This window comes from Platichthys flesus, chromosome 18 (genome assembly GCF_949316205.1).
Source record: "Platichthys flesus chromosome 18, fPlaFle2.1, whole genome shotgun sequence".
NCBI classification, from domain to species: domain Eukaryota; kingdom Metazoa; phylum Chordata; class Actinopteri; order Pleuronectiformes; family Pleuronectidae; genus Platichthys; species Platichthys flesus.
In genome coordinates this window covers 20,521,553-20,591,995 of record NC_084962.1, presented here as the reverse complement: position 1 = coordinate 20,591,995, position 70,443 = coordinate 20,521,553, and the positions used below count along the sequence as shown (strand labels likewise).

General features: G+C 46.1%; 4 protein-coding genes across 5 annotated transcripts; 2 read left to right on the top strand and 2 right to left on the bottom strand.

Moving 5' to 3' along the window:
• Nucleotides 1-14,927: 14,927 nt before the first annotated feature.
• Nucleotides 14,928-30,551, bottom strand: cd109 (CD109 molecule). Of its 2 annotated transcripts, none has more exons than XM_062410947.1 (33): nt 30,440-30,551; nt 28,384-28,544; nt 28,225-28,253; nt 27,798-28,034; nt 27,544-27,669; nt 26,953-26,992; nt 26,782-26,863; nt 26,601-26,694; nt 26,136-26,271; nt 25,785-25,894; nt 25,410-25,676; nt 25,223-25,324; nt 24,410-24,472; nt 24,017-24,190; nt 23,347-23,499; nt 22,701-22,790; nt 22,290-22,359; nt 22,096-22,204; nt 21,865-21,982; nt 21,648-21,761; nt 20,727-20,945; nt 19,819-19,960; nt 19,058-19,234; nt 18,894-18,975; nt 18,578-18,806; nt 18,036-18,207; nt 17,238-17,428; nt 16,768-16,920; nt 16,213-16,278; nt 15,973-16,109; nt 15,728-15,884; nt 15,544-15,646; nt 14,928-15,365 (listed from the first exon to the last, which is right to left on the bottom strand). In XM_062410947.1, the coding sequence occupies exons 1-33, from the start codon at nt 30,508-30,510 to the stop codon at nt 15,172-15,174; spliced, it is 4,368 nt and encodes a 1,455-aa protein (XP_062266931.1). In that variant the 5' UTR covers nt 30,511-30,551; the 3' UTR covers nt 14,928-15,171. The 2 variants fall into 2 exon arrangements, with proteins under 2 accessions (XP_062266931.1, XP_062266932.1); XM_062410948.1 differs by having other exon boundaries at nt 22,096-22,201.
• A 3,096-nt stretch (nt 30,552-33,647) lies between these two features.
• On the bottom strand, nt 33,648-40,920 carry crnkl1 (crooked neck pre-mRNA splicing factor 1). The gene is made up of 14 exons (XM_062410970.1): nt 40,736-40,920; nt 38,528-38,680; nt 38,281-38,372; nt 38,013-38,171; nt 37,747-37,913; nt 37,191-37,369; nt 36,929-37,099; nt 36,508-36,699; nt 36,212-36,271; nt 35,989-36,069; nt 35,004-35,243; nt 34,784-34,885; nt 34,445-34,693; nt 33,648-34,170 (listed from the first exon to the last, which is right to left on the bottom strand). The coding sequence occupies exons 1-14, from the start codon at nt 40,781-40,783 to the stop codon at nt 33,757-33,759; spliced, it is 2,307 nt and encodes a 768-aa protein (XP_062266954.1). The 5' UTR covers nt 40,784-40,920; the 3' UTR covers nt 33,648-33,756.
• Nucleotides 40,921-42,017: 1,097 nt separating this feature from the next.
• cfap61 (cilia and flagella associated protein 61) lies at nt 42,018-65,491 on the top strand. The gene is made up of 24 exons (XM_062411469.1): nt 42,018-42,163; nt 43,351-43,501; nt 43,692-43,768; nt 43,921-43,988; nt 44,066-44,186; nt 44,903-45,026; nt 45,773-45,970; nt 46,222-46,310; nt 47,060-47,099; nt 47,317-47,453; nt 47,674-47,800; nt 48,264-48,341; nt 48,585-48,791; nt 49,648-49,776; nt 52,096-52,223; nt 57,009-57,101; nt 57,549-57,717; nt 57,898-58,072; nt 60,494-60,786; nt 61,529-61,856; nt 62,535-62,617; nt 62,964-63,175; nt 64,871-64,964; nt 65,042-65,491. Exons 1-24 carry the CDS (start codon nt 42,018-42,020, stop codon nt 65,177-65,179), a joined length of 3,405 nt encoding a protein of 1,134 aa, XP_062267453.1. The 3' UTR covers nt 65,180-65,491.
• Nucleotides 65,492-67,076: 1,585 nt separating this feature from the next.
• insm1a (insulinoma-associated 1a) lies at nt 67,077-69,697 on the top strand. Its single transcript, XM_062411493.1, has one exon. It carries the CDS (start codon nt 67,213-67,215, stop codon nt 68,629-68,631), a length of 1,419 nt encoding a protein of 472 aa, XP_062267477.1. The 5' UTR covers nt 67,077-67,212; the 3' UTR covers nt 68,632-69,697.
• Nucleotides 69,698-70,443: the final 746 nt, after the last annotated feature.

Sequence of the window (70,443 nt, the reverse complement as noted above, 5' to 3'; positions counted from 1 at the left end):
TCACTGCCAGTCGTGAACTTTTAAGACGGTTTGAGCGAATGACAGAAAAAATAAAAACAAAACAAATCCAGAGACAATCTGTCCTTAGTGAAATAACAGCTCTTCTGGGCGAGGACCATGAATATGGAGAATCAGCTGAGTCATCAGGATAATTATGTCCATTAACTTCAGATTCTGGACTCGGACCAAGTCCCTGTGGAGCCAAAGCAAAAGACTCAATTCATCTCACTTGGTCTTTTTTCCTTCCATAATAATGTTCGGTGACGCTAAGCTCTGTTTTCCGTGCTTCTGTCTCGAGACTGGAAACCAAGTTGGACAATTCATTATCTAAATGACCCCCCCCCCCCCCCGGGCTCGTTTGCCAGAGAAGTGAAATCATCTTCAGAGGAGAGCTGTTCAGTCTGAGGACGTTCTGGCTCCTCAGGATCAGGACTGTAATCTCTTAGAACGAGTTTCTATCAGTGAATATTTCTTTATTGATACAATGACTGGAGTGTGTACAAACTCAAACCATGTGTCCACCCCCCCGATCACGTCCAGAAGCAGTGTCCCAGCTCAGGGGACGCATCCTTCACAGGACTCTCGAGATGGAGAAGACCAAACCAAACGAGACCAAGCGCTCGGGGGATGGACCTGAGGAGGCTTGGATCGGTCTATGCTCTGGATGTGAGGACACATGGAGGTGGTGTTCAGATGCAGCCTTCAGAGGACTCCGCCCCTAGGGGCCGGACACAGCTGTGAACTGGAAACACCTTCACTTCGCTGCATGGAGGATGGTGTTGGTTCAACACTGGTCAACGTCACTCAGCCAAGACCCAACTGGAACCTCGAACCCGATGGTGGTGGTTGTTGTTGGTTTGCAGGATCATTATTTAATGTATCACCAGTAGAGTTTAGATATAAGTGGGAACTGCAGAACAAGGTGGAGGATCACGGCGAAGGTCTGCCTGCACCCAAACCACAGAACTCTGGGTAATGTGGCCGGCACAACAGGACGCCACCTCCCAGTCACATGACGCCTCCTCCCAGTCACATGACGCCTCCTCCCAGTCACATGACGCCTCCTCCCAGTCACATGACGCCTCCTCCCAGTCACATGACGCCTCCTCCCAGTCACTTGGATGGGACACCGGGACACCGTCTATGTCTGTCAGTGAGTCCTCCACTCGGACCCTGGTGGAGTTAACCCTGGTTAACCCTAGCCCTAACCCCAGTCGATGAACCATCAGCCCTCTCATGACCTCATGACCTCAGTCACATGGTCACTAGAGGGACCAGATGAATCCACACACTTTAATCCAGAGACGTTTTTATTTAACTCCGAGATTCAAACCAAACTTTCCACATGGTTGTTCGTGGACTGGATGTGAAACCAGCGGTCCTGACGGGGCCGGAGAACATGGACTCATCTCAGAGGAGCTTCATGAATTATAATCCTCATAATTCTGCTTGATTAGCAAAACGACATCTGTGCAGCATTTCTGTCTTCGCGGTGACAACATGAATTTGTGTTGTTTTACAGCATCTTGCAAGTCACCGATAAATCACCTGTCAAAATGAAAACATCAATTACACAACAAGTGGAACACATTCCAGAGAGCAGCTCTCATGTGTTTGGACAGGCGGTTATCGTTGTTGAGGCTGGTGCCTGAAATTAACTGTTCATTTTGTCGATTGCCAAGATGAGACCACACGTTGTGTGTGACTCACTATGTTTGTCTTTATTGTACACATGCTTTAAATCATTTTTCACATCATTGTTTTCTACGGGTCCACATGTGTGTGTCCCTGCGGGTGCAGATACAAGCCCTGTGTGTTGTGAGTGTAGGTCCCTGCAGGACGGGACGTGTGTCATCACTCATTAGTGTGAATGAGGAGGACAAAGACAGTGGGACCACAGAGACCAGTCCAACGTACTGGTTTTAATAACTTGAACGTTTGCCATCGACTCCTCGAATTATCTGAACCCCCCCCACCCCCCCCCGACAAGCTTTATCTCAGCTGCTGTGGCCACGAAATGTGTCTCTGAAGAGTTTGTGTCTTGCTCCAACATGGAGGACGACAGCTCCAGCAGATCCAGTGAGAACTCCTCAGGTCTGTCTCCTGGAGATGTTTAACACCAGAGGAGATGCTGGATGCTCCTCTCGGCTCCTGGTGTGACGACAGAAACACGAGAGATCAGTGTCACAGAGCACTCAGCGGTATTATCTCACATCGTCTGGACGATGCTTTCATTCTTCTTCTCAGAATAGAAGCATGAGCAGGAGAGCGACTGTGACTCGGGAGGAGCTCAGGAGCTGCTTCGGGTTCAGGTTCGATTCTGAGACAGCGACACAAACCAATGAGGATAGAAAATGAAATCTATTGATAAAAGTGCCAGAGCCATTTACACAAATAGAGATTCAAATGATTTTCTCTTAGCTGTAGAAGTTTGTGAATATTTATATATATTTAAAATCTATTTTAAATATTAATATATGTCTGATTTAGAAGATATGAGTGGACATATTCTATTTTGGGCTTTTATTGGTATTGACCAGTGAAATCTAATGTTTTCTTCTTTATTCGAGACTCTTTAAGTTTTAGTGCCGAACTCCTTGATTCATGTTTGGATTTGTTCCATTTGGTCGTCGGACAGATTTATGTGAAACTTCTGCTCTCCGGTTTCTCCTCTGATCTGGGATCAGTTCAACGAGTCTGTCAAACGAGTGTGAGCAGGGTTCAGTGAAACATCACAGATCTAAACCTGACGTCTCTCAAACTTTAAGACCGTGCGCCTGAATAAGAATATGAAAAAAAAACACACATATAGAAACAGTAAGTTCAAGTGGTGTGTGTGAGTGTGTGTGTGTGTGTGTGTGTGTGTGTGTGTGTGTCTAGCTCAGACTTCAACATGTGTGCTCGGAGCAGCTGTCAGTTAAATAACATCTGTCAAACTGTCACATCTGTGTGATGAACCCGAAGCTGCAGGTTGAAGTAGCTCAGTCTTTCTCTCCCCTGTGAGGTCTGGACGCAGCAGACGCTATGCATGCTGGGAAGTGTGTCTGGCAGCTTCGCCCTCAGAGCCGGTGACGCAGTCGATTCTTCATCCTGACGACCAGAGGAAACATTTCTCCATTAGGAGGAGAGACGCTTCTCCGTTCTCAAGGTTTGGACGTCGCTGACAATTCTGTCACTGATCAACTATGTGTGATTATGTAAGAAGACGATGTCGTTGGGGGAGACACACACAAACACACACACACACACACACACAGACACACACACACACAGAGGAAATATCTGTCGTGGGTTGCTCGTTCTGACTGATGACCTCCTTTTCACAGATTTTTTCTCTTTCCAGACGCGGTCGGCCGGAGGTGAAATGTGGTAGTGGAAACAAATCTCCTCCTCCTCCTCCTCCTCCTCCTCCTCCTCCTCCTCCTCCTCACCTCAGCTGCTGCTGCCTGATGGAGCAGCGAGGAGGTCTAGGAACTGATGGAAAATGATATTACAGTGGACCACCACCCCCCCCCCCCCCCCCCCCCCCACCCCCCCACACACACACTCCCTGTGAGGCCCTGAAGAGAGCGCTGCTGACCCCTAATGGCCACTGGGCTGCTACAACACTACATTCAAGGTTTCATGTAATAAACACAAAAACTACAATGATTAGTATCTGTTTAGATTAAATATATAATTTCAATGCACCTCATCACTGATGTGTTGTTTCATCAGTGTTTATTGTTTCTGTTTATCGGTGAATCAGGAGAGAATTTATAGAAATGTCCAAATCATCGTCTTGTGAGTTTTAATGCAAACTGGAGGAAACTGGTTTATTTAGCTCAGCTTCAAATGAGGCTAAAGGTGTTAACTTGGTTAAAGCTGATGATCTGGAAACAATATGAATGTTTATCTGAATGTTGGGGGGGGGGGGGGGGGGGGGGGTTCTTTAAACGACTGCGGCAAACCTCCAGGAAAAGTTACCTCTGCTGAAAAGGCTTCTGAAGGTCGACTCAGATTTATCTTCAGTGGTTTCAAGTCCCTGCAGGAAATCAATCAAACTCTGTCTGATGATCCAGAAGTGAAAACACGTCCATCAAACTGGGTTCAAACCGGTTTCCCCATCACCAGCGGGTTTCCTCTGGGACCAGGAGAACAGTTGGAGCGTCTGTAGCCTGCAGGCTCCTCAGCTGGATGCACGTGTGATCCTGGGCTCAGCAACCTTTGACCTTTTGTTTACAGGACAGACTCGACAGGTCAAGAGTCTTGTGACCTCCAGAGCTTCTGAGCCTGAGGACAAGCGGAGGTGTCAGCGAGGAAACGAGCAGAATCGACCCGGAGCAGGTTTTCACAGGAAGAGACGAATGTGTGAGACAGACGTCCTGCTGAGGGTTACTTTCATATTAATCTCACATTTGTCTGTTGTGTTATTTTTTTTATGAGTTAATATTGTATTTTGATTTTCCAGCAAAAAAAGAGCAAAAAGGAAACATGTGAAAATTTGCAGAGATGAAACAAAATCAAGAAATGAAATTATAGGTGATAAGTTATAAATAGAAATAAAAGGTAGACGATTAAACATGTATTTAAAAAGTGGTATATAGATTAAATGTCCCTTATTTTAGTTCCACTGAAGTTTCAGCTTGTTTTCTTTTTGGATCTAGACATCACAAGTAGAAAAGGCCACAGAGTCACAGTCGTTCTGAGTTTAGATACAGAACAGTGAATATAAACAGCTCCAGGATCAGACTGAAACCGTCATGGGAAAAGTAATCAGGGGAAAATACTCACAAGGGAAAATGTTTGACCAACAAAATCCAGAATGCAGAAAAGCTGGTGAGATAAACACGAGGATTTGATCTCAGGTTTCCCTCCGCCTGCGGTGACACCACCGGCTCATTGAGAGGTTTCATTTCCCAGCATTCCTCACATACCGTGCAGCGTGCGTTTGTGTGTGTGTGTTTGTGTGTGTGTGATTGTCTGTGTGTGTGTGTGTGGACCTCTCCTCCTTCGCCACGTTGTGAGGAACAGTTTATCACAAGTTCACAAACTGTTCCCATCGTCCTCGTGTGCAAACATGAAAATACTCGTTTCTTCTTGTTTTCTTAAATTGCCACGTCAACTTCTCATTGGCTCTGACCTTTGAAATGAAATGTCACAGGGGGAGGAGTCAAGGTCAGCATGACCCCGTTACCCTCGCTCCTGGTGCCAGGGAGCGTTTCCAGCTCCTGCTGCTGATGGTGAAGCTCGAGGTCAAACACTGAGCTGAGCCTCAAGCAGAGACGCTGCAGACAGGATGGATGTAAACTCTCAGAAGTGTAAACAAAACATCTGCGGCTAGTTTCCAGGAGTTTATTTTAAATCCTGGCATCTTGCAGGAATAACTGCTGCAGGATTATTATTATTGGGTGTCTGTGCATTAAGACTGAAGTGTGTGCAGAGTGTGAGTGTAGTGAGTGTCTGTCTCGGTCGAGGGACATGAAGGACGAGAGCTGTGTCAGATCTACAGTTCTGTGACTTCATTTGCTGTTTTTCATTTAGTTAAATATCCTCATGCGTGTGCACCAGCCCCTCTGTGCCCGACCACCTCAGATCAACCACTTCCCTCACACATGTTCTTAAGCACATGTTTTTTATACATATCATATCATCTCATAACTGATTTACTGCATCATTGTAACATGTTTCGAGCCGAACCTCACGACTCTGCTGTGGTTTGTCTGCGTCAACAAGAGGCCGAGCCGGGACTGTTGATTCATTCCTCACAGTGAATCATCTGCAGACAACACACAGTTCAACCTGAAGCCTCTCAGCTCGTCAACGAGTCGCCTCCTCTCAACCCTCGGATCACCAGCTGACCGACTGGAATCAGAGACGAAGCTCTGAGACGACATCTCCACAGACATAAATCCAGGTTAAATAAAATCTTATAAGCTTCTATTGCCTCATTATCTAGAAAACTGGTGATAAACCACAGACATCTTTCCAGAAACCCTCCTCCAAGTTTACAAGAAAGGCATGATGGAAGTTTCTTGGCTCGACTCGTCGTCCTGGTTCTGTTAAATCATGCAGACGTCAGAAAGCTGACAGTTGTGTTTCAATCACGCAGGTTTGAAAAGAAACGTTCGGACCACAAATCAATAAAATCAGCTCCAACACGTCAGGCTCAGTTCTCTCTCACATCTGCAGCTGGTTCACGCAGCGTCTGACCTCTGACCTCTGACCTCTGACCCTGCTCCAGCTCTCCACAGATGTAAGTTCAGTGACCTGAGTTTTTAATCCTGAAGCGAGATCACAGGTGCACGTCCTTCACTCAGTGGACCACTACACAGAAAGAAGCCCGGTTCTACAGAACTCCCAGTGAGCTCAGGCCTGAGAATCACACGAGGGAGAAAAGCTGAGACTCAAACCAGAGACTGTGAAGAAAGATGGCCGACACGTCTCCTCTTCCTCCCGCTGTACAAGAACCAAGCCAAAACATCTCAAGGTTTTAATTCAACATGGAGTTTGATTAAACGTGAAATGTCAGGTTGAATTTTCAGGATTAAAATGTGTCATGTCAGCAGGTCCAGCTCGAGCTCCGTCCGTCCCATTTGGGAAACGACTTGAACTGAATCTTCATGAATCAGATATGGTTTGTTTGATGAGCACCGAGGGAAACGATGATGACAGTCACTTCTTCATCCAGAATTCTTCCCATGTGTGGATTCCTGCCTCAGATGTAATGGACCACGGGCGGCGCCGAAAACTCAACCATGAAGATGTTGGAAATCCACATCTACACGACACGTCGGTGGGACAGAGACCTGCAGACGCTCGGAGGACTCAGTGGACTCTGTGGTTCAGTCGTGTTGGTCCGAGCCCGGAGCCTCAGAACCACATCGCAGCAGCAGAACCAGAACCTGACAGATCTGATTCCAACGGGTTTTCAAACAGTTGAAGTCATCGATGTGTGTGACTGTCGCTCAGGAAAGAGGCGGGGCCCTGAGAGGACTCTTTCACACCTGGTAGGGTTCAGAGCTTCGGACTCTTCAGGTCAGTGTGAACCTGGATCAGGTGTGAACGGTTCCTCGGACCAGCAGAGGAGTTCTGGTTCTGGATCAAACTGAACCACGGCTGCAGACGATAGAAAACGTCTCATTGGGATTTAACAGAAAACTGATTCTGGGAGTTTGGTTTATATGAGTCATTGAAAACTAATGATCCTCTGCACTCATTCAAAGTTATGAAACTTCTGATTAAGTAATAGATTACATCGGTCATTTAACAACGACGGTAAACTTCATGTGTGCTCTGATTTATTAAAGGTGAAAACAACAACAACAAAAGAATGTGAATCTCCACTGGAGAATATTCCAACACCTCAGGCACCTGGAAAACTCTCTGTCAGCGAGGAGTGTTCACTGTGTGTGTGATTGTGAACATGTGTGTTGACTTGTGTGTGTGTGTGTGTGTGTGAACATGTGTGTTGACTTGTGTGTGATTGTGTGTGTGAACATGTGTGTTGACTTGTGTGTGTGTGTGTGTGTGAACATGTGTGTTGACTTGTATGTGAACATGTGTGTTGATGTGCTCACAGAGGAGTGAGTGTATGACATGTTTCTAACAGGCAGTAACTGAGATGGACGACATGTTTGGGTCACGCCACGCAGCGTCTGTGACGAACACAAACTTCACACGCTAAAAACATACATGTGTTTCAAACACCATGAATAACACGCGTGTGTGAACAGTTCTCAGAGTTTTAAACACGAGAACATGTCAGTTTACAGATGAAGCCGCTTTATTGAAAAAACGCACAAACAAAAGGAAATGATTGGATCCGTCGACCTCTTTTCCTCTGACCTGTGCTCATGAGCAACATGTGCAGTGAAGCTATGATCCAGTGCTTCTCCTCCACTGGTTATTAATCTTTAATGGAGAATCTTTCCTTCATCTTCTCTCATGTTGAATCCTCGGCCCCGTGTCAAGCTGAGTTCTTCCTCTCGGAGCTTCACACTGAAGCATCAGTTCTAATCACAGTCAGGATCCAGGACTCGAGCAGCTTCTGCTCCTCAAAGCCTCGGCGTCATATTTCCAAACTGACTCCTCACAAACCGCAGAGTTTATGTGAAGACTTTTCAGAGAACATATTTCTGAATATGACTCCATCGCTTGTCTCTTTATGAAATAAACGAGCTCCGTGCTCAGTCTGTTTACGAGCCGCTGCATGGAGACGTCTGACGCATGATGTGTTTGACATGTGCAGCAGGTGGATCGGGTTCAAACCAGAGAACCACCAGGTCACCTCTGTCCTCATTACAGGCACATACATGAAGTCACCAGCATTATCTCATCCCTATGAAAACATGAAACTAAAATTAAAAAACACCTGACATATGTATTTAATCCTGTAAACTCACGTTCAGATTTCAAATGACGTAACAAACTCGTACAATTAAACACAAAACTACAAAGGTTTAGAACCAAGGTTAGAAATAAAGATTCACTCCATGGTTGTGGTGTAGAAGCTTTAATCGTCCTCAGGGATCCGAGGCTCCGTCTGTCCTCACAGTTTTTCCACAGTGGAGCTCAGATGTTTCCTGAGACGTCAAATTAAAATTCCTGTGAGAACATAACTCTGAGGAAGCTCGACGCAAAACCTCCTCGGAAAATAACCGGCTCCAGCTTTCTGTCTTTATGATTTTGTGAGACTCGATAATGTCGGAGCCGAAGCAGCTGATGGATGTTTGAGGAGGAACTCAGACGTCACAAATCATCCAGAGCTCCTACAGGTACAAGGCGGGGGGGGGGGGGGGGGGGGGGGGGGTCATCTCAGGAAGAAGGACTCCACTGGCATCATGAGAGGAAACACTCAGGTTTCAGGTTCTTCTAACTCTTCTTCCTACATCCACAAGATGAGCTTAGATGAGTTTTATCTCCAGGTGATGAATTCACATAAACACGTAAATGGAGGGGAGGGGGGGGGGGGGGGTCGGCTGCCATGGACTTCACCAAAAGACCAGTTTGAGTAATGAGAAGCAGGCGGTGATGTTTATTCTCACAGTCGCGTGTCGCTCGGAGGCAAAACACAAACACAACAAAACGTGAACTAAACAGATTCTGCTGAGTTGAGCTCGTCTGGAGTTGGGTGTCATCATGTGAGATGAGAATCCTCCAATCACAGTCGTCTCCTCGCCCAGTTTCAAACTGAACGACTCTTTAACAACCTGCAGCAGTAAATACACAGGATTCTGCCGAGTGGACAAAACAGCAGCTACTGTTTTCAGAATATTAAATATAAATGGTTTCATTCATCACCTCTACGATCAGCCACAAGGGGGCGATCAAGGTGTTTTGGCTTCACTTAGAGAAGCTGTCGTTCATCTTTATACAGTGTTGTAGTTTAAACTATGAAATAGAACGGACACATGGAACTAAACGTAATTGTGACCTCGTGACCTTTGGCAGTTTATCCATGGCCTGCACTCGTTGAACTAGTTCCTGGTTTCATGAAGTTAAACGTGATATAAACACAAACCACACAAACAAACACTCTGAGACCAATAAGCTTTCATTGGGTAGATATGACCTTTGAAAGCCTCTAATAGAAACGCTGCCTCCTGCAGGTGGAATCAATAACAACACACATGTTGTTTAGAAGAGTTTGAGCAGAAGACGAACAACGAGAATCTTTTAATGAAAACACACGATGCACAGAATCAATGATAGAATGAATACACCTGAAATGGTATTTGTACCAAAAAAGAGGAAGGAGATCAGACGTATCTCCACTTCCTGCTTTTGTACATATTAATATGTGTGGAATGGAGATCCACCAGTAAGGATCCCTGAGACCAGACTGGGAACACAGGCTGGGTTTTATGGTATTTATAGTTTTTCCCAGTTTCACGCTTGCTCCTCAGTCACAGACTTCACTTGGTTGCAGAGCCGTGCACAGTGAAGGCTTGTGTGTTGGAGATGTGCACGTGTGTCCAGTTCACAGAGCAGTAGTTCGGTGTGTCCGGTTCACAGAGCAGTAGTTTGGTGTGTCCGGTTCACAGAGCAGTAGTTTGGTGTGTCCGGTTCACAGAGCAGTAGTTCGGTGTGTCAGGTTCACAGAGCAGTAGTTTGGTGTGTCCGGTTCACAGAGCAGTAGTTTGGTGTGTCCGGTTCACAGAGCAGTAGATCGGTGTGTCTGGTTCACAGAGCAGTAGTTCGGTGTGTCCGGTTCACAGAGCAGTAGTTTGGTGTGTCCGGTTCACAGAGCAGTAGTTTGGTGTGTCCGGTTCACAGAGCAGTAGTTTGGTGTGTCCGGTTCACAGAGCAGTAGTTCGGTGTGTCCGGTTCACAGAGCAGTAGTTCGGTGTGTCCGGTTCACAGAGCAGTAGTTCGGTGTGTCCGGTTCACAGAGCAGTAGTTCGGTGTGTCCGGTTCACAGAGCAGTAGTTTGGTGTGTCTGGTTCACAGAGCAGTAGTTTGGTGTGTCCGGTTCACAGAGCAGTAGTTTGGTGTGTCCGGTTCACAGAGCAGTAGTTTGGTGTGTCCGGTTCACAGAGCAGTAGTTTGGTGTGTCAGGTTCACAGAGCAGTAGTTTGGTTGTTGAACTCCTTCCCCTGCAGCGGTTCAGTGTTATGCAACCTGCTGCAATCTTCAGTCCTTTCCAATCCAGAAACCCTCTTCCATAAATCAGCAGCAGCGTCTCCACGCAGCCGTCTGCACGTCTGAGCTGCCGCACACTGAACCACTTCTCTGTTGTTTATGTTCTCCATCTTAAATCTCTTTTCTTTGGAGCCTGAACGAACATGTTACACGAAACATCTCTGCAGCCACATGTCGGATTCTTTCTGCTCTTTAGTCCGACGTTCTGAGAAAACATGAAAGAGAAGAATCTCCGACACAGGAACGTACACGAGCGGCTCCATGTGTCGTCCTCTGGAGGAAAAGGGCGAGTGCAGCCTGCTTTACGTCACTGTGACTGAAGTAACAAGCTGCCTCTGCTCGGCTGCAGTGAGCACGAGGGTCAGCCAAGTTCCTACTTTGAGTCAAACACCAGTTTACAGATCATTCAGACGTCCGACATGTTTCATACAAAGAGCTCTTCATGCTAAAAATATGTCCTTTAACTGGGGAGCTGCAGGAAACTAACGATACATGCTGGTTTCTTTCTGCCTTAATGGAAACTGATCTCCAGCTCATCAGACTGCCATGTGGACAGAGGGAGGCTGAAGAACCTTCTGATCCAAAGAGAAACTCTCAGCTCAACACAAGGTGATGCAGAATAAAAACACTGAAAGCTCCAGAGCAGCTTCTGCACAGAGCCGGGGGGGGGGGTTGTGAGCTGCTGTTTTCAAAAGGTCAAAAGGTCAAGAGCAGATTTTCATCCTCAGGTTTCAAAGGATAAATGTCAAGATGAAGTAAGATCAGGATCCAGGAGGTTTTAATCTCCGTCAGTAGCCGAGGTTTAAAAAATAAGCCGTTATATTCAAAGGAGACATATTCCACTCAACATCAGTTCAAGGGTTATTACTGTAAAATGAATTAATGAATACTGTCCTTTGCTGCAGCTCCTCTTTTCAGCCTCTGTCTCAAACACGTGGTTTGAGCTCCTGTCTCATTAAAAACTCACTAACGGGTCAGGATCCTCTGTTCAGTGGAGGAGCTCCTTCAACCACACACTTTGGTTTTTATTAAATTGTGAACTTTAATATTCAAAAATAAACTTAATACAAAATGTAGGTTTTTAATGTTCACTCCTGATTGGTTGAGTGGGTCTTACTGCAGGACCTCGACACCTCGACTCCTTCTTGCATATTGAGGCTGTTTCTGTTTTTAGTAACGTGTATTAAACTTGTTTAATGTTTTCTATGATCTGGTCACAAAAATAAATACTTTAGTTTTATTTTAATAAAGCACGTGTTAAGTCATGTTTCCTCAAACACACTAAAGGTTTATAGTCATTGCTTCACACTGAACACTGGTGGAGGTTATATAACAGAGTGAAGGGCGTGGTCCCCCCCCCCCCCCCCCCCCACACACACACACACACTCAGCTTTTTACTGCTGGAGATAAAGTGGATGAGACTTTAAAAATTGTGTGACAGGATTATCTTTGTGTTAATGTGCTGATATGTGGTTCATGAATCCAACATGTCACAAATATATTTAAGGAAACATTGAATTTCACTTTTCAGTCCAAGGTTCACAATTAAATTTTGTGTCCAGTGACCTCTGTATTATTCTAATATTGTAGAACTCTTACATCACTTTGACGATAAGGAAATATTAACGTCTGGTTTAATACAAGAACACTGTCGTTTAAACAAAGGTGTGTGTGCGTGTGTGTGTTTGTGTGTGTGTGGTCTTCTCTAACAACACACACACACAATCTTTCAGACGTGTGTAACGAGTCTGAGTTGCTGAGCTTTGACCTCCTCGTCTGGGGGGGGGGGGCTTCATGGAGCTCGGCCTTCAGGTCCCAGCTGCAGAGTGGCTGTGAAGCAGCAGCTCAGTTCACAGTGAAGTGATGACTCAGTGCTCACGAGCTGAATCCTGACCTTTGACCCTCCTGCACGAGCATGAAACATGATCCTCCATCTCATCCCTCGTCTCTGTTTGACAGCGACAGAGTCAAATATACAGTCGCCCCCCCCCCCCCCCCCCCCCCTCGGCCTGCACGTGTGAAACCTGCACTGATTCCAGATCTGTCTCATTAGCGTGCGGCCGGGTCCATCTGCCTCCCATTAGCAGCCGGAGACGCTCGCCCCGCACACAGCCTCAGTTTACGCAGCCCAGCTGAAAACCTCCATAAAGAACTTCCTGTCGTTTCCCTGCTGTCATGGAAAGTTGCTCCTTGAAAAGTTCATCCCTCTTTATCCTGAAGCAAACCTGCCATCTAGTGGAAAGGTTCAGAACTTCACCTGCACATGAAGACGTTGGAATGAGACTAAATCTGAAGTAGTTCTGAAATAATGTGCAGAGACATTTCTCTGTCACTTTGTCAAAGAGTAAGAAGAAACTTACACATGGGGACAAATATCCCCATTTTTCAAAAGAGCAACTTTTTCCTTTCTAACACTGTAAACATGTCACTTAGACTCATTTCCATCTGAGGCCAAAACAAGCAGCTCAAACAAATGAGATTTTCTGTTATTAATAACCTGAAACACCAAAGAAAATGTCTGATATGAGTCACATGTGACTTCATGTTGACACGTTCACGTTTCAGTCTCAACCTGTTCCACATCATCTACATATGAAATAGAATCATATTAATGCTTCGTGTTCTAAAGGGAACCAGAGAAGGTTCAGATGAGAACAAACATCACAACAGTGTTATTCTCAAACAGGTCGTGGGAATGTTCTTCTGTCACGTGCTCAGTAGAAATTCCAGTCGTTCTTCTTCTTGTTTTTCGTCTGCTCGGGAACAAAAGGTCTTTTCCTTCCTCTCAGTGAATCCTCAGGTTTTACTCCAACAGAAACATCTTCTCTGGTCCAGAGGCTGATGGGGACCAGATGACTCGGGTCCATGGTCCAGGGCGAGCTCTTGAGATGTGGTAGCTCCAGCGCTGGAGCTGTGACCTTCTTGCATTGTTTGATGTCCATGAGAAGCAGCGTGGTCTGCAGTGCACGTGTTGACGGAACGTGCATGTGGCTCAGACCTGCTCGCTGACAGATGGCGCTGGGGGGGGGAGCTGGTTGGAGCTGCTGCGCTCGTGTTTACATTCAGACAGGATCCGATACACACTGAAGCCTGAGTGATGAGCACAAGGATTCAATCTGTCCACAGTGATGTAACACAACACCTTCAGTGAAACACACAGTTCTCCATCTCGCACCGACTGTCACAGGCTGTAGGCTGCTAGTTCCCCCTGGTGGCTGGCCGCGGTACAGACCATGAACCTGTCTGCTCCCTGTTAGCAGATGGGACATCCACCAAATAAAAGAAAATAAATCAAAGTGCAAATCAGAAATATAAATTCTGCTCAGTTCTTATCACACTGATGTTGTTCATGTTTCTAATCAGTTTGGTTTTAATTATATAAAAATAGGCTTAGACGTCATGATTGACAGCTGAGACTGACTTGTGATTGGAGGTGGGCCTGCATGGGCGGGGCCTCCAATCCCTCACTCTGCTCAGGTCTTTTCTATCTGAGATATTCTGGATCAAACCCTCACACTGTACTTGGTGCACGTCTCCTCAGAGGGGACCTGGCTCAGTGACCTCAGGTCAGCAGTAAGGAGGCAGAGCGTGTGAGGCCATAAAAGCCAGAGGGTCGGGGGCATGGACCCCCCCTGGGCCCCCCCTCCACATGTGGGTCGGATATCCTCGGCTGTTTGAGAGTTCAAGCTGTCCATCATCGCAAGATCTTTGAAGTCATGAGGCAGCGTCGTTAACGTTTATGCTTCCATCACTTTGTCGCAGGGATTTATGGAGCTGCTGCAGCATCAGGCAGCCGAGCTGCTCCAGAGGAGAGATTAACGAGCGACCTTCATGTGCCGCTCGTGTTGGGACGCCTCTCTCGTCACGGCCACAGTTGGAGACCTGAAGTCCACAGAGTAAATATTTCAAATTGATTGTTCGCTGCAGATTTACCTCCGACTTTGGCTCCGTCCCAGCTGGTTCTCCACCCGGGGGCCAGGACCCCCCCCCCCCCCCCCCCCCCCAGGGAAATGACTTGAGTAGGTTGTTATGGTACAGTCCCTTTGAGGCTGGGACCAGTTCAGTTCCTCAGGATCTCAGACAGTCTCCAGCTGAGGGGTCAGCAGCGAGCGCAGAGGATCCGATGAACTGAGCGGCTCAAACTAAAGAAGCTTTGAGCGTTAAAGTGACGCTGTGTCCTCTGGCTCCCCCTGCAGGTGGGTTTGTACCGATGAATGGAACTAGACAAGGATCCAGAACGATAGAACGAGTGAACACTGGTCGAGTGAAACAGGTGAAAGTGTTTTAAAGGAAACGAGACAAATTAAAATCTTAAAGAATTACTTTATTTGAATTGACAAATATTTAGCAATTTAAAAATACACAGGGACACCTGATTAAAACCTGGAGACTTGTCGAAGCCACACCCACTTCTAACATAATGCAAATATATTTCATGTGATGAGTTTGAATATGGAAACAAACTAAGAACACGTTTGAGTAAAGGGAGAATAACAAGTCAGGTCACATGTGATCACTTTTAACATCTCATCCTGAACTCTGACTGTTTACAGGTTGAGGAGGAAGAGGAGGAGCCGAGCCGCTGGGATGAAGAGCAGCAGGAAGCTGCTGCTGCTGCTCGATGAGGAACTTCCTGGGGGGCGGTCGTCCGCTCGACACTCGCTGCAGTCGTCCCCACAGAAGGAGCAGGAGGACATGGAGTTCCTCTTCTCAGACATGTAGGTCCTCACCGTCCTCCGTCCTGGAAGAGTCACCGTTCAGAATTAACTCTTCAGGCCTTTGTTTACACTGACTAGCCTCTGCACCTTAGTGTGTGTCTGTGTGTGTGTACAAAATAACTCGAGCAGGGACGGATCTACACCGAACTGATTGTTATCTAGATGTTTATCCACAGATGAAAACTTTGAACTGGTTCTTACTTGGTTCATAATAATCGTAGAGGGAAACAGTCGCCTCCTGCACTTTGGCGACTTTAAATTCCATGTTCATCGGAATCCAAACACACATCTCGTCCGTGGTCACCTGGAAACACGTCAACATTCTAACTTGTGTGTAGTGTGTAACAGTGAGTCGTGGTAGAGTGTGTTGTGTGTTGACACGTACAGAGTCCAGGTACAAGATGACTTTCCCCGGCTGCATCTCCACCGCCTTGATGACCTCGTCCGTCTGGATGGCGCCCGGTGCCACGGTGAAGCCGCTCAGCAGCGCCACCTCCAGGATGGCCATGCCCGTCGCATTCAGACCGTGATGCTCCGACAGGCTGCAGAGGGGGCGGAGCCACAAACACTCAACAGCTGCTTCTCCCTCGTGGACGATTCGTTTCACTCACATCTCTTGTTTTCAAATACCTGCTGCAGACTTCCAGGTGTGAGGAGGTCGCGTCCAGGTCCCTCAGATCCGTGAGGAGGTGAAAGGCCTCGTGCACGTCCACCTCTCGTCTCCTCCTCATCAGCTTCTCGCTCCTGATGTTGTAGAACACGGTGAGCTGAGGGGACGAGACAGGAAGTCGTACCATTTAGAACTTTATACAATAAGAGTTGGAAAAGTGTAAAGCTTAAAGAGAAAAGATAAAAAGTTCGTCTCTGTACCTGAAACAGAGCCAGGCCCCGCCCCTCGGCCGTCACATTCAGCAGCAGCTCCCCCTGTGGCTGCACCTGGAATCACAGGAGACACCAGTCAGTTCTTAACGTTAACTTAAACTCAACAGAGTTTTAAGATGAGAATCTGGTTTAAACGTTAAATGGAGAATTTTGTTAACTGAGACTTTAAATAAAAGTAAAACCAGTTTAATATGATTTGCAGCAGGTGATAGAGACGACTTGAGTTTGACCTCATCTGGTTCTATTGAACTATGATGATATTAAAAGTCCTGATTAATGACAATGAGCTTTAAACTTTATTTTCTCTTGAAAGACAGTTAAGAGTTTTAATTAGTTCAACATTTTGCTTCCACATGGAACAACCTCTTCTCTTTGTCTGGCGCCCCCTCTGGACACAATGTATGTTTTCTGAGCAAGGCCAAATGTGGATCTAGTTGTCGACTAATCAAAAAGTCGGTGGTTCGAACCCCGGCTTCTCTTGTCCACTTTGGAAAGTGTCCAGTGTTTAACCGGCTCAGTGCGACCGGACTCGACCTTGTGTACCTGCTGACTCTGCAGCAGCATGTAGTTGCTCTGGTGGATGTGGAACGAGGCCACGGCGGTCGACTCCGAGGTCACTTGGACGTTGAGGTCGAAGTGGTGCGAGCCGCTGGACGCTGCGACCGTGGACAAGGCCTGGAGGGCGACGATCGTGTCCTGAGAGACGGAAGAAGAGACATCAGAGGATTCATTCACTTATAGAGCAGCAGAAAAACACCACCGAGAAAATAGATTTATATTATGCAACAAATAAAGTGAATTTGCATTTGGCACCTGAAAGTAATTGTTAGATTCATCTTTCATCCTTCAGGTTTACTGGAGTCTGCTGATATGAGTTTATTTTTTTACTTTAAGATTAATTTGAATTGAAAAAGAAATGAACCGACAGGTGCTCGAGCTAAAAGCAACGACCTCAGCACATCTGATCCACACGTCACCCTGACCTTTGACCTGTGAGTAATCATTTCTCAGACCTGAGTGCTTCCGAATCCTCCGCGGTGGTTCCGCTGGCGACTGAGCCACTTGAGGAGGCCGACGCCCTCCTCCATGCGACCCAGTCTGTGCAGAGTCAGCAGCAGGTAGGCCGACATCTCGATGTCTGCACAGCGCGGCTGCCACGAGGCCGACAGGCCGGCGTCCGGGGACGACCAGGCCGGGACGCCGTCTGTCCACAGAGAGAGGGACACGTCACAGTCTGACCCAAAGCTCGGTCACTGACACTTTCAGAGACAGAGGAAAGTGTCTGTTTACAGAATTAACAATATAATAGAGATTTAGGTGAACTGGAACTCTGCATAGAGTCAGGCTAGCCATTTCCATCCACTTACAGTCTTTATGCTAAGCTAATGGCATCCCGGCTGCAGGTTTAAAAGTTCAGTGTGTAGGATTTAGTGACATCTAGTGGTGAACTGTTATGTTGCAGCTTAATACCCCTCAACGACCCCCCCCTCCATACATGACAGAGAACATCTGGAAGCTTAAGTCATCATTCAATTTGAAGGTTTAGTTTGACCAGTCTGTGCTACTGTAAAAAACATGGCTGCCTTCGTAGAGAGGACCTGCTCCAGAAGTAAATATAAAGTAATTAAATATAAAGTATTTACATATAAAGGACCAATTCGTATCAAGTAAACAAGTCGTCCACTTTAGATGAGACACTAGTGAAAACATCACTAAGATAGTGTTTCTAACAATAGATGCTTTTAATGCAGACATGACAGATCCTCTCATTTCATTGGTTCTTCCTGAAGTGTCACACTCTGATGTCGTACCGGTCATCTGGGCTCGTCCAATCAGCTGGCTGACGGCCGTGGCGGCGCTGGCGCTGCCGGACAGAGCCAGAGCGTAGCCGAGCAGACTGAGGCTGTAGCTGCTGGAGACTCCCAGAGCCAGACGAGTCTCCAGGAACATCAACGCCGAGGACACCTGGGTCCCCATCTGAGCCTGGCAGAAGGAGAGCAGGGACACACCGGAGAGCAGGGTTATGAGGATTCATTATTTTGTAAAGGTCACTTCGGTTTGTTCAACTTCCACTCATGTGTTTTGACAGGCTGGAAACTATGATCAAACTTTATTGATCACCGTGGAGAAACAGACGAGAGGAATCAAAGATTAAAATCACAACGGGACGATTGTTCCAAACTGAGCTCAAAGACAAAGGCTGCTAATGTTTAAGTTTCCTTCTCTGTAGAGAGATCGGTGCTGAAAAGGTTAAAAGACAAAAAGCTCATTTTAAACCTTTCTAAAGTTTCCAAGTTCTAATGAATTCCCCTCCCACACAAGAAGCCATCAGAAGAGGCTGAAGGACTCGGACCTTGATGCTGTCGTCCTCCAGCAGCGCGATGAGGACGTACGCAGTGAGGGACACGGGACTGTCCTGACCTCCCTGGAGCTCGGTGTGGATGACCCGGCCGACCTCCAGGAAGCTCCCGTCGGCCCCCTGCTGGGCGACCAGCCAGGTGGCGGTCCCCTGCAGCACGTGCTGGTCGATGGGGATGAAGGAGCGCGCCTGCAGGAAGCACCTCAGCACCAGAGCGCTCAGCCTGAGGACGAGAACACGCCCCCTTCGTCACCGCTGGTTTCCTGTCCACATTTTGAATTCAACACTTTAAAGGACTTGATGAACTCACCAGGTGCTTCCGGAGGAGTCGCGGTCTCCGAACGCACTGAAGGAGTTGTCCGCCCTCTGGAAGGTCAGCTCCCGCTCGTAGCCTGAGGGAAGCAGCAGCGGTTAAACGCAGATTTAGTGTGACGAGAGGTCAAAGGTCGGACTGGCTCCAGGTCCGGGCCCTACCTGTCAGCATGTAGCCGGTGGCCCGGGCCGTGGTGGCCGGGTCGGCCTGGCCCGTGGCGTTCAGGTACTGCAGGACGTAGATGCTCGGAGCCAAGTTGATCATGTTCTGTTCGCCACAGCCGTACGGCATCTGGATCAGAGAGTCCAGGCCGCTGAGGGAGGGGCCGAGGAGGTCGCCTGCAGCCAGGAAAACAACGATCACAGAAAACATGATCAGTCACATGATCAGTCTGGGTGGAGCAGCAGAGCAGTGAGAGATCGGAGGAATCTGCAGCTCTCGACCCGTTTGAGTCTCAGGTTCGATCTCGTGTTCTTGTTCCATTTGAGATTCTGTTCATGAGGGATTTGACTTTTGGGAATGAAGCAGAGTCTGTGAACACTCTGCACAGCTGGTGGAGGTTTGTTTAGTTTGGAAAGTGTCAGGTCAAACAGATTTAAATTATCCATTGTGGTTCTACCATCATTGAATTTATTTTATTTAGCTCTATACAGATTTATTCCTGTTCCCTCTTATATTCTGCTCTTTTTATTCTTTTATTTTTCTTGAAAAAGGTTTTTAACTGCTAAATGTCTGTTTGAAATGTGCGTTGAATCATTATGAAATGTTATTGAAAAATGTTTAAGCTGAATTTGATGTCAGCTGTTCACACACTGAGAAGCTTCCATCAGGATGTGACTGTAGAACCCGACCTGTTTGAGGGTTTTGAATGAGTTGCTTGGACTCAGATCCAGATCCCACTGTCCTCCTTGTGTCTACGTACCGATCACCGTCACCTCCGCTCTCTGGCTGCCCGGCACCAGATCTGCTGGTAAGCTGAAGGCCACGTGTGAGGAGACCCTCGACTGAGACGGAGAAACCTCCAACAGCAGCGAGGACGAGAAGGTCTGCTCGATCCCTTCAGCCTGAAACCACACACACAGAGCTGGTGAGAGATGCTTCTGGAAACTCAGCAGATTGGATTCCTCGGTTTGTTTTGCAGCTGTTTGACGAGAACCCTGATCAACACCACGTGAAAGGTTCAATTCCCACTGGGGATGTGTTGTTGAGCAAGACGCTGAAACCCTGACTGATGGAAACTGGTTCTGCTCATAAGAGAAGATCTGATCCACGCTGGACCAGAACCAGGCCCACGGACCTGAGGGTCTCAAGTTTAACAAACACAGACAGAAAAAGATCAAACACAGTTTTCATGATTTGACTCAAACTTCTGGACAATTCCCCCCCCCTTTGATAGAGAAACAGCCCAACTATCAGAAACAAAGCTTTAACTCCTTCAGAAGCTCGGCTGTGGTCTGGATACCTGTCGTTATAAACATGTAGGAAACAACACAGGTCACATGCTTCTGTCTGAACACACCCAGGCCCAGCAGAGACGTTTCCTCTGATCAAACTTATTTTAATATTAGTGTTGAAAACAAGATGAAAATCAGCCAACGTGACAGAACCCGACCCAAACCCACATATCATCTAAAATGTGAGTCAGAATCTGAACCGGGTGCTGGGTCTCCACACCAGTCCAGCCCTTTCCACTGGTCTAAGCATTTATAGAATCTAACTGTTGTGTCAAAAGCTTTAATACACAACATGTTGTGAGAGTAAAACAGAATCCACCTGTTCACACCTGAGGATCAAACCTTTGTTAATAAGAAGCTCTTGTTCCTCACGCACCTTGACGAGCAGCGTCCTGCGCACGAAGTCTGAGGCCGCGTGCGACTTGGCCTTCACAGAGACTGGGATCTCCCCGAGGACCAGTGGCTTGATGGGAATGAGGACGGCCCCCCCGCTCTGGCTCCGCATGGACAGCCGCCGGATGCCGGGCATGGAGAGGCCCTCCACGTCCGGGAAGACGAACTGGAAGGTGTCGCTCTGCGCCACCGTCACCATGACCTGAAACAAAGAGACGGAGCATCCGCCCAGATCCGGTTCAGCTGAGCACAAAGTGTGGAGGGACAAAGGAGCTCGCTGGTGAAACCAAATATCAGATCAAACGTGATTTAATGTCTTTTATCGAGGTTCAGTTTGGATCAGTTCCTCCGAGGGAACAGAGGAAGGTGTGGAACCACTGGAACCAGACCATCCACAGAGACTTCCACCAGTAACCAGACTCCTGCCGCTCACATGTTGACTCTGATAGAATCAGACACGTCCTGTTTGTCCAGCGTCAGGATTCAGGGACCTACATTCTTAAATCACAGGATCTCACACAGCTCCACCTTCAGAACCTGATATCAGAACCACTGAACTTCAGGGGAATAATAGACTCAAGGTTCTAAAGTGAATACACTTGAATATTCAAATGTATTCACTCATAACAGGACGGATGTTATTATCAAATCTAAACTGGGCTTTGGATTGAGTCGTTTATCACCCTCATGTCTCTACAATCAGCCAGGGTCATACAAAGATGAAACCAGTACACAAGATGAAACCAGTACACACAGACAGGTGTGGAGCCTGTACATGTGACGTTGTGTTTAACTGTCGGGGGCTTGTTCATCATTTCTTGTTCTACAGGTCAGAACCAATCCGTCTCTAACCCTGAGCTCAGATGGTTGTTTCTCCAAATGAGCGGGGGGGGGCAGCACTGACCTCCAGGTCCTGCAGCAGGTAGTTGAACAGGATGATCTCCAGCACCACCTCCTCTCCTCGGATGATGAACGCCGGCAGGTTCAGGGACAGGAAGAACTCCTGGAACACCGTGAGCTGCAGGAAGGCCACATGGAAACCGTCAGAGGACAACACAACAGGGACAGGGACAGACAAGGGACAGGACTGAAGTCCGACCACAGGGCTTTGATGGACTTACCTCGGCAGGCTCCTGGACCACGCCCAGTCCCAGCTTCTCCGACATGACGAAGGCGGTGGCGACCCAGGTGGTGATGCTGTCTGGTGCAGTGACCCTCAGCTCCTTTGTGACCGAGTCACTGGAGAAGAAGAATGAAATGTCCTCAGTTTCTAATGTTAATATAATAAATGTCTAAACACAAGTCTCTGAACATGATGTCTAAGAGAAGCTGCTCAGACAGAGAAGACCCACCTCACGTTGGTGTCCAGCCACATCCAGGTCTCTGGGAAGTTCAGGCGCTCTCGTGGATCCGGCTGCATCTCTGGATCCTCGTTCTGGAACATGAACATGTCCTCCCCTGCTGTGGAGAAGAGGAGCACCAGTTCTATTAGCTTCACAAGTCGTCACAGTTGTGATATTTAAGTAACATTCATTTTAAAACTTACGAAACATGGGCCAAGGTGGATTTTTCATCCCGTGTAAACTGGCGTCGGTCAGAGCCACGAAATCACAGACCTGAGCAGAGACGAGAAACAGTTCACCACAGACGCCTCGGACCACGTTCTCACAGGATCAAAGAAAACAGCTAAATCAAGAAATCAATAAAACAAACTACAGACTAATAACTATATCATAAAAACAAGCTATTGTCAAATATTTTCTTTTCCTTCGTGGACACAGAACTTTAAAAAGCATCAGAACTTGAACATTGTTTGAAAAACTGACTTTTTGGTGAAAACTTATTTTTCAGGGGAGAGAATTTATGATAAATTCTTTCTTTTTGAAACTGAATATGATTTCCACCGGCAGTTCCACTCCCCATGGCAGCTTGTGCACCTCCTCCAATCAGGACCCACCTTGAGGACAGAGGCCGGATCTCCCATTGTCCACCTGTCAGAGAAGGCGTCAGCCGGGGAAACGCTGAACTGCCTCATCTGCTCCATCACCTGTGAGAGCAACAACATCCTCATTGTTCCAGCAGACAAACACAGACACACACAGGGGACTGGTATTGTGAGGGACCAGTCTGACCGGGGCTCTGGGTCAGAAGGGATACTGGGTCGGTGGATTGGGTTTCATACTACAGGAGCGATATGGGTGTGAAGCATCTGGAGACTGTTTGAAAATAGTAAAGTGAGACAAACCTGCAGAAACCACATGATGGACCTTTGTAAACTAAGTGTTACATGAGCTACACACGTCTTTAAAACCAGTCGACAAGTCACCAGCACTGGCATTGTGTTAACACTCTTATTGTGTTGTTGGTTATTAGTGTTTTTGATATTCTGCAGATTTGGTTCAGTTCAAATCATCCAAGACTAAATTCAATGTTTTTAATTTCTATCAGTCACCTCATGTTGTACAGTTGTACAATAAACAGTCATAGTTTGTGTTATAGTCTGATGAGGAGTGAAGTCAGAACCCTGGTTCATCTGCACTGAAGATTGATGAGTCAATAGATTTCATAATAAAACCGTAAAGTGCACGGCCTGTGGTTCTCACCCTCGTCTTGGTGATGTCGTTGTCGGATCCCCCCCCCCGCGTGGCCTTGTCCACCACCAGGATCCCGACCAGCGAGCCGGGCTCCGCCACCCCCACCCGGAGTGTGACCTCACCCCCGGGCTGCGTCACCGCCTGGCTCCAGCTCAGAGAGACCTGCCGGCCACATCGGTGACATCATCAGATACCTTCACACACCGGCTGGTGGAAATCAAACCAGTTCAAAAGGCTTCATGTGAACTGGGACCTGGAGCTACTCTCTGTTTATATTGAATCAAGAAGCAACAATGCTCAATGGAGTTAGTTTGGAGTAGTGGACTTTATTTTGAAGATGAAGGAAAATCCAAAATCCGAATTAGACGAATTACCTCGGTTTCTCAATTTAGAGTTTATCCTTCGACAAATAGCGACTGTAGAACCTCAAAGTAAAAGTTTCCCTTCAGTGGTTTTCAGCTCTGTCACCGCTTCAAGTCTTTTCTTAAGTGATCGTATTATTAGAATCCGTTTCCTCCTGAAGCTCTGGAAACTAGTTGAGGTTCAGAGTTTAATCCCAGATATAATGAAGCTCCAGTTCTCAAGTCTCACCTTCAGTTCACCGGTGTTTCCACTTCCATTACATTCTCAGATTCTCACTCTGAACTGAAACATCTCTTTCAATCCAGTGACACCTCACCTGGTTGTGTAGAGCTGGTTTGATTGGCAGCTGCAGCACATCGTTGACGATCTCCCCGTCAGGACGGACACAGAAGACGAGGACACAGGCCAGAGGAGCCCAGGAGGTCTCAGGGGTCAGCGTCAGGTCACCGGAGCCCTGACCTGTAGAGACCACCTGACCTCTGGACATCACCTGCACGGGACACAGGTGGAAAGAATCACTCAGAGCGGTCCGATGTATAGACGGACATCTGAGGTTTAAAACTGTCTACTGCACGATTACTAATCATTGCGTATAATAGTTTAACATAAAGAAAACAAAGAGCAGAACAAAACTAGATGGCTTTTGAAAACATAAAAACAGATACATTAAATTAAATTCTTAGTCGCACTTAAATAAAAAGTTTCTCACGATGTATTGAATCTCCGTTGTTGGAAAGTTCTGCTGGATGTGCAGATGGACGGGAGAACCGACCTGAAAGAGGAGGAAACGTTTCTTCTTCACTTCTTACAAACCAGAGGAAACGTTTCTTCTTCACTTCTCACAAACCAGAGGAAACGTTTCTTCTTCACTTCTCACAAACAAGAGGAAACGTTTCTTCTTCACTTCTCACAAACCAGAGGAAACGTTTCTTCTTCACTTCTTACAAACAAGAGGAATCGTTTCTTCTTCACTTCTCACAAACCAGAGGAAACGTTTCTTCTTCACTTCTCACAAACAAGAGGAAACATTTCTTCTTCACTTCTTACAAACCAGAGGAAACGTTTCTTCTTCACTTCTTACAAACCAGAGGAAACGTTTCTTCTTCACTTCTCACAAACAAGAGGAAACGTTTCTTCTTCACTTCTTACAAACCAGAGGAAACGTTTCTTCTTCACTTCTCACAAACAAGAGGAAACGTTTCTTCTTCACTTCTCACAAACCAGAGGAAACGTTTCTTCTTCACTTCTTACAAACAAGAGGAATCGTTTCTTCTTCACTTCTCACAAACAAGAGGAAACGTTTCTTCTTCACTTCTCACAAACAAGAGGAAACGTTTCTTCTTCACTTCTCACAAACCAGAGGAAACGTTTCTTCTTCACTTCTTACAAACCAGAGGAAACGTTTCTTCTTCACTTCTCACAAACAAGAGGAAACGTTTCTTCTTCACTTCTCACAAACAAGAGGAAACATTTCTTCTTCACTTCTCACAAACAAGAGGAATCATGTGACTCGAGCGTTCACCTCGGCCGCGCTGGAGGGTTCCTGGATCTGCAGGTACGTGTGACTGGGGGACGTGTAGCTCCTGTAGAGCTGCAGAATTCTGTGGCCGTCCACAAAAGATGCCTGAAAACAAAGGAACACATGAAATGATTTCATAGAAAAGTCCTGCATCTCTGTGGCGGACATTAAAGCTGCGTTTGGCCCTCACAACAATGATGACTGTATCAGTTTCATTCAGGACCAGGACGTGGAGCGGGATGACTCCATCTGCAGGAACTGGAAACTCCATTTCTTTAGGTGGCATCTCCTCTGGGATCTGAGGACCCGACATGTTGGACACACGAGGCCTCATCTCTAACATCTCGTCCCTTTTCCAGTCCCAGAGACTCTGCTTCCTCTGCAGCACCGACACCTGAACCAGGTTCCTCCGATCCTCCGGGGACAGCGGCTGGTCGTTGTATGTTGATATCTTCAGCTACAACGTGAAGAAATCGTCAGCTACTGGGAATAAGCTTAAAACGTTATGATTTAAAACAGATTGTAAAATGTATTTCACGGGTCAGGAGAGATTATTGATCCTTACCATGGCAGTGAACGTTAATGAGGGCTTCAACGTTTTGGAATAGCCGTGAAAGGAAAGTTTATATTTGTGTTGTGCCAGAGACACAATGGCCGAAGTGTTATAGGTGAGACCTGAAAGACAGGAGGACAAAACAATAATCAATAAAACACAGCATCAGTCAAATCGGAGGAGGCTTCAAAACCAAACCTGAATTCATGATGCGTCACATGACAAGAATCACCAGATCCCCGAGAACAGAACAAACTCCAGAAATACAGATTCAGATCATCAATGATAAGTTATTGTGGAGCAATTTGCTTAAGAATAATTCTGGGAAGTCTGTGTTTCTGGTGTGGAAGTAGAAAGATTTACCTGTGAGATGTTCTGTCACGTTCACCACGACGGTGAGAAACGGCTCCTCCATGAATCCTTCATAAAAATCCATCTCCACAGCTGGTCTGCTCCTCCAGCCGGGGAGAGAGAAGCTGAACTCTTCTGTGCCCTCAAACTAAAGAGATTCAACCAGGAAGGTTTTCATGGTCACTTCATCTGTTCTTCAGTCGAGAAAACATCCTACAAACCTCCAGGTACCAGATGTTGAGGTGATGTGCTCAGGAGTATTATATATTTAAATAAACACATTTAATATTCCAATAACCAGCAACGAGTTGGCCTTAACGTTTATCAAATTAAGTGATGAAAACTGTAAATATTAAATGAGAGGTAAAATTAGTTTTAAAGAACTCTGCATGTTGGGTTTATTCAGTGGGTCTTGATTATTTATTCAATTTCGTTTGTCAGATGAATATTTAATATACAAATCTATAAATATCATACCTCTCCACTTTGATTGTACGTGTCTACACCCCCATGGAAGTGGTGGAAGAAGGTGAGAGACATGCGTCCTTGGACAGGTTTCCCGTACATGTACCTGAGGACACGATATGAAATGAGATCATGAGAATACAGACGAGTTGATGAAGGAATCGAACGTCCCTGAATGAGACCAGGTCCTCACTCTGCAGTGACGGAGCCGGACAGAGACTCGTTCTGTAAGACGACCTGTGGGACGTCCAGCTTCACCTCAAACTTTGGCAGCACTGCAAACAGACACAGGACGTTCAGGATCAGATCACAGCTTTCATAGCAAAACCAAAAGAGGCCTGTAGATGTGTGAAAGTGTACAGACCATAATAAGCCACGGTGATGTTCGTCTTGCTTGAAACACCCTGTCAATCAAACAATTCAACACTTGATTAAACACTTGACATCCTCCGGAAACCTTCTCACACTTTAAAGGCTCCAGAGTTTCCCCACGCTGAGGAAATCTAACTTCAGGCCCCACATTCAGTTTATGAGATAAAAAAGAAAAGATAATTTCTACCTCTAGCTTCAGTTTCTCACATCTGACCTCAGGGCTGTAAAATCTGAAGACACGTTTCAAAGGAGACGGTGAATCTAAAGGGTTGAGGAACTGAAACCTCTCAGAGGAAACAAGCAGCTGCTGCAGTGGAGTCCAATGACTCATCCAGTAAATCCAATTTAATCAACAAATTATGAATTCCAAGTTTCAAATCTTCAATAAATCACCTGTTTTATTTGAAAACTAAACTCAAACTTCATCTCATTGAATTTAAAATCCTCACAAGTTAAAGAATCTGGTAACAAGAGAAGAACGAGGATGCTCTGCAGGTCGCTCTCTCCTCGTGAGAGTTCCTCTGTGGCCTCAGACTTGACAGAGCTTCATGAAACCCTGCTGAGGATCATCTCACACACTCACATCGACTGTGGCTCCGATGGTCCACTCTCCCAGAGGAGGGTTCTCAGACAGCTGGAACTCTGTGGACACGACGCCCAGGACGCCGTCCATGGACAACCACTGTCTCAGCAGGTTGCCTCTCGGATCCTGGATCAGAAAGGACAGGGACAGAAAATTAAATTGGCATTTTTGTGATACAATAAATCGGTCCTGAGGGACATGGCGACACTTCGAGACGCAGTGACTTCTGGTGAACACTCTGACGTCGGACTCACTGAGACTGTGACGTCCACGGAGCTGAGGCACGGTTTCCCATCAGGATAGATGGAAACCACTCGGATCTTCACCGCCTGCCTGGGCAGGTAGTTCCGTTTGTCCGTCTGGATGAAGCTGGAGACGCTTCTGGAGTCAAAGCGCAGCTCTGTTGAGTTGAAGAAATATTGGAGGGTCCCCACGTGACCTTTGACCTCCAGGATGTAGGGGATCTTGGAGCTGGAGTCGCTCTTGAGGATCTGACGGGAGGTGACACAGGAAATGAGATGTCATCACAGTGGAGAAATGCTACAGACAGTTTCCTGAACCTCTCCTATATCTTATAAATCTTAGATTCATGCAGAATGAGAATCATATAGAAAAGTTATAACTAAAAGCAAAGTTAGAAATATAGAAAGTGAAATCTGAAGGGAAGTTGTATCGACTCACTGGAGGCATCGTCAGCAGCTCAGTTGAACCTTCAAAGGAAACAGACGTCAAATCATTTCCCAATGAGAAACCAAACAGATCTCAGAGCAGCAGAGGACCAGTGAGGTACCCATCCACACATTCATAAACCACTATCTTCCCAGTCTGGTGATCACTGACCTCCTCCCACAGTGGTGGACGCCGAGGACAGCGTCTGGTCTCCATGGAGGATGTGAGCAGACACCAGGACCTCGGCCTCGCTGAGGACGGAGACGCTCAGAGACACTGGGACTCCGGAGCGAAGGGTCCTGGGAACCAGCAGCAGGTACACGGGCTGAGAGCTGACAAGACACACAAACCAGTTTGACACATGAACACGGAACTTTGAGAACTCTGAAGATCAAATACTTTTGTAGCTTAAAACGGTTAAAAAGTCACAAACATTTCAACCGATGCATTTTAAAAACATTGTCATTTTTTATTTCAGTGACAACGGCGAAGTGGTGAGACTCGGACACGAGGAAACTCAGGAGACAAATGTTTGGTGAAAATAATCTGAATAATCTGAATAATCTGAATAATCTTTACTCTGCACTATTTTAGGACATTTTAGTTTGAGGGCAAGTCTGATGATGTCTCATCAAATCAAATCAAATCAAAGTTTATTGTCGTCCGTGGATCGGTTGGGGCGGTATGCAAACTGGGAGGGGTCAAGGGCGTCAGGAAGGGTGGAGCATAGGTGGGTGTTGACCAGCCGCTCGAAGCACTTCATGAGGGTGGAGGTCAGTGCTACAGGGCGGTAGTCGTCTGAGCAGGTGATGGTTGGTTTCTTGGGTATGGGGATGATGGTGGCCTGCTTGAAGCAGTAGGGGACTGTTGACAGTTGAAGGGAGAGGTTGAATATGGAGGTGAAGACCTCCGCTAGCTGGTCGGTGCACCCCCTGAGGACACGGCCTGGAACTCCATCGGCCCCAGATGACTTTCGAGGCTTCACTCTTTGAAGCTCTCGCCTCACGTCAGCCCGGTTCAGGGACAGAGTGCAGTCATCGTCTCGGTCCTCAGCCTGTCTCGTGGATGTTAGGATGTTGGCTGCTTCAAACCGTGAGTAGAAGGTGGTGAGGTCATCAGGTAGGAGGCAGCAAGCTGATCATCACTGCTACTTCTCCCTTTGTAGCCAGTGATGTGTCGCAGGCCACCCCACAAGCCCGGGGGGTCAGGGCTGAGGTAGTTGGATTCCAGCTTGTCCCTGAAGTCACTTTTTCCATCTCTGATGGCCCCCCCCCCCCCCCCCCCCCCCCCCGCAGGTCACATCTGGACTTCCTCAACACCTCCGGGTCACCAGATTTATAGGCAGAGGACCGTGCTCTGAGCTTAGCACGGACATTTACCCAGGCCTTTTGGTTTGGGAAAGTCCTGACACTGACCCTAGGGACAACATCATCTATGCATTTGGAGATATATGAAGAGACAGTATCTGTGTATTCGTTAATGTCCCCATCAGCTGCAACACAGAACATCTGCCAAGCTGTTGTTTCAAAGCAGTCCTGGAGAGTGCTGATGGATTCAGCCCTCCAACTGCCCGAAAAACCAGTTTTCCTGCTTTAGGCGTTGTCTGTAGTCATATCTGACTCATAAACACCCACTGTGGATTCATATTTCATCATATTTAAGAAACATTTAACCAAAATCACAGTGAATAGGTGTTTCTGGAAATGACTGAGCCTTTTTTTAAAGTTAAAACTGAATACTTGTGAGATTCCTTCACAAGGAACCAAGATGGAAACAGGTTTTTTATGTTTGTTAATTTGTTCTCACTTTTTTGTGTTGTTGAATATTAAGAAAATCTTTCGTCTTAAATAAAAATTCATCGAGATGTGTGAAGCAAGAGAAAATGATAAAAGAAAGAAAAATAAAACATTACTACTTTGATGAAGTCATGATCTAATTAAAATGTCTTTTATTTTAGTAATTGGTGCTGATAAGAATAGACTTTGTGATATTTCAAATGATTTGTGTTATTTTTCAATTTTGATCATTTAATATTAAATTAGGAAAAATGTGAATATATTTGTCTAACAGGATTAGAGGTTTAAAATCAAGAATGAGAATTAGCATCGGGGGTGTTAAATATTTTCCTTTAACATATTTAACACCACCAAATATTTTTGTCAACATTCATTTATTTGTGGGATCATTTGTGTGAAATCAACAACACGTGTGTGAGGTTTGTGTCTACCTGTTTGAGGAGCTCTGGGCAGCGTGGAGGATGAAGAGGCTGAAGAATCCCAGCACCTGGAGACGCTCCATCTGGATGGACCAAGCTGCACCTGCTCCACAGAGTCTGAAGGTGAAGTGGACGAAGTCAGCGACACCCTTCACACCTACAGGCAGCGACCACACCCCCGCACCTGAGTCACTGAGCCTGGGTCAGTTTACCTGGATTCTCCCAGGGGAGGATTCCTTCTGGAGCCAAGGTCGATTGTTTGAGGTACTTGTCCCAGACATGTGATTTGTGATGAGTCAGAATAAAGACGGTTTGTGAATCTCCGGCTGTCATCGGTTCGGCTGCTGCTCCTCAAACAGTCACAGGAACCTTTAACCTCATGAGAACATGAAAAGTACACGTCCTCCCAAGGGGCCCCAACCCCTGAGGGCCCCTAGCTTCCCAGGTCAGTGAGAGTCAGTTCAGCTCAGGTTTCATTGGAACATAAGAGACCTGAAAGTATTCATGGCAGCAGTGAGGTGCATGAAGTGGAGTGAATGGACGAGAGCCCTGTTGTATTCTTAATATTTACAAACAGCTCCAAAGTCTCAAAAGAAGAATATTGATGAAGATGATGGTGAAAACAAACCTCCCATGATTAAGACTGTTAGCCCTCTGATATGCAGTTCATGTTTGTACAGGTGACAGATTAAAAACAAATTCAGACACGCATCTGGGTTTGGTCTAATGAGGGATTAATTAGTACCTTGTGTTCAGTTTATTAACAAACACTAAGACCATTAAAACAAACACATTTTCCAAACTTAGTGCCATTTTTATTTGGAGCGGTAAAAGTTCACACATGTTGGATTTTTGTCGTCAATATCCAGGAATGAATGTCTGATAATTCAAGGTCAAAGGTCATACTGTAAAAGAAACTCTGCAAAGAACCTCCTGGATCCGCCCGTGAGTCCAAGTAGAACCAGGTCAGTAGTGTTTGAGGAATCCTGCTAAATGTCAAACAAACACAGATGGTAACACAACCTCCTCGGCAGAGCTAACAAACATCACATGTACACAAACTGATTCTTATTCAGAGTTATTTCAACGCACCACTTCGTCACCTTGGACGTGTTTTCACTCGTCAGGTGCGAAGCTGCCAAGAGGATTTAAAGGAAGCTTCTGTCTCAGCCTGTCGCAGATCCTGGATCAGAGTCACGGAGCTCTGATTTCAAATCTCTGTGAATCTCCCATTGCACAGGAACATGGTTCACAACAGGTCAAAGGTCAAAGTGGACGAGTGTTACCAGGGGACAACCACCGACCTGTTGGTCTTTTGTTTTCTCTTCCAAAGACGTGTTCACAGCCTGTGAGCATTAGCCCTGAAATGATGAGAGTAATCATCCACTTGTTTATTTCTTCTGTTCAGAGCTTTTTATGTTTTCAAACGAAATGAATCTCTAACTGAAGCAAATGCAGGTTATAAATATGATTAGACTTCATCAGAGAAGAAGAAACTCCTGCATCATAAATAACCAGGTAAGAGAAGAAGAGACGTTTTCTCTCTGTGGGGCCGTGGGCCAGACGGCAGCAGGCAGAGCAGCTGGGGGGGTGGAGGTCTTCAATGATCCGGTTTGAGCTTCTACCATCACCGCTGGGTGTCGAGGTCCTCCATGGACTGCAGCTCCGTCCTGGTGATGTGCTGAGCAGAGTCCGGGTGGAGGATGTGGTGCTGTCTCACCGGGACCAGGATGGTCTCCTTGAAGCGTGCAGGGACGACAGACTGCAGCACTGACAGGTGACACACAATCTAAACCACTGCTTTAATGACTCGAGTCTATTTGAGTTTACAGAACTCAGCTGTGGATCCAGAATAATAAACATGAACTCATAGAGCATAGAGCGGCTGAGTGAATGTGGTCTGGACTCTGTGGAGGAGAGTCCTGGTGTCAGAGACGCTGTAGAAGGACAGAACACCTGCACTGTGATCCAGGTACACTCCTACTCTGGAGGACAGAGGACCTGACACTGGAGTCTGGATGCTGTTGTAATAAAAGATAAAACTGTTTCTATAACAATATAACATCCAAGATTTATCATTGTTTCCAAATCCACATTCAACTGAGTTTCCTGCTCTGCTGATGTTCTTGTTTGTGACTGCTACATCAACTCCCCCCCCCCCCATCTCCACCTCCCAGTAACAAGGTCCAGTCAGACTCTCTCTACTCAGGACCTGAGGCCAGAAAGTGAATCTGTCTGGGTGATCAGAATAAAACTGATCTTCTATCATGTGGGTTACTTTTCTGGTTCCCTCAGATAATAACAGATGTTTGTTTGCTGTGTTTGGATCCAGTTTGATTACCTGTGAATATCTTAAGAAGTCAGCTCTGGTCTCTGGTTCTGGTTGTGGCAGTAAAACATCCACTTGAGACACAATCTGTAAAATCTCTGTCTCTGTCTCACTCAGAATGTCCTGTAGTCGACCTCTGACCTGGGACAACATGGTGTTTTTCTCCAGGACAGGCCTCGGTGTGAAGGTCTGTCTACACTGAGGACAGCTGTAGCTTCCTCTCTCCTCCTCTTTGTCCCAGTGGGTGTTAATACAGCTCTTACTGAAGCTGTGTCCACAGACAGTAGTCACAGGTTCCTTCAGTAGATCCACACAGATCGGACAGGAGAACATTTTCCTGTTTCCTGTCATTTATCTTTGTGCAGAACCTCTGATCAGATTGTCGTGAACTGAGACTTTCTTTTCTTATGGCCAACTTTTATTTTGTGGACCAAAAACCTCTTACAGCAGACAGTGGATTTAAATGCAATGTTTTTATGTAGATAAATAAAAGTTTTTTTTTAAATCTGTAAAACCTTAAGCATCATAAATCAAATTCCAGTCCCCTTCATTGTTCTGGCCGAAATCTCGACACATCTGCCACTTTAAGACACATGTCATTCTAATGTTATGCCTCATGACAACCTGCAGAGGGCGCTGTTCAAACGTATCTGAAATCTTTTTGTGCAGATGAGGAAAGCTCGGTCCAGAGACACGTAGAATGAGTCGATCTTCCCGATCAGACATTGAATATCAGCAGAGTGTGGTTCTGACGCTCAGCTCTGATGTGTCGTCACCACAGGACCTGCCCAGCTACACTGTTCACAGTTCAGATGCTGTTGATCAGTCAGAGACCAACTGATAGTAAATCATTTTCTAAATTCCTCTATATGAAAAGAAACAAGAAGCCAGTTTGAATTGATGTGTGTAATGACTCAGATGCAAAGAAAACATGGTCTAACAATAAAGACAGAAAAAAGAACAGTAGAAAAATGATCCAGGTCGTCCCTGCGTGGAGAGTCTAATCTTTATCTTCTTCACTGCTCTTGCTCTCCGTTTCCTTCTTCTTTCCATCGCCCTCCTCCTCCTCCTCACTTTCACTACTGCTGCTGCTGCTGCTGCTGCTGCTGCTGCTGGCGTCGTCTTCATCATTGGTTTTCTCCTGCTCGGTTTCAATCACAGTGTTTCTGTCAGAGTCGTTCTCTGGCTGATTCTCAGGAGGAGCTTCAGGCTGCTCAGGGGAAGACGCTGGAGGCGACGTGTCCTCAGCCATTTGCTCTTCAGCCGGCGGATCTTTTTCTGGAACACTCTCCCCCTCGACGTCCACCTGCTGCCTCTTCCACATCTTGGCCATGGCGAGCAGCTTGAGGTTGGGTTGGTTGGCGGCGTCCTCTGGGAAGATGTAGTCGTAGTACTCCTCCCAACCTGCATCCGACTGGAGGGAAGTCAGGGAGAGACACTGATCAAAACCTGGGACTGGCTGCAAGTCATCGTCCCCCCCCCACCCCCAACTTTTAATCTGTGGCTTGTTAAACTGATATTTCAATTATATACATTATTTTCTAACTATGTTTTCACTGGAACATTTTGAAAGACTGTAGCTGAGAATAACATTTGAGTATTTGGAGTGAAAAACAACGTGACAGCCAAAAGTACAGAACAAGACCTATCGACACTCAGCTGCATATTATTTGACATCGTGTTCTTACCCCGTCCTCGGCCGTCAGCTTCCTCCTCTTCTTCACCTTCTCCGGCAGCAGCTTTCTGACTCTCTCCACGGTGACGTCGGAGCCAAAGTCCTTCTCGAAGTCCTTCCACGACTCGAGCAGCATCAGCCGCTCCTCCTTTTCCTCACAGCTCCTCATTCCCTTGTTGGCCTCCTCGAAGATTTGCCGGCACCTCTGCAGCCGGTCGGGGCCGTCGATCGACAGCTCGAACTTAGCGTAGCTGATCCAAACCTGAGTGAGGAAAAGACGAGGAGGCCGATCACAGAGTGAAACGTATGAGCCCGGGTGTCTGAGGAGAGAACGCTGGAGTGTGGTACTCACCTTGACGTGCTGTGTGCGCTGCAGCAGCCGTTTATAAAGATGTCTCGTGTTTCCAAACTCCTCCTGCTCGATCTCAAAGTCAATGTAAGACTTCCACAGCACCTAAGAACGATAACAGGGAAATCAAATCAAGCCAAATGAAGATATGTTTTTGAATTTTTGTAATGTGTACTTGTATGTGCAGGATAAAACATAAACTATTAAAAACTGTGAACAATACCTCTGGCATATCGAGTCTCGGTTGTCCGATGGCGAGCTCGAAGATGGCGCGGGCTCTGTCTGTGTCTCCCAGGATGATCTCCAGCTCAGCGAACTTGATCCAGGTGGTGCAGTTCTCTGGGCTGAACTCCAGGTACTTCTCGTACAGCTTCCTGCAGCGGTCGAACTCACGCAGCTGCAGCTCCAGCTCGATGTAGCCCTTCAGCAGCTTGTTCTTCGGACATTTACCGATCGCTGAGCCCTGAGCCAAGAGAAACGGGGATGATTGGAAATCACGGCTTCATGCATGTGTTCATGAAGTTGTTCCTCAATGCTTCTCAGACTTTTAAAGTGACACATTTGCCTATAACTTTACCTGCTTTGGGCCCAAATCCCATTTCACCCCTTGCCCCTACCCCTCCCCCTTGTATTTGAGGGTTATCTTGCCCTTTGAAACAGAGTGAAACGGGGTAGTTGTTGAAATCTTCCCCTACGAACTGGGACAGCCCTTTAAGAAGCCTTTACATCATCAGTAGTGGTCGATGTAAAGAGACGAGGGATGTCACTGTAACAACTCAGCTGAGATCTTAAATAAACCAATGCTATTGTTTGCAGTTACTAAAGTGACAAACCTATAATATCCAAATAACTTCTTTGCTAATGCAGGTGAATCAATGACATTTGAAAAGCTTGGATGCTTTGCATTGAACTTTGTTATTAGAAAAGCAGTTAGATCTATCAAGTGCATTGTGGGTCTTGCCTGAGATTCGCGAGGCATTCTGGGTCACCCTAGGTTGTAAGTGTGGGATTGGGCCTCACTTGACTTCATGACTAATGTGTCATAAATCTCAACCTCACGATGTTTACAATCCTTGATTCTGTATAAGTGTTTTGACACCGTTCTTTTAACAGCTTAATCTCATTAATCCTCATGAATCAGTTTGTGGAAAGTGAAAATGAGTCTTTATGAGAATGTGTCAGGAAGTCTTTGTGTTGTGGAATCTCACCAGAGCTTTTCTTGCTCCCTGCAGGTTCTTCTGTCGGATCTCAAACTGAGCGTAGAGCAGCCACATCTTGGCAAATGTGAACTGAAACAAAAAATATGAAACAAGATAAATAGTTAAATAACAACAGTACCAACTTTTTAAAAGTGCTGTTCTACTATTTTAACTTATTATATTATATTAACAGGACTGTAAGATCACATTCGTAATTAGAAATCTGTTTTACCTTTTTATGAGGGATGAGATCCAGACAGGCCTGGTACACCTGCCTCGTCCTCTCAGGATCCTGACAAAGAAAGAATAGAAATATAATTAGAATGTTGACGTGTGTAATTAACTATCGCTCTGTGACGGACATGTTGGTTAATACTTGAAGTTAAACAGATATTCTGCTCATTTCCAGATTCTATTTTTTTTACACAGGCTCAGGACATCGAACTGGAAAAGATCTAAACGATGTTCAACTCCCATTTTCTTCTTATTCATCTCACTCAAATTAAACTGTGTTTTATTTGAACCCACCTTGACCTCCAGCTCTTCGTACAGGCCGTAATTGATCCACAGGTAAATGTAGCGCCTCCAGTGTCTCTTCTCCTGGATGGGGGGGATGTTGGCAATGGCTCGCTCATAAACCTCCCTCACCGTGTCCGGGTCAGCGTCGCTCTCCACCAGGCGCAGGTAGTCGAACCAGGCGTCGTAGTTATGTGGATTTGCCTGAAAACAAATCAAAATGACTTGTTTACTTAGAAAAGGAAGAAGACCCACTTATTCACTACAAGGATATTTTTTTTTAGGTATTTATGGGAGTTTCCGTTTTTTTTTTTTTTTTATTATAAATAAAAACCAGAGTGACCATATTTTTCATAACTTTTCTCAAGCCATCATAAACCCAAATCCTTCCGGCTGATGAATGTGTGTCAGGCTCTAGTTTCCTGGTTCATACCTTGACTTCCTCCTCGTACTGGAATCTTCGTTTGCTGACGATGACGTCCTCGATTCCCCGACGGTCTCCAAACTTCTTCTCGAACATCGTGTAGTTTTTGAAGAGCTCCTGCGCCTGGTGTTTAGGGATTCTGTCCAAGGCATATTTATAGATCACCCGAACACGTTCCATCTGCAATGGAAGGGACAGTCAGTTAACAAGTTTGATTTTGTTTTAATAAAGACAAGGTCTACATGTTTTCTCTATGCAGAGTTACACAAACCTCTTTCTGTGTCTCCTCAAACCTGGCAAAGGCCACAAAGAGATTTTCGTCCACATATTCCTCTCCAAAGAACTCCACCGCTCTCTCGAACACCTTCCTGCTGTGGGCGATGTAACCGTGCTTCTCTTCAAAACGAGCGTACTTGATCCAGTTCTTCACTTCGGGGTGAACGATGACGAGTGCAACAGTGTTAAGAGAAACCATGTGACACAAAACAGGAGTTTGGAATACACTAACTAGGTGTTGAATATGACAGATTCCTGGATTTCGTTTTTTTTTTTACATTGTTAAGTTAGTTTGTGCAACGACTGAACTTTCCACATTCTTCTAGGTTTGGTTCTTGCTCCTGACCCTGAATGGCTCAGGTCTCCTGTCGGTAAATGACCACATGTAAGACAGCTCCATCTATTTACCTCACGTTCCTGTGGAGACTAAAATAAACATGAATCCAAATCTAAATCTTTCCCACACACTAACAAACCTCCCTCAGTTCCTTAGTGTTGGTTCATTTGACTCTTTTCCGTGGATTAACTCAGAAACAAAAACAAAAGGATATATCGCTCGTAGGTGGTGCGAGCCTTGTCCACCTCCTTGTAGCGCAGCTCAAAGTTGATGTACGAGTGCCAGGCCTGCTCATCAGGCTCCCACTCCATCCAGCGCTCAAACACCTGCCGGCAGCCTGCCACGTTCTCCAGCATCTCCTCCATGTACGTGTACTTGTACCTATAGGAAGGACAAACAGAAATGGCAAAACTCTCATCGCCTGCAGGAACCAGTGACAAAACCATGATCAGTCAGCAGGTTATTAAATATCATTCATACCAGAACTGGTTGACTCGTGGCAGGATGGTGATGGCTCTGTCCCAGATGTTGCGGGCGTGGTTCACCTGCCGACTCTTCATCTCCATCTCGGCGTACTTCAGCCACAGAGTGATGTTGCGGTGGTCGACGTCCAGCGCTCGCTCGTAAATGGAACGCGCCCTGAAACCAGAGGAGCCCGTGATGAGTGAGAGAGTTTCACGTAAAACTCTGTACATATAATTGTATGAAAATACCTTGACATCTTATAAGACGGTAAATTAAAATATACCTCTGGATCTCCTTCAGGCTTTCCTCCCATTGTGCGTATTTGATCCAGTTACTGATGACAGTGCGATTTTTTCTTATGTTGTCCTCAAACCCCTGGAAGAAAAGACATACACGGGTTTCAAATTCATTTCATAATAATTAATTATTGGACACAAGCATTTTAGGAACAACTAGAGGATTTTAAATGAGTGTTAAAGATCACACACTTCTCAGAGAGAGGAGACGTGTCCCTGGTTGTAAGCACTCACCTTCCTCTTCCTCAGTTTGTAATCATTCAGCTCCTCCTCATCAGTGATCTTCTGTTTTGGTGGCGGTGGCAGAAGTTCAAGCTCCCTCTCTTTGGCTTCTCTCAGCAGCTGCTCAGCTGTGATCTGAACCTCGGCAGGAGCTTTATTCTTCACCTGAAACACAAGAGATCACACATTCTGTTAACACAAGGCTTCTGTGGTGTGAGCATAATGTCTCAACACTGAAAGACAACATTCCTCAACTATGTCTACTAAATTTAAGTCATGGTTTAATTTCCCTCTTGCCACGAAATGATTTTAATATCTAGTTAGATTGTTGACAGGAAAAAAACAAACCAGAAATTTGATAAAAGTCCAAAAGGAACTTTAACAGAAAACATATGGCTGTGTGTGTTTTAGCAGTTTGATAAACTATATATTTAACAAAAACAGAATGCTGCACTTGTGTGAATGACTGACTCAGGGTTCATACACATTTTGACACATGGATTTCCATGACTTTTCAATAACTTTAAACCAAATTTCCAAGACCAAACATTTTGTGCAATCTCTGTGTATATGCGAAAAAGTGACAAAATGTAGTTTTTAAAGTAACAATGAGAATTCCAAGAAATACAGAACTTAAATGACACAAACCCAAGTATGCCTGCTTATATTTGATTAAATGAGCGTATTTCTTTAAAAGCATATGAATAATTTGAAACTCAGCGTAAATGAATGACATAAATAGGAATATAACAAATTTCCATTACTTTTCCAAAACTTTATGGATTTTATTTTTTTCCATGACTTTTCCAGGCCTGGACAAACACATTTTAATTTCCATTACTTTTCCAGGTTTTTGATGACCGTAGGAGCCCTGCTGACTGGTTGCTGTCCATACGAGTAAGGATGATTACGATGAGACTTTAACTCTCTTTACATTTCCTCTGTACATGACTACATTGAGGTACAACACCGTCTGTGTGGAAACACAATCAAAAGTGGGAAAGCTTTTGTTGTTACAATACACTTTCTAGATAAAACTGAAGATTCATTGGGAACCAAACACCAAAAGTGCGAAGGCCGATATTGGTTTGAACTTTTGTTTTATTTGCTGCCAAATGAATCACATTTTTTGGGGGGATTAAGTGGCCATTTTACACATTTTCACTTGTGTCTGAACAAACTGCTGCTAGAGCGTTCATCGGATGAACTTCAGATTCAGTGAGTTCCTTCTAAACAGTGTTATCAAAGGCAGCTGCCTCTACACAGTGTGTTATCACTATCCTTTGATCCTCAGTGGCAGTTCCTGTTTCCACTGCCACACTTTGAGCTAGCCCTCGAATTAATGTCATCTCATTACTTTAATCTTCTGTGTTTCAGGAAACATGGTGAGTAGGGAAACACTCTTTAATTAGGGCCCCCACACCGGCAGTGCTAAGGCCCTATTGTTATTGCTTTGATTCTTATTATTATTTACTTTGAGGATTAAATTTCACAAATTTTCACTACACTTTAATGGAAATTCAAAACCCCCCAAACAGTTTTGTATTCTGGAGTAATTTGAAATGGGCGTGGCAAAATGGCTCAATAGCGGTGTAGGTTGGGATAGTGATAGCGCCACCTAATGGCAACAGGAAGTAACCCACGTTTTACAACTGTTTGTTAATATCTTAAGTTTATTAATCCATACAATACTTGAGCAGCGAGTGGAGAAAAACTGTTGGTGTCAGACTGTATTACCAGTCTTTAGTAGTGGCAACATTAAACGTGTCAGCAACACAACGTTGGATTTAGTATACTTTTGTTTACACGTGTTGTTTCACCACTGCCAGGGTACGAGTGACGTCTGAGCCCGTGTACATGTACAACGATCACTTCAACTACTACACATGGCAGTTTACAGACAGTGTTTTGAAAGAGCACGAAGTGATATGATAACACACACACACACACACAGACACACACACACAGCAAGCCTTCACAGGGAAGAGGAGCTAAACGCGGATTGGTCCGGTGGGATGTTCTTCCGGCTAACATGACCCTTCTGAAGTTCACACTTTAAATAAACGCTCGTTTGTAATACAGTTTGAACACGAAGAGGAACACGAGCTCGATCTGTCCCCGTGTGTGCGTCACACGCTCCCGCGGTCCGTTAGCATTAGCTTAGCTCCCGTTAGCTCGCGGCGCTGCTCTCGTGCCGCGGCTCGTTTCCCGGTTATTTACCTTCGCCACCTTCGGTATCCGCTGTTTCCCCGCCGCGGTGGACGCCATGTTGACGACGGGCCTCCTCGAGACACAGAGAACTGGAGGAGAATCTGGTTCCGACGCGGGTTTGAAAACGTTAAACGACGTTTGTTTCTCCGCCAGCGAGAGCCGCCATTACAGTACCCAGAAGGCCTTGCGCGTTACCCATGAACCTCCGGTGCAGCGTTGTGTTACTATGGAAACCCAGTTGTCTCCGGTCGGGCTCCACCAGTGGTCCCAGTTTGACTGTTCAGGGGAAACCAGTCGCCTTTTGACGGTTGGAACATTCTAGAAAAACTCGCTAAACTTGGCGGGTCTGTCAGGAAATATCACGTGTTCTGGAGTGATCAGCTCAACAGCTCAACAGCGCCCCCTAGCGCGCAGCAATTCAGTCTGGTTCAGCCGAGTGTCCAGTGGCCATTTTGTCCATTTGAAACGTTTTGTATTTTAAAGGAACTTCTCCAGGAGCTTTCATCATCTTCTTATTGAGGTGAGTCCTCTGAACAAGATGGAGATCCCATCGACCTTCCGAACAGCATCATGACTTAAAATCACTGCGCCCCCTGGTGGCTAGGGACATGTTTTGTTTTAGGCACGTCTTACACCGTGATTGATTCCTCCTCGGCCATTAACCACGACTATGTCAAACTTGTTTTTTTCTGTCCTTTCATTACGACCAAAAAACTATTGGACGGATATTCTAGACCAAACAGGAAGTCGGCCATTTTGAACCTAGTGGCCATTTTTTCTCTACTTTTATTTAGACGTTATTCTCCGAGAGCAGCAGAGGTGGATCCTTTACCATAACTCCACTATGCATTTTCCTATCAGCACCAAACTTCTGTCACATGTTCAGAGTCCAGGCCTGAACAGCTCCATTTCTCAAAATGAAGTCAGGGTCATAGCGCCACCTACTGATCAGCGTGAAGATGAAGATGTTGTAACTCCGCTGTGCATTGTCCGATCGAGCCCAGGTTGCTCACGCTTCACCAGAGCTTCGACCTGGGCAGATCTATTAGTCTGTTTGTAGGGATAGTGCCACCTGCTGGTAACAGAAAGTTAGCCTCGTTTTACAACTTGAATCGATTTACATTCAATTCTTCCCCATGTGGTCTGCACTAGAAGACTTGGACTGTAATGCAGGATAAGTGGGTGTGGTTTGGCATTGCGTGATGGACACAGAAATTTAAGTGCGTATCATTCCAGCAGTGCACAAAACATTTAATCTTTATTTTCTATCTTTTAACCCTTTCCTGTGAAGATGAGGACCATCACTTCAGACTGCGGGGGGGAGGTGGAGGCCGTGGCCGTGAGGAGAAGTGAATCTGCGGACGCTCAGGGGATCGACAGCCTCATCAGCTCCGGAGCTCTGACGTTCCCTGGAAGAGTGAATATTATTCAACTGCTGTAAGAGAAACAAACCTTTTCTTTACCAATATCTTTAATGTGAAGCTTCGTTAGCTTCTCTGAGTGTTAGCAGACTGAAGCGCGGTCAAACCTATTGTCAGTCACATCACCTGAGTAATTCATGACAATAACCATTTATCATTAAAATAAGATTCAGGCTATGGAGGGATTGGATTTAGAAATTTTGTTTTAAACAAACTTTATAAATAAAAAAAATTGCAAACCACATAAAGCACATAAAAACTAGTGCAACCTAAAGAAAGTTTCACATGAACAAATGCAAACTGATTGTAATATATATTCAGATTGAAATTTCGAAAACTTTATTGATCCCATGGTTTAACTTTATTTGCAGTTTATTCAGTTCACGATCACACAAACAATATCCAATATGATACGTGTCAAAAAGCAAAGGTCAACAAACCAACTAAACAAGAGGTCAGTGAAGGACATCAACAATAAAGATTAACGAGGTAAAATAAAAAGCATTAATACGTGAATAATTTGATTATAAATAGACATTTGTTACATGTGTTAGCATCTAAAAATAATTTTAAATGAGTTTAGTAACCTGATATAAGAGACAATAAGAGGAATGAAGTTATGCAGTATCAGTTACTTCTCCTCGGCTTCACTGTGAACTCATGAGACAAAATTATAGTAAACAGATATAATTATGAAACAAATGATAGTGTATATTAAAAATGATATCAGTATATTAATTGTGGTGCCAAGTTTAAAAGTTTTTACAACTTTCAGGAACATATTTAGTACTCTGATTCCCTTTTAAAAACACACAAAAAATGTAGTTTTGGTTTTCAGCACTGTACATTTATGGATGTGGTTGATAATGTGGTGAAACCTTCTTGAGGAACATCTGACCGGGGTGTTGTGGTGGTCACTTCTGGATTCCACCTGAAGCTCCATGTTTGTGTCCAGCGTGGAGAGAGTCTCGACTCACTTTTATGTTTGAGGTTATCGTCTTGTTAGAAAATAAATAGGTTTGTGCTTTCTTATAAAGTCGTTTTTAGGTAGAGGTAGTTAGGAGGTAGTTAAATCATTTAGTTAGGACCCGAGCACCTCCAGTGATAGGCCCTATTGAATTTGTAAGGATTGTTCTTATTACTAAATCTTATTTTCAATGTCACAGTCATCTGTTGTCTCATCTGCTCTCTTGTCCCTCCCAGAGAAAAAGCAAACCTGGCTGTGACCCTGACAAACGACAAAGACGACATCTTGGCCCACGCCTCCTTCCTGGATCACCCTGCTGGAGATCTGGTGGATCAAGCTCACTGGGAATGTTTCCTGCAGAAACACTTCAGTACTGAAAACTGCACGGTCAGTTTGATTCATGGATCCAGACAAAAACTGAAAAGATCTGCTGATGTAGAGCTGCTCTTATCACTTTGTGCCTCAACTGTCCTAATCTGGCTGGTGTTTAATACCACTTTCCTACCATCACAACACATGACTTGATTTAGTTTCTTGGGTCATCTGATGAAGTTTGCTGTTCTCATTCTGTCTGCAGCCTCACAACACGCTCTTCCTTCACCTCTTCGTGGCTCAGCGCAACTTCTCGACAGCAAGTGTGAAGGAGATAATGAGGTATGACAGGATAAACTTTACCTCTTCAAAGTAGAGAAGAGCCCGTCCAGTGACATGAATACTGGGTGTTTTGGTCTGAAGCCACCACATGACTCTAGATGAACTATTAATACATGGTCTACTAACTTCCCTTGTAATGCATCTTTCTACAGGGCTGTGTTTAATGCCATCACTGAGCTCGAGCACATCTGCCTGGTCACCCCAAACATCACTGATATAGGTAAGGAGCGGCCTCAGATTCATTTCTAAGTTCTAACCTGAATTTCACGAGACTCAACCTCTTGACTGTTTGTGCAGAGCCGGCGCTGAAGGACACGTTTGAGGCGCTGCCGAGCCGGACGGACCCGGGGCCACGGTGCCTGGCATCGATCTGCCACCGACGGCAGCACTGTCCCAGACTCCATGTCCGCCCTGCCAGGTGACTCCAGATGATTCCTCCCTCTAAAGTTTAAACACAGAGGGGAAGGTGTGAACATCTGCCTTCCAATGGCCATGCTCCCAAATCAAACTAGCTTTAACTCAAACTAGACCCATGTCTAAGGAGAAGGTTGGAGGTAACAGTGACCATGATGCACAATATTCAGAATGTGTGATTTGCATCTATTTTATAATAACTAATAGCTAATGTGAAAGTGAGACTTTTCTTTGATGGGTGAGTGACTGTGAATATGGTGAATGTTTGCTCGTTCACTCCCACTCCTCATCCTGAACGTGAGATCTATTCAACTGGTGAACGACCTCCTGTGAGAAGAACTGACTGTTGCAGCATCAAGAATAGATCGGTTAAAAAGACTTGGAAGTGATTTTAAAAAGGAAGATTTATCTCCAATATTCATCTTAGAAACTTAAACAATAAAGAGTTTGGTGGATATGGTGTAAAGAGTTTTGGACCAGGATCCCAAAAGAACTAATCACCACATGAGGCTGCTCAGTCAACTTTGAATGCACAAAACCTTTGTGTACTTTCAGGTAAAGAAACTCATATTATCACACATTTCTTATGGTCAGGAACTGGCCAGATTAACATTGCATTCATGTTTGAGACCATTGAATGAATGAATCTCTTTCTCCCTCGGGCCCAGCACCATCGATTCCTCTCACAGAATAAATTGATCTTTCTCTTGTGTATCACAGGGAGGTGGATCATGACGACATCATGCACATATTTGAACAGCACTACAAGTGGTTCGATCAGCCGTACGTCCTGGCCGAACTCATTGAGGCTCAGAATGAAGAGAACCACTCAGCTGTTTGTGAGGTTGGTTCCTGATTTGAGACTCTTGATGTTGTCTGATCTCAGCTCAATAGTTTTTTTTAAGTAAAAACAAAACTACAGTTCCTCATGTCTTCTTTGTGTAGTCATGTAAAAGATTTGTCGTTGCTGATCCACTCTTCTGACCTGAAAATGATGTGATGGCAGATCTCTGATGCTTTGACTGTCAGAACCCCGGCTGGGGTCCGGGAGGCGACAGACCTCCCCCCCCCCCTCAGTCGGGACAGCATGTGTTCATGGCAGCATATGGCAGATACGAGCTGATACCTGGCCAAGACATGCTCTCACTGAACATATTGTGTCCACACATCTGAAGCATTTTGGGCTTTTTGTCTGGAAGTGTTCGTCAGTCAGAGAACAGACAGTGTGACGAGGCCCGGGGGGGCGATCTGTTCACGCAGGGCGAGGACATACTTTCTGTTTTAGAAACATTTTTTATTTATTTTTTTTTTTTTTTTATTTTGTGCTTCATGTGTCAGGATTTCTGTCCAAACTCGGTTTATCGGCTTGTTGTAAATGCAGATCCACATATTTAAACTCTCTCAACATTTATCATAAATTATTTTCTAAAACATTTTTACATGAAAGGATCTCTGTTGAATCTCGTGATCTTTTTCAAAAGATTTTAACTTCTGACAAAGGTTGTGCTTCTCATCCAGAATTCTGAGGTCTTCTGATGTTTATTGCCATAAAGCAGAAACACAAGATCCTGTGCTTTGTCTGCTCCACAGATCGATGGCGTCACCGTCGGGTTCATCAGTGTCACGGCTGAAGTCGATTTGAAGAAGCTGCGCGACGGCTTCGATCTCAGTGACTTCAACGGTTTGTACAAACCTCAACAAACTGAACCGGATGAAGCTGCTGCCTCGACTGACCCTGGACCAGCCGACCAGGAACCGAGACAAACACACACCACCACCTCACAACAGGTGAGAGGAAACATCTCATGTCTGTGAAAGACAGACATTTACCATCGTACCATAAATTGTATGATTTGGTGATGACAGTTTTCTGTACTTTATTCATATTTAAATCTGTTTACATTTGTATTTCTATGTGTATGTTTGTGTACTTCTACTCATTTCTCCTAAGTTTATTCATTCATATAAACCGACTCTAATTCTGTATTTCTATAATTATTAATTTGTATATTTCTCTTTTCCCGTCGCTCTGGTTTAAGGGAACACATTCAGCTGGAGAAGAGTTTTCACAGAAACCCAACGCGTTCTGTATCCAGCTCTTCATCATGGACAAGAAATATGAAATGAGGTAACATTTCAATAATCAATAATATCAGGTACATAGAAAATGCTTTCAGTTCTCTACAGTTAGAGAACCGAACATGGATAATCAGACACTGACTCAATGCACTGCTGATTTGTTTTAATTACAAATACTAGTGACTGACAACTGGTAACAGTGAAACTATATGTTATCCATGTCAAAATATTAAATTATATAAAATTGATATTTATAAAGTTAGTAAGCATTATAATGAATCATTCAAATATTGTATTAACAAATGCGATTGATATTAAAATGTATGAATAATCTTTTTAACATGAATATTTTTGCCTTCTTCTTTAGTAAAACAAAATGCTTCATTGTTCAAAAGCCTGTTAATGGATCTGACAGCTACAGGGATCAATTTTTAATTCTTTTTTCAAAAGTTTTTCCCTGCGTGCCGGTGGCAGCCGTCCAGCGTTGCGTCAGTCATGTGCTGTGTGAAAGCAGAGAGTGACTGTTAGTTGGCTCCTGCTGAGCCCCCCCCCCCCACGCCGCCTTGCCTCCCAGCTGTTACTGAATATGGAGTCGATTCGCTCCCTGCCGAGAGTGAGCATGTTATTAATGAGAGTCGCACTTAAAGCGACAGCGAGCTGAAGGCGAGAGGTGGAGCTGGAAGCGCCGGGCAGATTGCTCGTCCACTGGTTCCACCACAGTGATCACCAGTCTGGCTCTGATTCTCCCACTGGCACACAAACATGTTTTAACACCACCCTCTCCTCCTTCTTTTCCAGATCGGTGGACTTAATTCCATATGTGTTCAAACTGTTCCCTGTGAGTATCTTTACACGTATGAGACACGGCCTGGTGGGTCTTTGTTTGAGTCACATCATTATTCCATAATCTCTATTATACCTCAGCAATGTTAATAATAATAATAATAATAATAATCAGGTAAAAAAACTGGATTCCTTTACACATTAGGATTTCCTTGGAATCATTTAGAAAATGACCTTCATTCGTGAACCGTTGATTATCTTGTGTCTGACAGCTTCTGGATTTCTGCGTCTTCACGGTTCCGTCTCTCTCCGCTGAGTGTCCTCTGCTGCAGAGCTTCCTCCGGGTGGCGCCACGTGCCAACAGCTCGTTGGTTCACGAGCTCTACGTGTTCCCCCGCGTGGGGCTGAGGTGGGTCGTCCTTTATGTTTGAGTCTTAACGTTTCTGTTTGTTCTGAATAAACCTGTCACCGTTTCTGCCCTGGTTCTTTCCTCCTGTCTCTGTTCATGTCGGCCTCATTCCTTCAGTCGCCTGTATTTATATATTTAACTTCCCTCGGCCACTTGTAATGCACATGCAGCATCTTCCCAGGCCACTGTTCCTCGGTGTTAATGCTGTGGCTGTTCTCAGGCCTGTGGGGGTGCGAGCGGCTGTGCCTGCAGACCGACCTGCTGTCTCTGCTCTGGTCCAGGGTCTGCCGCTGAGCGAGTCCCTGCTGGAGGACCTGGACTGTTTCTACGAGAGCCGCGCTGACCCGGTCAGTCAACGTGTTTCTAATGTTCTTACTTTTTAACTTGCTTTCATCTGTCATCCATATGGAGTTTATTGATTAACCAGCTAATTTGGCTTAATATATAAAGATATAAACTGTTAAACTGTTAGTAGAGAAAGTGTCAGGGTTGATATTCAAATGTTTCTCCCTTTAACTTTAAGATGATTGTTTTGGACCGTGTGAGTGGAGCTGGGATCATGATTGTCTTGGAATATCACACGTGTGCCAGCGAACAGATTGGTGAGAATTCAGTTGAGCGGCTTCTCCTCCCTGACTGACACCCCAGCTGTCGCTGCTGCAGCTCCAACACTGATAATCACTCCTCAGATGAGGATGAGCCGCTTCACGTGTGTTCATGGTTCTGCACTCGGCCTGGGCCTGAACTCAGGACGTGCATTCAGCTCAACACGTGTTCATTTCCACATGGATCTTGTTCTGCTTGTTTCAGGACGGGCTGCAGCTGCAGGCCTTCGTGGCTCAGGTGGACGTGGAGGTCGTGGGGGTCGTGATCATCAGAGACGAACCGGTACGTGCAGTTCTCTGGTCCACATCCTCACACTTTTATATATACTTCTCTTCATGTATGAAGAAATACTATTGTAATAGAAACCTCTCCAAATGTTAATGAATTCCATTTTGGCCCATAGCTCACAAGTTTCAATAAATATTTTTCGTATTTTTTTTTTTTAATATAAAAAACAAATCTTTATCCTGGAAATGTTTCTCGATCAGAATGAATCCTCATAACGAACATGATTCTCTCTTTCAGGACATCGAGTTCATCCGCGCCCACTACAACATCGAGAACTTCATCTACTTCAGCCACCACCGCCACGAGGAGCACGCTCGGATTCGCCACGTTGTCCTCAAGCCGTCCTTCCAGCACTTCACCAAACACTTGTTCAAAGACGTCCTGCGTCTGTCTCACAGATCCTGCCTGTACCACCGACTCTACCCCCCAGCCCACAGCCAGCAGGTCTGTGCACAGGGGCCCTCAGGTCCTCACTGGCCCTTCAGCAGCACCAGGCCCTTTCCAGCCTGGTGCTGATTGTCTCTAGTGTAATGAGCCTCAGTCCAGACACTGCAAAACATGTCCGCCCCTTATACATATTAGATAAGTTTCAGTTCAACCCAGAAAGTGTTTTCATTTCAGGAAACGGACCTGATAACCGTTGAATTGAATTTGAGCAGACAAGTCTTTGAGACAACAAATTAAATCTTTTAAGGTTAATGTTACACTGATAACAATTTGATTATTACTGAATAGCAATCAAGTTATAAAAATAGTCTGAATTTCCTGTGATAAACCAGGATAACGACTCTAAAGCCGCTCAGACACTGCAGGTCAAACTCTTCTTATTCTGCAGTTTAGATTTGGTGGATTTGTTTTTAAATGTAAAAATGTTCCAGCTCTGTAGCGTGTCACTGTTTGCAGCACGTGGCCCTCAGCACTCTGCGCCCCCCCCCCCCCCGGGCTCAGGTTAGCAGGTGCTGACGGTGCTGCCAGCTCCACCTCTCCACACCATTATAAGACATTTCCTCAACGTGTAGAGGCCTCCACTTCCTCTGCTAATTACCCATCACAACAAGCTGCAGGCTGAGAGATGATGATTTGCAAATGGAATATAGAGGATGAGCAGAGGACTGGCTCGGGCAGTGGTTTCCAGTCCAATCAGCTCCTATCAGTGGTGTAACCCTTGCATCATCTAACCTTTTCACCGGAGCTCATTATCACTTTGCCTCTCGAGCCCCGTCACTGCTGCTGTTTAACCTCTGAGGGGATTTTCTGTCTCTGAGCTCACTGACACCGAGCCCTCTTACTCTGCTCTCAGAATTCCTGCGTCCACCATCTGGACAGTGTCCTCGACTGTGCGGTTCCCGTCCGCCCACGACGCCAGATCATCTACCCGCTGGAGGAGCTTGGCATCAACGCCCCGTCCAGGCGGATCACAGAGGAGCAGGTGGGCTCAGCAGCAGCTGGCTGGTGGCGAGCAGCCTGCCAGGGAGTGGAAATTAGATGAGAGGGAGCACAGCAGGGTGTGGATGTGACCACTAGATGGAGCTGTTTCAAGGGAAAAGCTCAGTGTCCCATCTGAGCGGCGTCTTTCACACTTGGAGACATTAGACATTTTAAATGTGTGAAACTGCATCATTGCAAACTTAGAATGTCCTCCAGCAGAGTTCATACCTCCACCAAGTCCCAACAGTCCTAATGAAACATTTGAGTTCACTACATCCACGTTTTAATTTAGCTCTGAATCATAAATATCCGATCCCTAAACAACTCTGTCCTTTTGGCTCAGATTCCACTTTTAATCTGAGAAACATTATTAAAAACATCCTCGGATGTGGAAACAGATTGTTCCTCCACCAGGAGGTTCAGTTTTCAGTTTACTGTCAGGTTGAAGAGTTTCAGAGTTAAAGCTCATTCTCTACTCTGCAACTTCCCCTTAGCTTCAATATGAGGAAGTGACATAAGCTTCATTCTTTATGGTCTTTAAAGAGTCTGACATTTGTAGAAAGCGGTCGTGTACGTGCACGTTTTCCTTTTGGTTGGTAGAGCCTCAGTTTGTTCATCCCCATGTCGATGCTGCAGATTCACTGAGACACGTTTTCTTCCTCTGCTAAAGCAACAGGTGATAATTCCGTCGCTGCATCGTTTCTATTGAAGCACCAGCCGCGTGTCCTGGTCTCAGTGTGGCTGTGATTTATTTTAATGTCCTCTACTTCAAATATTTACCACGTGCACGCCGTTGCTCCGTGCACACTCGCGTTCATTTCACTCCATCAAACCCAGTCCGCCCCCTTTGCCTTGGTAACGTGGCAGCTGTGATTCCCAGGCGGCCGTGCAGATAAGAGCTTTGTCTCCTGATGTCGTCCTGGGAGAGATTAATCTGATTCAAAGCACCTGTTCGCTCTCTGTCAATACAGCGTGGTATTAAACATGGCTGCGGTCATTGTGTGTAAAGGTGAAGCTTCTCCAGCATGAGAGCTGCTGCACCTGCTCTAACTCACAGGCTGATGAGATGGATGAGTTTATCTGATTCCTTCCTGCAGAGCTCAGGTGGAAGCATGGAGGCAGTTTATGAAACGGACCTGCAGGAACACACACAGTCTTTTTACATGTTTCATAAATGTCCGAATGTAGCATCTGCAAGACACACGATTACAAATCGAATCATATAGAGTTTTGTTTAAAGGAGACACATGATGCTTTTCAGTGTTTAATTCCTATAGTTTGTTTTTATAGGTTTATTTATGAACGCAAACATTTCAAGTCAATACACAAAGTGAAATGATCAACCTGAATATGAGCAGCAGTGGTCTCACTGGTGTCACTAGCTGTGGTCCAGTTTCTTCTTTGCCTGTGGGAACAGATTGATGAGTTTCTAAATTCATCCACAACTGAATATTATATTTAACGTTTAAACCTGAGTGGCAGGAGGATGTTGGTGAAAACACAAAGTATAGAATTGCGAGTTCCTCCATGGAGAGTTGTTACAGGCTTTGAATTTCAATTTTATAAGAAATCTGTTATTGTTAAAACCAGTGTTTACATCTTTGTTTCTTTATTCTATTGTCATAGTTGAACTCAAACCCTCAGAACATCTCTCTGTGGCAGATGTTGACGCTTGGACCAAGGCAAGGTGCATTGTGGGGCATTCTGCGTCATCACACATGATGATGGATCGATCGGCTTCCTCACAGCGCCGGGCGAGGCCCAGAGATGTTTGGTGCTGGAAGAATCTGTAAATTGGAACGCTGTGTTCCAGTAACTCCTGCGGGGCTCTTTTGTAATTGTTGTGTACAAGTGTTCCTTAACTGTCAGGTCACATGACCCCTGCGTCTACATCTCATTAGACTGAAGCTGCTGGTGCTCTCCACCTCTTCCAGTAGTTTTTTTTTTGCTGAAGCAGGATGACCGAGCACAACAATGGGAATAAATGTATTTCATTAATAATAGAGAGCAGCTTAATGATGAAAACAGCTGTGACCCTGTCTCAGGTCGGGAGCGTAGCTCAGGAGATGCTGCCATGTTTCTTGAATTCATCCTGATACCAGGAGACAGAGTGACCTGAGGTTGAGTGCCGCTACGTCTTCGTCTGGCTCTCAAAACAAAGTCCAGGACGCAAACACTGAAAACCAGATTCTGTACGATTACGGCTCCGGGGATTTCAAACATTGAGTTCGGCACAGATTTGGAAAACTGGTTCCTGAGACGTCCTGCAGACTGAAGTCAAACCAGATATTCTGACGTCGTCTTTGTGTTTCTCTCTCAGGCGCCGTTCGCTCTCTGCCTCATCAGCAGAAAGTTAACCATGGAGCCAAAGGTCACCATCAACGCCCGGATAGTGGTGGTGGGGGCGTCGGACACGGGTTTGTCTTTCCTCGAGGTGCTTTGCCTGTGGTGAGTTTGCCTCTGTGTCATTTCTCTCCATGAGAAGATTACCGACCTGCTGTTGATTCAGTAGCTGCGGTGACACACAGGTTTCATCCACGACAAACCACAGCCTCACCATTCGCTCAGAAACCAATCTGCAATTAATTAATTAATCCAACAACTGAGTGTGTCGTGTGTATCAAGCGTAATCTGATTTATCTGTTGTTCCTGAGTTCCATTGTCCAAACACACACAACCTGCTGCAGTTTAGTTTGACTCAATCCCCCAGACGCCCTCCTGCTGCCCCAGATCTTCACCAGAGCACCAGATGTAGATTAATCTGCTGAAACTAGACCCCGACAAGAGCACCTGTTCCTCCCAGCAACTAAAAACACAATGACTGTTTTAGGAAATTACCGATGATATGACAAATTCAGGAGCCGTTTTTAAAGGTGTTATAGGAACCAGGAGTGACAGAGAGGAGGGAGGAGATATGGAGATGCACATCCTGCAACAGAACCAAAATAATATTAGACACACAACCAAAACACTTCATACCAGCAGAACCAACACTGAGTCTTTAACACAGGCAGGTAACAAACACCTTATCTCCAAGAGCCAGTCAACGCACCGGGTTTAGAAACACAGAGGACTCTCCCATGAAGAGCGCTGAGCCGGTTCAGGAGGGATAATGGACAGATGGTCATAATGAAAAGTGTTCACATGATCGTGTTGATCAGAGATCCTGAAGCGTCTTCACAGGAACCCTGCAGCCACCGGAAAGCTCCTCTTTCATTTCTTTATCGTCTTCATTTCAGGAATCCAATCTCTGGAAATGTCACTTGACTCCGGGTCGAGCGTCTTACTTGTTTGCCTTCATCCTCGCTTTGTGAGATTAACTTCCTATTAAATGCCGGAGCATTTAATAGGAAGCGCCGGGCTGCTGGTTCGGAACCCGGTGATAGCTGCCAGGCAACCGGGCTTGTTGTTTAGATCTCGCTGGCTGATGCTGGCACGGCCCCCGGTGCCCAGTGCCCCCAGCTGTCTGAGGCCCTGGCATTCAGCAGGGCCAGCGCTGGCCCCTTTAATTAGCCCACTCCACCGTCTCCCCGTCAGGGATCTGCAGCAGTGATCTGTGTTTGCTGCTAATGAGTTGACTAATGAGACAGTTAGTGTCCGCTGCACTGAGGGCGAGGCAGAGGCACATCCAGAGGGTGAATGATGGGTCAGTACCCCCCCCCCCCCCCCCCCTCTTATCAGCCCTGCCCAAACATCCCACCCCCTCAACCCCCACCCTGACACAGCTTTCCATGTGTTCAATGAATCCAGCCCCCCCCCAACTCCATTACAGACTGGGACGGGGTCAGACAGATAAAGAGCTCTGCGGCGGCTCGGCCCTCCGCTCGCCGGGTCAGGCTGCAGGGTCGAGGCGCCGCCTGTCACCGGCTGATAACAGAACAAATCCAGACGCCAATAACTGTCCTAATGCCTCAGCACCGCTTCACAAATCCACCTCCGGGCTCCGATTCACGAGGAAGCTTGACTGAAAACCACTGATGACAAACCTGAGGAATGAACCAGGACAAATCGTTTTGAATTTACCTCCCTTCAAACAATTAAAACACACATCTACAGATTTAATATTTCTTTACAAGTGAATAAATAATCCGACTTTAAGGAAGAGAAGAGTCAACAGAAAACAAAGTGATTAACGAACCGACTCAGTCCATCATTAGCTGCTGTACACAATATCTCAATTATGAAAACATGAACCACTAATGAAAAACTGTTTGACTCTAATGTGAAACTTAAACGTGTTTATAACTGCGAGGGTGGAAGATTGATCTGAATATGTGATATTATATCATAAAGTACTTTCCCCAGAAATAACAGACAATTCCAGTTTACAGTAATGGAGTTGAACTGTTAAGTCTCCAATCTGACATATTCCTGTCAGAATCAGAATCAGAATCAGAATTCTTTTTATTGCCTTGTATATTTTCACATACAGGAAATTGCCTTGGTGTGGTTGGTGCACTTTACAAACAACAATATAAAAACAACAATATAGAGCAATATAAACATCAATATAAAAAACAACAATATCGAAAAAATAATATATACAGTAAATGTGTTGTGTGCGGTTTTAAGGTGCAAAGATTGGTGGTAGTGCCAATAATGTAGTGTTATAAATAAATTATGTGCGAGGGTGGGGGGTCAGCAGAGTCAGTGTGATGGGGGGGGCTTGTTTGTGAGCCCCACTGCCATGGGGAAAAAGCTGTTCAGGTGACGCGAGGTTTTAGTCCTGACGGCCCGGAACCTTTTCCCAGATGGAAGTCTCTGGAACAGGTGGTGACCGGGATGGGAAGGATCAGCGATGATCTTGCCTGCTCTCTTTCTGGTCCTGGAGTGGAACAGGTCTAGGAGAGCCGGCAGGTCACAGCCGATGACCTTCTCAGCTGACCGAATGATCCGCTGCAGTCTGCCCTTGTCCTTGGCAGTGGAGGCAGCGAACCAAACGGTGATGGATGAGGTGAGGATGGACTCAATGATGGCTGTGTAGAACTCAACCATCACTTTCCGCGGCATGCTGAATTTCCTCAGTTGCCGCAGGAAGAACATCCTCTGCTGGGCCTTCTTGGTGATGGAGGTGATGTTCTCCGTCCACCTCAGGTCCTGTGCTATGATCGTCCCCAGGAATCTGAATGACTCCACTGTTTTAACTGGGGAGTCGCACATGGTGAGGGGGGCGGTTTGGGCTGGGCTCCTCCTGAAGTCTGCCACCATCTCTACAGTTTTTGAAGCGTTCAGCTCCAGGTGGTTCTGGCTGCACCAGGAAGCCAGGCTGTTAACTTCCTCTCTGTAGGCGGCCTCGTCCCCATTGGAAATTAATCCAATAAGGGTGGTGTCGTCGGCAAACTTCAGGAGTTTGACAGAGGGATGGCTGGAGGTGCAGTTGTTGGTGTAGAGGGAGAAGAGGAGAGGAGAGAGCACACAACCTTGAGGGGCTCCAGTGCTGATGGTCCGGGTGTCAGAGACAAGCTTCCCCAGCCTCACGCGCTGCTTCCTGTCGGTCAGGAAGTTGGTGATCCACCTGCAGGTGGGGTCAGGCACGCTCAGCTGGGTCAGCTTGTCCCGGAGAAGAGCTGGAGAGATGGTGTTGAATGCGGAGCTGAAGTCCACAAACAAGATCCTGGCGTAGGTGCTGGGGGAGTCGAGGTGCTGGAGGATGAAGTGGAGTCCCATGTTGACTGCATCGTCTACGGACCTGTTGGCTCTGTAGGCAAACTGCAGCGGGTCGAGGAGGTGGTTGGTTATAGTTTTGAGGTGGGTCAGCACGAGTCGCTCGAAGGTCTTCATTACTACAGAGGTCAGGGCGACTGGTCTGTAGTCATTAAGGCCTGTGATCCTCTGCTTCTTGGGAACGGGGATGATGGTGGATGTTTTCAGGCAGGCGGGTACAACACATTCAGCCAGTGAGGTGTTGAAAATGTCCGTGAACAATGGAGAAAGCTGATCCGCACAGTGCCTCAGTGTAGAGGGGGAGACAGCGTCTGGTCCAGCTGCCTTGCGGGGGTTCAGTTTCTTCAGGAGCTTATTTACATCTCTCTCCTGAATTGAGAGAGGTGTGAAGGGGGGGATGGAGGTGATGGGGCAGTCTGGGGCCATTTTGTGGGGGGGGCTAGTGTCTTTGTCCAGGCTGGGGAGAAGAGGTGTGATAGATGCGGGGGGGGTTTGAGAGGGTCTATCGAATCTACAATAAAAGTCATTCAGATCGTTGGCAAGTCTCAAGTCTCCCCCACAGTGTCCAGTCATATTACACCTGTGTGTGTGTGTGTGTGTGTGTGTAATCAGTGCAGCAGCATTGTGGTGTCTGCTGCTGTGTTGTGCTGCTGGACGTTGATTAGCAGGAAGCAGAGACACGAGCTGGACACTGTGGTTCTCACTCTGCTGCTCTTATCAGATGTGAAATGTCCCGGACGTCCTCTGCATCACAACAGATGGTGTTTTTAACTGGGGACAAACATCCGAGCCGGGGAACATGGGTCAGCTGGAGAAGTTTAAGATGGATGAAGCAAATCTTCAAATGACCTGTGGGCAGTTGAGTTGCATTGTGGGTAATGTAGGCTCCAGGATTTCACCAGAAAGGAAAATGTGTGAATTCCCAAATGTTATGTTCGTTCGTCGCAGTTGAGTTTTATTGAAACGAAAACTCTTCGTCATTGAACTTCACGTCGTGCTTTGATCATCAGAACAGAAAACATATCTACAAAGTCCAGGCGTCAACAAACACAATGAAGGATTGAAATTTAAGAGATAATCAATATAAATATGATTATAAATTAAATTAAAAAAAGAATAAAACCAAATACATTAAATTCAAAGTAAGAAAACTCTTTTTTTGCATCGGTTCTTCTGTCAAATTAGTTTTCATATCAGCAAACACTGATTCCTTAAACAAGACGTCCTCACAGCTTGATGAAGAGACATCTGATCCTCCAGGTTACTGCTTTGTATTTACTTTCATGTTCGATGCTCATATTTAGTACTCGAGCTAAACATGTTGCAGAGTTTATGTATGAAAGCAGCCAATCCTGGCACATGAAGGAAAGTTGAGAGTTTATCGATTCGTCATTGACAGTTCGGGCTTCCTGTAGGTTTCTCCTGAATGAGGAATTCAGTCGATGCAGGATTTAGAGTTGACCTTCCCCCGGAACACATTCCTCCCACTGGTCCATGTGTATATTCCCTGTATTGTGTGAAGAGCCTCTCATGCCGTGTTGTGTTGTGTTGTGTTGTGTTGTCTCGTAGCCCTCACCTGAGGTTCAACAACCTGACCCTCATCTCAACACACGGTCTCCCCGGAGACTACGACCACGAGGACGTCGGGTTTCTGTCCACGAGGTGAGTCACCGGAACAACGAGTCACATGGGGACGGAAACAAATATTGTTCTGGCATCTGAACACAGGAGCAGGATAAAAACCAAACTCAATTATTCACAACTGCTCGTTAATTTACTTTTTCCATATGATCCGATAATGATGAGACATTGCACGTGGTTCCCTTGTTTTCACCATAATTAATAAGAAACTGCACATTTGTGTACAAATGCCTTTTATATTCTATAGAAAACCAGATAATCATATATAAAATAAATATATTTAACTGCAAACGTCACTTAGAAAGGGAAAGGACAGATTTCTTTAATCTGACTCGGTGGTGAATGTTTCACGAGCTCGTTAGAAGCTCGGACACAGACTGTGCAGATAGCAGCATGCTAATATGCTAACAGGTTAGAAAGGAGGTGTTGCAGCAGGAAGTGTCTCATCGTCTGTCCTGTGTCCTGCAGTCACGCGTACAGCAGCCGGGACTTGGCCCAGCTCCCTCTGCACTCCTGCGTCTGCGTGGTGACTGACAAGATGGTGGCCATCAACAGGAAGTCCAAACACGTGCTGGTGTCTGGAGGTGAGAAGGTTCCGTACGACCACCTCGTCCTCTGCACGGGGCTGCAGTACCAGGTGAGCTCCCTCCACATCTATTACAACACAGCGTCTCATGTTGGTCTAGATTTATGAAGTGTCCACGAATTCTATAACCTGGTAAAATGTTATTAGTATGTTATCGGAACAGGGAGTTGTGTGTAAATCACTTTGGATGACTTTGGTGACGTCACTGTTTTATACCACATGATGCTGTAGGTGCCCTGTCCCATTGGTGTGGATCTGAACCGGCCCGTCAGCACCGAGCTGCAGAACCAGGCCGCTTGCCGCAGGTACACCGGGCCGGTTCCCTCCAACCTCTTCACCCTCAACGACCTCCACGACTGTGCGGCTGCTCGCCGATGGCTCTGTGCCAACTTTGTAGACCTGGAGGGTAAGTGAATACCTCCTCCACACACACACACACACACACACACACAGAACCTAATATCAATCTGTAGTAGTATGTCATTACTCAGCCATTCGGAGCTGAAGTGCCCCTGATATAATTAGCAGCTAATTAGCTGAAGCTGAATCTTTCATCTCTGTGAATCAGCTCGTCCTCTTCCCTCCATGTTGTGTTATCATATCACTTTCTGGGAGTCGGCTTCTCAGAGCAGCAGAAAATACACAACATGAATCTGCTCTCTGAAGGAACTGTGCAGCGATGTAGAGTGAAGCTTTTATTCATACTAATTAGTCCAATCCCAGTCATAAAGGAACGCCATTAATAAATGCAAATTGCAGTGGCAGACTCCAGCAGATACCCTGTTTATTTCCATATTCTAATAACACAAGGAAACGGGACGTGTATGTTAATTTTAGCATTAGACTAAAGCGGTTCTGTCTCGACACCAAATTTCAAGGATATCATTCTTACTGACAACAAATTTATTTATTATCAACAAAAATAAATAAACAATGTGTTTGACTTCTCTCCTGTGGCTCCGTAGTTTCTACTGAAGACGTGACTCTTAAAAAATGATAAATAATAATTTCCTTAGAACATTTGCTCAGTGTAGTTTTTTAGAAGCAGAAGGAAATGTTGCTTTTTGTTTAGGAACATTTCCAGTAGAGCATTAATCCACATTATGTGCTCATCGCTTTTCATGTTGAGAGAAAAGTGATTTAAAATGATCAATTCAGACATTCTTTGAAACCGTTCAAAGTCGATCGTGTTTGTGTTACGGCATCAAATATTCCTTTAAGCTTTGAAGTGTGAGATGTGTAGATGCTTCTCTGGTTCAGCACCACGGACAGAGACAGAGACACAGACACAGACACAGACACAGACAGAGACAGAGACAGAGACACAGACAGAGACAGAGACACAGACACAGACACAGACAGAGACACAGACACAGACACAGACACAGACACAGACAGAGACACAGACAGAGAGACAGAGACACAGACAGAGACAGAGACACAGACAGAGACAGAGACAGAGACACAGACACAGACACAGACACAGACAGAGACAGAGACAGAGACACAGACACAGACAGAGACAGAGACACAGACAGAGACAGAGACAGAGACAGAGACACAGACACAGACAGAGACACAGACAGAGACAGAGACAGAGACAGAGACAGAGACACAGAGACAGAGACACAGACACAGACACAGACACAGACAGAGACAGAGACAGAGACACAGACACAGACACAGACACAGACACAGACAGAGACAGAGACAGAGACACAGAGACAGAGACATAGACAGACACAGAGACAGAGACACAGACACAGACAGAGACACAGACACAGACAGAGACACAGACAGAGACACAGACACAGACAGAGACAGAGACACAGACACAGACACAGACACAGACAGACACAGAGACACAGACAGAGACAGAGACAGAGACACAGACAGAGACACAGACAGAGACACAGACAGAGACAGAGACACAGACAGAGACACAGACACAGACACAGACACAGACACAGACAGAGACAGAGACAGAGACACAGACACAGACAGAGACAGAGACAGAGACAGAGACACAGACACAGACACAGACAGAGACAGAGACAGAGACAGAGACACAGACACAGACACAGACAGAGACAGAGACAGAGACAGAGACACAGACAGAGACAGAGACACAGACAGAGACACAGACACAGACGGGTCATGTGTTTTTAATACACTGGTTTTTGTTCCCTCTTCTTAATTCTTACTTTTTTTTTGTATAACACAACATTTTTATTTTCACAAGAAAACATGAACTATGGATAAACCTGTGTTGAAACATTAACCAACACAATCTCACTGTACACATTGTACTCATATTAAATCACAGTGTGTTGTTGGTCTCGCAGACCTTCAGAATAAGAGCATTAATGCTGCGGGCTCTGTGCTTATTAATTGAATGTAAACAAGATGAGTACATAAACTCTGTCGTTATGCTTTCAAAACATGTGCAGATTTTTCCGTCCTTGTAAAATGTTTCAAATATTCATAAATGGAAAATGTTTGGATTGAAAAGAGAAATGATTTACATCATGTCTCTTTGGAGAAAATGTCTCTTTTGCCAAACAGCGTATCTCAAGGTCAGATTCTCTTAATGTGGAGCTTTGTGTTGTGAAATTATATTTTAAGATAAACATCTGTTGTTTCTACAAGAAGCTGTGAAAACTGAGAGAAATTAATACAAATTATTTAACATGAAATTAGCTTGTTTTTCCCAAAGGGTTCGTTTCTCTTAAGAATTGATCTTCATTACGTTTCAGATTCTCTTGTGTTGAAGATGCTTTGAAACATCATGTAAATATTACACTGCTACTTTCTCATGTTTGTCCAGATAATGCCGTCGTGTATGGAAACAATATGGACGTCTACACCACGGTGGAGACTCTGCTCAGCCTCGGTGTCCGAGGAGCTCGTATCCACGTGGTCCTCCCGCCTGCTGAGCCGGACGTCCCCTGCTTCAGGGACCCGGCCGTGGAGAGAGCTGTGGGGACGGCCACAGAGGAGGCCGGAGTCCAGGTCCACAGGAACTGCCTGCTGGCCCAGATGAACGACGGAGAGAACCCAGACCCACTCACATCGGTGTCGTTCGCCACCGGCACCGAGCCGCTCCGTCTGCAGTGTGGTGTAAGTCTCTGCTAAGCTTTCAAATCCACTGGACCAACTCAATCTTCAACCAACCAGTACATTTTCTTACAAAAGAACCAGGTCTCCAGACAATGGAGGCGTCTCAGCCAAGTTGGACGAGCTGGACGAGCTGAATTCACCAGCAGATGTTGGTTCGGTGTTAATTTTCCTCCTGGAAACAGAATGTTTGTCAAACACACAATGGTTTTGGTGTTTTTCCCATTTGCATTGTTTGAGAGAGAATTGTTGTCTGGTTGTGTTGTGAGACGCTGTTGTGTTATCTGTCGAAGAACTGTTTATACCATGAGATGGTGCAAGTCCCAAAATATTACACAAAGAAAATGTGGACGGAAAATATATTCAACACATTTGTGAGGCCTCAAGGACGCATGCAGTGTGTTATGATGAGAAACATTTAGTACAAACTCCAGAGGCTTTTAAACTTAACTAATAATTTAAACTTCCCTAGTTTCATCGGCTCGATTAAGAAACAGAAATACATTTGACAAATGGGAATCTTAAGTTTCATGACAATGAGCGTAAAACAGATAAAGGTCAGAAGTGAAAAGACAGAAAGAGACACAGATGCATTCAAAGTCAAATTTAGAGCCATAAGGAAATAAGGACAACTACTATAATGAGGACGTTAAGAGGAACCTGCCAAAATATCATCTTTGTGAATTTGTGAATTGACCCAAATTGTTCCTTTTTAACCCTGATGATGATACTCTTCCTCTTTCAGGTCTTCATCAATCTTTCCAACAAAGCAGTGGACTGCGACGCCTTCAGGAGCATCAGCAGCTCCTTCCTGGTCTTCGACCGCCGACTCGTCATAAGTTCCTCGTTCCTCACCAGCGACCCGGACATCTGCGGAGCCGGACCCGTCACCAAGTTCTCCCGGTGCTACTACTCAGACGAGTGGTCGCACGCCAGCTTCAACTCCAAGGAGGTGGGCCAGGAGCTGGCGGCCATGCTGCTGCTGCTGGTCGACCCCACGCAGGAGCCAGAGGAGGAGCTCCCCTCGGACCTGGATCATCTGGTGCCGCTGTACAGACAGGCCGTGATTCAAGGTGTGTTATCTGCTGCTGGGCTGGTTTTCATTGACGCATTCGAGGAAATGAGTTGATGAGTTTTACAATCAAGTCTAGAATCTTCATGTTGGTTCAGGGTTCATCAGTTTATCTCCTCGTCCTCCCCTCCGTCCACATCGTTGTCTTCTGTCATCATCTGAGGGAATTCCTGCCGCCAGTATTTTTTCATTATGCTTTTGTGAAACGTCCCCCCCCCCCCCCCCCCACTGCCGATGTTATTATGACGGGCACTTGAACCGCGGCGGGGCGGGACAATGCCGTGTATTCACAGTGACCAAGGCCGCTCCACAGGTTCCACAGACACAACAGCCACTCGGCCTCACACACGTGGAACACATGAACTTTTCAATGTTCAGGCGGAGCTGCATTTCCATTTCACTGAGGAGCTCATTGGCTTGGCTCCGTTTTCCTCTGTGGGTGGAAGCTAACACTGAAATCTGTTCTATCACTTCTCTGCTGCTGCCCGGTTGTGTTGCTCGTTCACGTCCGAACTAAGAATCTTTGTTTTCTCCTCTTTGGCTGAAGTATTCTGGATTTCAGATTTTCTCTTCCAGTGTCTTTTAGCCTCATTTTTCTGGGTATTAGTTCGGTTGTAGTTTGTAGAAAAATAGCACAAACTCATGCCACGTGTTGACCTTTGTGTTTCCCTCTCGTCAGGTGGGAAGCTGCCGGGAGGATTCAACTACCTGCACTTTACCAAACCAGCCGCCTCCAACCTGACGGATCCTCCTGCTCCACACGTACGACTCCACTGCTCCTCTTCTGCCTCCTTCTCCTCAGTTAGTCTCCTGAAGCCAAACGCCCCAAACTGTGTTTAAGGTTCCCACGTGGTCAGTGGGCTTCATAAAGTCATCAGAAGAAAGTCGAGAGGATTTTCACATTTTGTTTAGTCAAAAGATTTCTGCTCATGTTTCCACTGAGGAGGGGGGGACGCGTCACTCAGAAGGGATTGGTTTGGTTCAATGTGACCTCCTCTTCCTCGAGGCTGGATGAAACCAGTAGAACAAAATGACAGTTTAGTTTTATTATCATGTTCAGCTCTGATAAATCACCAGGTTCTCTCCCTGTGTGTTTCCCCGTGTGAAGCTGGAGGACAGAGGGATCGTGACCGGTCGAGTGGAGACGGGGGATTACTTCTGTTTGCACCTCGACTGCTTGGAGCTGGTGGAGACCATCACCTGCTTCTCTCTGAAGCCCCTCCCCGTCTCCAATTACCTGAGCCTGTATGGGAAACACCAGCAGCTGCTGGGCCAGATGTTGAGCCGCTACCACCAGAGCCTGATCCCTGACCTGTACAGGTGAGACCACCACACACCAGAAGAAGTCAAGTCGGGTGACGCTCTACGATAAAAGGGATTTAAAGGAAGCTTCTGTCTCAGCCTGTCGCAGATCCTGGATCAGAGTCACGGAGCTCTGATTTCAAATCTCTGTTATTAATCTCCCATTGCACAGGAACATGGTTCACAACAGGTCAAAGGTCAAAGTGGACGTCTTTCTATAAACCAGTGTTAACAGGGGACAACCACTGACCTGTTGGTCTTTTGTTTTCTCTTCCAAAGACGTGTTCATATCTGTTTTCACAACTTACTTCTGAACAAGTTAGAAACAAAGAGACACTTTCTGAAGCAGAGACAGGAAGTGGGTTGTGTGTCCGCCGACTGATGAACTCACACATCAACACATGAGCAGAGTGGACAGCAGAGAGGGACAGAGACTTAGGTCCAGTTTCTTTGTCCTCATGCTGTGTATGTGTGTGTGTGTGTGCTGGTGTGACTTTGCAGAGTGTGTGTGTGTATGCGTGTGTGTTTGTCAAACAGCGGGTGACCTGCTTCTGAGGTTCCAACACAAATGACCCCCAGACATGGACGTCTATTGTCCCCCGCCTCCTAATCTGTTTATGCAGCTCGCCAATCTGTCTTTGTGGCCAGTGGAGGGCGAGACAAAGCCGCCCCCCCCCCCCCCCCCCCCCCCCGCCGCCGCGGCCGACTCCTCACTTACACCACTCGCTCAGCTGACTCGTAAAGTCATTGTGGAGGCTGCCAGCGCATCACGAGCCGTTAGAATAATCGATTGACCGTGTGGCGGCTGGGGGTCATCAGCACACACACTTAGTGCGGCTTGTGGGACGCGTGTGTGTGTCTGTGTGTGTGTGTTGGGCAGGGGTTCCCTGATTCTTAGCTGTTATTTAAAGGCTCAGTTCACCCAGATTATGACGGAAGGTATTTCCTCTTGTGGTGGAGGAAGTTATGAGACCTTCACCCGGATATTAATACAGAAATAATACGAGTGAAAATGACACATCGACGGATCGTCGGAGTTTGAGCTGCAGAAGATTAGAGAGAAGAAGATTAGACCTTCAGTTTCTCTCTTCTGACTTCACCCTTGTGTCTGCTTTTATTGTGAAATATTTGAAGAATGTCAATGAAATGATGCCAAATATTAAATCTGATGGAGAAGCTTGGGGCACTGAGCTGGGGGGGGGGGGGGAGTTGTCACACATACACAATGAAACAACAGTTGTTTTGAGGGTGAATCTGCAAAGCTGGGTCCCAATGAGGAAAAGTTTCATAGAAACCTTTTACATAAAATGAAAGTGCGTTTGTTAAACACTGATGTGATGGATTCTACCAGTTGAATGTGTTTGTGTTTGTGTTTGTGTTTGTGTCTGTGTTTGTGTCTGTGATTGTGTTTGTGATTGTGTCTGTGATTGTGTTTGTGTCTGTGTTTGTGATTGTGTTTGTGATTGTGTTTGTGATTGTGTCTGTGATTGTGTTTGTGTTTGTTTCTGTGTCTGTGTCTGTGATTGTGTTTGTGATTGTGTTTGTGATTGTGTTTGTGTTTGTGTCTGTGTTTGTGTTTGTGTTTGTGATTGTGTTTGTGATTGTGTTTGTGGTTGTGATTGTGTCTGTGTTTGTGATTGTGTTTGTGTTTGTGTCTGTGTTTGTGATTGTGTTTGTGATTGTGTCTGTGTTTGTGTCTGTGTGGTTCTGCAGCTTCTTCAGGCAGAGCTGGTGTTTGGCCGTTTATCACGACCGGTTCTCGGACTTCGAGCTGGAGCTTCAGACGATCGCCTCGCAGACTCTGACGGTTTGTCCTCAAAGATTTAATATTAAACCTGTGGAAGGAAAATGAGAAACAAAGTGACCACTTCCTGTTCTCTGCAGGACGACGAGTCGAGTGTGATGAGTGAAGACGGGATCAACGAAGTCGAGAGTCGAGCGGCTCTGAGGAGCGGAGCAGTGAAATATCTGAGCTACAATGAAAACCTGCTGCCCATGTTCGCCTGCTCAGGACAACTGTGACAACACAACTCACAACACAGACGTGACTGAAACAGACACACACTGTCGCACAACTACAGAAGACTCTCAAACAGTAACTTCATGTCTTTAGCATCGGAAGAGGGAGAATAGAAATGACTATCGTTAGTTTCCAGGGAGCTGAACATATTTCCTGTTCCAGTCCAGTGATGTCACAGAATCTTCTGATGAGTCACTGAAACTTTCATATTTAATAAAATCTTTGGATGTTTTTCCCTTGAATGTTAAGAATTTAGAGACTAAATGAATTCCTCCTTTTTCCAAAGATCCATGTTTTACCTCCATTAAAAAATAAACGTGTCTTCTAAACTTCAAACTGAATATGTGTCCATTTCAAAATCTTAATTTGACACATGTCCACATTTCTGCTTTTATTTCCAACAATAACATCTTGTCCATAAAGTGCCAACTGTAGGTGACCTCTCCCCCCGTGACTCCGCCGCAGCGTGACCAATCACAGCGGCTGCAGATGAAAGTGGATGTGTGGCTTTATATGGAGGGGGGGGGTTTTCACTCTACAGCTGTATGCTAATGAGGCTGAAGTCTGTCAGGAAAATAACCGCACACACAAGCAGCTCGTGGCTGACAAACCACCACACATCCTCATCTACACACTTCTATTTATATCTCTGGTGCTAACGTGAATCATTTATTTATTTCTGATTTGTTCTTCTGCTCTTTTATTAGTGAATTGACAGTTTTTAATCTTTGTCTTGTCAAATGTTGCTGTTGCTAAAAATAGTTGTTTTCTTAAGTAAGAGTTTGAAAGAATTTGATTTCCAGCTCAGATCCACATGTTTCAGGAATTTTCTCTAAAGTCGTTTCTTCAGAATCAGGTTGCTCTGAACTGAAACCCGCTGCAGGTCACATCCCTCTTCCCATCATTCCTCGCGCCCCCAGGTCCTAACGGGTCAGTCCGGACTGGTGGAACTGGGTTTGATGGTTTATTTCCTTTTAATCTCGCTTTGCCCCATTTGGAAATGGAACCAGCGCACTGATTACGCACAGCACGCGCCGACAGTATCTGGGGGCCAGATTGCTCTTGAGGGCCCCCACTACTTCTACGGCCCCCCATCCACACCCCCACCCCCGCTTTCTTTAACTGTGCAATTTCCTTTCCAATCACGGCGGCTCTACAGCTTGCACAAGCGCTGCCATTGTGATGCAAAGCAGGAAACCCTCCTCTCGCTATTAATTATGTATGCGTGAAATGACGGATTCATATGTCCGGAGTTAACTGTCACGCCAGCGCACGAGCTGCAGGGTCCGGGTGGTGTTGGGTTATTTGAACAGAATCCATCTTCTTTATCCGGTGCGTAAAATGAAAACTTAAATTCTAAAAATCTGCACCCAGGACTCAAACTGTGAAATAAGATTGAAACGAGATTCACTCCGCTTTTAAAAGAGGAGTTTTCAGTTCAACATGAACTCAGACTGGTTCCTCTCCTGCGCGCACATCTCCATTTCCCACTGGTCCTCCCAGTATGTGGTGTCACCAGGTCCTGGGGCCGGGACGCGGGGCGGAGGTCTCCTCGGACCCGGCCGCACCCGGAGGACACACACAAAGCCGAGGCACGTGTAGATTTCTATACAGAGTCATCAGACCGTAAAGGCAGGAGGCTCCTGGCGTGTGCCCGAGAGGAGGAGGAGGAGGAGAGAGTGTGTGTAGAGGGAGGGGGGGTACAATAAAACCCTCAGGTACATCTGCTTTGCAATCTGCAACCCCTCCCTCCCTCCCTCGCCCCCCCTCTCCATCCTCCCACACCCACTCTCCAAATCCACAGGGGACCGCGGCTCCTCCTGATTGGTCGGGGACGAGGCAGCGAGGGGCCGAGGAACAATGTCCTCACGTCTGTTAAAAAGCGGAGTTGAGCTATGCTGAGGAGAAGCATCCTCCGGAGGAGACACACGACCACAGGACTCTGAGCCGCGGGACGCAGCGGATGTTCGAGTCCCTGCGCAGCTGAAAGTGGATTTGTTCCCCGCGTCCAAAGTGCCTTCCTCCCTCCGCCGACATGCCCCGAGGGTTCCTGGTGAAGAGGAACCGGAGAACCAACCCGGTGTCGTACCGGGTTCGGTCTGACGAGGAGGACGCAGAGCCGGCGGCTGCACACGCGCCTCCATCGCTGCCTCCGTCCTCCTCCTCCTGCGCGTCGGTCTTCTCCGTCCCGGTGCGCGCACGGACGCCGACGCCCACCTGCGGGGCGGCGGCCACAGCCCCGGAGCATGGCGCTAGACCGGTTCAGTTCGGGAACCCGGAGGCGGTGTACCAGCCGCTGTACAGCCCCACCCGCCCGGTCAGCCAGGAGCACGAGCGCTCCTACTTCCAGAGTCGCTTCCACCTCGGATCTCCGGTGTCCGCGGAGTCGTTCCCCACCCCGGCCATGGATCACCTCTTCGCCCCGGTGGACCTGAAGATCGGGTCCAGCAACAGCAGCCGAATCGGCACCAGCAGCTCCAACACAGGGACTCACCACACCGTGACGCATCCCACCGCCTCCTCCACCGGGACCCACCCCACCGCCTCCTCCACCGGGACCCACCCCACCGCCTCCTCCACCCGGACGCACCCCGCCGCCGGGACCAAGCGACCGTCCAGCGACACCGAGCGCAAAAGCAAACCTGCGTCCAAGAAAACCAAAGCCTTCCGGAAACTGCACTTTGAGGATGATGTCACCACGTCTCCGGTTCTCGGGCTCAGGATCAAAGAGGCTCCGGTGGACCAGAAGCCTCTCAGACCTCCGCCCGCCGGAGGAGACCACCCCCCGCTGGGAGAGTTCGTGTGCCAGCTGTGCCGGGAGGCGTACGCGGACCCGTTCGCTCTGGCGCAGCACAAGTGCTCCCGGATCATCCGGGTCGAGTACCGGTGTCCGGAGTGCGACAAGGTGTTCAGCTGCCCGGCCAACCTGGCCTCGCACCGGCGCTGGCACAAACCGAAACAGCAGAGCCCAGCGGAGGGCGACAAGGTCCCCGCGTCCGGTAAACCAGCACCGGAGGAGGCGAAGGACTCGAGTGACAGGGACACCCCCAGCCCCGGGCCGTCCGAGTCCGGCTCCGAGGAGGGACTGTACGACTGCCTCCACTGCGGGAAGAAGTTCAAACGTCAGGCGTACCTGCGGAAACACGTGGCGTCGCAGCACGGAGCCAAGCCGGCGGAGGAGGAGGGGGACCCGGCCTGCGAGCCGAGCGCAGCGCCGCTGAACCTGAGCTCCTCCAGCGGCCACATGTGTCCGGTGTGCGGGGAGAGCTTCAGCAGCCGCGGCGCGCAGGAGCGACACATCCGCCTGCTGCACTCCTCACACGTGTACTCGTGCAAATACTGCCCCGCCATCTTCTACAGCTCCCCGGGACTCACCAGGCACATCAACAAGTGCCACCCGTCCGAGAACCGGCAGGTGATCCTGCTGCAGGTGCCGCTGCGCCCGGCCTGCTGATCCGGGACCTGGGAGCTGGACCTGGGAGCTGGACCCACACGCATCCAGGACTCCAGCACTCTGAGAAGTGTCACGTGTGGACTTCAGTCTTTCAAATCATCAGGTTTCTAAACTTTTAACACTGAAGTTTCATGTGTTTTCAATTGTTTTGGGACGTTAGTAAAAAAACAACAAAAAAGCTCAAATCGTTAAATAATCATAAAGTGGAATTTTGTTATTCCCGTCGTTATTGAGGAGAAATTAAAGTTTATCTTTTGCAGTGTAACTCCTGCAGCAAACAGAAAAGTCCACAAGGTCAGAGGTCGGCTGCTCACCTGCAGCGAGCAGGAGTTCAGTGCCTTGCTCAAGAACACATCAGCAGGTACTGGGTGTGTGTTCGACCCCCCCTCCCCATAACCCACCACCTTAAAGGATCTTTCAAATCACACACATTAAAAAACCTAAATCGTTAGACTGTTGATTTATTTTTCTAGCATCTCTGCACAAGTGCTATTAGCTTGTAGACCTAAGAGAGGGGCCGGCCGGTGGAGCCACCTCCTCTCATCACTGAGTAGCTTTAACCTAGAGCTCGTGGATCTGTGGATCTGTAGCTGTCGCCTGAAAACACAACAAGATGAACCTAGCGTAGCCGTGAATGCCTTGGATTAGAGACTCCTGCTGTAAAACTGCCTTAAACCCGTCTGACTGTGGCACTGGTTGATTATCATGTGGTTCTCCTGTATCTCCACGACGCAGACTATCCAACTCCTTTGTTCTCTATTTATTTATGTATTTATTAAATTATTTGTGTAAATTATTGCTCTGTGTCGTCAGACCTGTGCTGTGTTTTTTCCATGACGTCTTATTTTAACTTATATTGAAACGTGTGAGGACGGCGTGTGTTCAAGTGACATTATAGCAATCAGCCGCTCTTGAATAATAACTGAATGCAATCATGATTTTTATTTAAGTTCTTGTTTTTGTTCTGCTTTTCTTTGTCGCCCGTAGCTCTTACACTGCTTTGGATGTTTCTGCAGTATTTTTGCTAAATGTCCAAAAAAGAATAAAAAACCAAACTGAGAAACAATTTTGTTTTCCATCTCTTCTCTTCTGTAACGAGCAGATGTCACAAACAGATAAACAGTTACTCACATATGATTTACAACATAAATGATCCAGATCACGTTGGAAGGATTTAGAAACGAATCTTGAAAAGCTCCATGTTGCTGTTGATGAAGTTTGAAGACGATGAAACTGCTGATTCTTCACATTTCTTCAGGATTAAAAACTGTCAAACTTACTTTGAAAACACAAGAATTCACCTGTGAAACATGTGTAATACCTGCTGCCAGCTGAGATATTTGTACTTAAGTATTTATGTATTTTCATCCTCTACGTATTGAGAGGGAGGCCTGGTCACAATGTGGAGCAATGACATCAAAACTTTGAAATATTAATAGAAGAAGAAACAAATAACAAACTTCAAAATACTTAGAATCAACAAATAGATTAACTAAGAACATAGAGACACAGGAATTTAAAATATACAATATAAGTAATCTTTCTTCACAGATGATCATAGAACCAGCTGATATTTCAGTTTCAAATTAATTAATTAAATTATGGAAAAATTTGGTTAAATTAAAGATCAGTTTTCTTCACCTGTGGAGAATAGCAGCAGTTTGTGTTTCTACAGTGAAGAAGATGCAGAAGAAGAGTCTGACCTCTGCACAGTGTGAGGGTCAGCGTTGTGTACCGTGTGTGACAGAGGTCAGAGGTCGCCTCATACAAAACATTCAGCATCTGAAAGACATTCCTGCACTTCTGCTCCTC

Coding starts and splice junctions, on each gene's coding strand:
- cd109 (XM_062410947.1), bottom strand. CDS start 30,510: ATGGAGCGTCTCCAGGTGCTGGGATTCTTCAGCCTCTTCATCCTCCAC. Junction 28,254..28,383: donor GTCCACCACTGTGGGAGGAG/GTCAGTGATCAC, acceptor TTTCCTTTGAAG/GTTCAACTGAGCTGCTGACG. Junction 27,670..27,797: donor CCGTGGACGTCACAGTCTCA/GTGAGTCCGACG, acceptor TTTCTGATCCAG/GATCCGAGAGGCAACCTGCT.
- crnkl1 (XM_062410970.1), bottom strand. CDS start 40,783: ATGGCGTCCACCGCGGCGGGGAAACAGCGGATACCGAAGGTGGCGAAG. Junction 38,681..40,735: donor GGATACCGAAGGTGGCGAAG/GTAAATAACCGG, acceptor CTTGTGTTTCAG/GTGAAGAATAAAGCTCCTGC. Junction 36,700..36,928: donor AGTACGAGGAGGAAGTCAAG/GTATGAACCAGG, acceptor ATTTGTTTTCAG/GCAAATCCACATAACTACGA.
- cfap61 (XM_062411469.1), top strand. CDS start 42,018: ATGAGGACCATCACTTCAGACTGCGGGGGGGAGGTGGAGGCCGTGGCC. Junction 45,971..46,221: donor ACACCACCACCTCACAACAG/GTGAGAGGAAAC, acceptor CTCTGGTTTAAG/GGAACACATTCAGCTGGAGA. Junction 63,176..64,870: donor CTGATCCCTGACCTGTACAG/GTGAGACCACCA, acceptor GTGGTTCTGCAG/CTTCTTCAGGCAGAGCTGGT.
- insm1a (XM_062411493.1), top strand. CDS start 67,213: ATGCCCCGAGGGTTCCTGGTGAAGAGGAACCGGAGAACCAACCCGGTG.